General features: G+C 35.1%; 5 protein-coding genes across 6 annotated transcripts in view; 3 read left to right on the forward strand and 2 right to left on the reverse strand.

Annotated features, from left to right (window-relative positions):
* LOC131644541 (uncharacterized) overlaps positions 1–2,141 on the forward strand; it is a 2,627-nt gene extending 486 nt beyond the window's left edge. The window contains exons 2-5 of the mRNA XM_058915069.1: positions 122–200; positions 305–392; positions 512–626; positions 1,833–2,141. Coding sequence (XP_058771052.1) covers positions 122–200; positions 305–392; positions 512–602 — 258 coding nt within the window. The 3' untranslated portion in view covers positions 603–626; positions 1,833–2,141. The remainder of the gene's footprint in view (positions 1–121; positions 201–304; positions 393–511; positions 627–1,832) is intronic.
* On the reverse strand, positions 1,998–4,327 carry LOC131644540 (uncharacterized). Its single transcript, XM_058915068.1, has 4 exons — positions 4,159–4,327; positions 3,869–4,044; positions 2,498–2,696; positions 1,998–2,413 (listed from the first exon to the last, which is right to left on the reverse strand). Exons 1-4 carry the CDS (start codon positions 4,217–4,219, stop codon positions 2,202–2,204), a joined length of 648 nt encoding a protein of 215 aa, XP_058771051.1. The 5' UTR covers positions 4,220–4,327; the 3' UTR covers positions 1,998–2,201.
* Positions 4,328–29,766: 25,439 nt separating this feature from the next.
* Positions 29,767–30,426, reverse strand: LOC131658408 (pathogenesis-related protein PRB1-3-like). Its single transcript, XM_058927705.1, has one exon. It carries the CDS (start codon positions 30,424–30,426, stop codon positions 29,767–29,769), a length of 660 nt encoding a protein of 219 aa, XP_058783688.1.
* A 7,107-nt stretch (positions 30,427–37,533) lies between these two features.
* On the forward strand, positions 37,534–40,017 carry LOC131619753 (uncharacterized). Its single transcript, XM_058890821.1, has 2 exons — positions 37,534–38,441; positions 38,553–40,017. The coding sequence occupies exons 1-2, from the start codon at positions 37,534–37,536 to the stop codon at positions 40,015–40,017; spliced, it is 2,373 nt and encodes a 790-aa protein (XP_058746804.1).
* A 16,633-nt stretch (positions 40,018–56,650) lies between these two features.
* On the forward strand, positions 56,651–60,399 carry LOC131644542 (pentatricopeptide repeat-containing protein At2g37310). Of its 2 annotated transcripts, none has more exons than XM_058915071.1 (2): positions 56,651–58,922; positions 60,007–60,399. In XM_058915071.1, the coding sequence occupies exon 1, from the start codon at positions 56,702–56,704 to the stop codon at positions 58,712–58,714; it is 2,013 nt and encodes a 670-aa protein (XP_058771054.1). In that variant the 5' UTR covers positions 56,651–56,701; the 3' UTR covers positions 58,715–58,922; positions 60,007–60,399. The 2 variants fall into 2 exon arrangements, with proteins under 2 accessions (XP_058771054.1, XP_058771053.1); XM_058915070.1 differs by lacking the exon at positions 60,007–60,399 and adding an exon at positions 59,307–59,988.
* Positions 60,400–60,948: the final 549 nt, after the last annotated feature.

A 60,948-nucleotide genomic window follows, 5' to 3' on the forward strand; every position in this document is an offset into this window, starting at 1 on the left:
AAATTTTCAAATTATTATTGATGTCCACGTATTTTCAGTGTCTGTGCTTCATATTTAATATATTAAGTTTTGCTTCTTTAAATTGACATATGAACATTTTATAATGTGAATTGAATTTCAGCTCTACAATAGTTTAATAGGACCGGATGGATGGTGTATTCATTATGAAAAGAGTACTCGAAAATGTTCCATTTACTCTGGTATGTATGTGACCACACCATTTCTCTCAGTTTTGAATTTTATAATATCCTTGTGGGAATGTTAGCTTTACAGTTTAATTTGTTCTTTTTGCGTTCTTGTTCAGATCGTCCATATTTCTGTCGTGCGGAGCCTGAGGTGTTTAAATCCTTATTTGGAGTAAAAGAGAAGAATTTCAACAAAGAGGCTTGCAGGTTCACATTTCTCAATTTATGATGTTTTCCAATCATTTTTTTGAGAAATTTTATTCATCTGAAAGAGATTACTCAAAATCCGTCTTTCTTATCCAAACCTGTTTTTTTTATCCTTGTAGTTCCTGCAGAGACTCAATTAAGGCCGTTTATGGTTCCAATTCAAAGGAGCTTGTTAGTTTTGACAAATCAATCAAGAGTTATTCTAGTTAGAGTTTGGATTCTCAATTGCTCAAGGTCATTTTTCGTGTCTTTACCTTTGTTAATCATGCATGTTGTTGGTTAGAGTTTTCTTGTTTATTAGCTGTTAAAGTATATGAGTTCTAGAGCCGACTATTAGGGACTACTGTACCCTGAATAAACCATTTGATGATGAAAATGACTTCCTACAATAGAAGCCATTCCTTGAAACTCTTTCAGATACCAATATCTTGATGGAATGTGGCTACAAGAACTTCCATTCTAGAATTGTATATCACGGTTTTTCCTTTTAGCTATCGCGATTGTGGTGTGGTGTGGCGTGCCTGGCTTTTTTCTTCTCTATCACAATACAAAATTTTGATCACTTGGAAATATAAGCTTAGATGAAAAATTGTTCATAAAATATAAATGTGACTTGATTTGAATGGGCTAGTTTCATTATTCTACTGTACATAGAATAAGTTCTGTCCTTTGTTTGATAGATCATGAATGATATATGTTTCTTTTTCATGAAAACCACTCTCTCATCAAAAAGTTTGGGTGAAAATACAAATAAGTCATGAAGGCATTGATAACTACTATCCTGTAACTTCCTCATTCTTTCATCAAATAGTTAACATAGTAGATTCAGAGTACATAAATGATTATGATTCAAAATCTCATTACAATATAGCAAGATATCTATTAGTTCGGTTTTAACTCATGCTGCAATAGTAAATATAATGTAAAAAGTAACATGCAAGCTTATGTTTTATCAATTGTTTCTTCTCAAACCCTTTGGTTTTATGTTTGTGTAATGCTAAACATTTTAACAGAGTTTTGCACTAATCCGTGATCCACATGACACAATCTGCTGTATGAAATACATTTCTCTATTTTTTTTTGTTGAATCAAACCCCAAATGCATAGCATTCCAAAGTAACTTCAAAAAATTGGAAATGAAGAAGATTAAACATAACCAAATTCACCCAAATAGAAACTGTGATGTAGAGGGAAAACTAACATAGTAACATCAATAGAAATGACCCAAAATTCACCCAAATCAACATTCAGTGTGTCTCGGGTTCAGCCAGTTTCCTCTCTAAAGAAATATCATTGCACAGTGCCTTTTATGTTCGTTGAAGCTTTTTCTCTCCGCTTTCAAAGACAATTAGGGACAAGTGACAAAGATTATTAAGCTTATGTCTCATGCATTCTAATGAAATATTCATGTTAATATCTCTTATATTATTATGATTGCAGAAGTACTGCTGCCTTCTTTTGAGTAGCAACATGGACCAGAGCACGAGTAGCAGGAAAACATGAACTCAAACTGGGTGATTATAGTGTGCTCAATGGAAAACATGAACTCAAACTAGGTGACTATAGTGTGCTCAAAGGAAAACATGAACTCAAACTAACTCATAATGCCAATAAACTTGATGTCATATTCTATTGTTTCTATTAGATTGTTGAGCAGACTACCACATCGGAGCCCTATTTTGTATATACAAATTTATGAATCGGGATAGTTACATGTCAAACCAGAAAAATAATTTTTGATCTTTTCTTATAAGCAAAACATTACAGTTAACCCTATTCTGTACAAAAGGTATATATTGTTTACTATCATTATATCAACGAACTATCAAGACCTAGATCATCCTCAATGCCATCTCCATTTTCAAGTAATTTCAGAAACCGAGCCTGGTTTTCTTCCTTTCTTTTCTTCCGACAGAACTTGTATAAACCCATCACTCCAAGAATCAGTAAGATTGAGGCCAGAGCACCAAGAAAAACCAGAATTGCTATATGCTTTCCGCGCATACCAGAAGAGTTAGAAACTGCAGAGCACGATTACAATTTGTTTTGTTAACTAATTCAATGGCATCAACAACTAGCTAGTATGATGGTGGATAGATACTCACCACGAACAAGAGATAAACAATCCGGGCACAAAAAAGTCGCATTGAACTGCTTTTCTTTGAACCTGACATATTCACCATGGGGTGCAATAAATTCAGAAGGACAAAATTCCCATTCATCATAAACATCACCAGAAGTAATGCTGTCTTCCTCATAGAGTCCACACCACTTGCATTTTATACTCGAAAAGTTACTTAGAACCTGGAAACACATCAAAATATTAGTAGTTGCTTCAAATACTATCACATACATTATGCAACCCAAACATGAAGATTGAATGACAGGTTCCTAAGCAAATTACTCAAATGGCTGCTTATAGCAGTATACATATCACTTTCACTTATTATGCGAATGATACACTTACACCTTGTTTGGATATAAATTTTATTAAGAGCTTATTATACAAGTGCTTAGGTATAAGTTATTTCTCTAACAAATTTACAATATATAAAGTGCTTAGGTATAAGTTATTTCTCTAACAAATTTACAATATATAAAGTGCTAAGGTATAAGTGGTTTTCATAACCTAAGAATTCTTTTTTTTTAAAAAACAATTTCAGTAAATTTTATAAATTGTTTTTGTAAGCTCTTACAGCAGTTTGGATTATCTGAATAAGTCAATCCAAAGAGGTTTGAGTATGTGAAACCAAATTTTCACCAACATATCATATTTAAATTGTCATACGAGCTTATAAACTATAAGTTAAAAATGTGTTTTACCAAACATAGTTTAAGATTATGTTTGACATAACATATTTTTGAGCATATAATTTATAAGCTCATTTGACAATAGACCTGTTTGATAACAGTTTTTTCATTACGAACTTATAGTTTATTTTTCATACATTATTTCAAATAGCGTTTTAACTTATACATTGTAGCTTATCATGTTTTTTCTTCCACTTTTACTCTAATTATTTTAACTAAAACACACTTTTATCCTTTATAATTATAAGTATTTTACATATACTTGTACAGTTTAGTAGTATTAATTAAGAAGTGTTCTTTTAAGAGACTTTATATTTATCACTTAATTGAATCACTAATTTTATTAAACAATTTAATTACTTTATCAACCATACATTATAAACTATTAATTATAAATTATAAACAATTATTCATAAGACATCAGTCATAAAATATAAATTATCAATTAAGTTATCTATAGACCGCTATTATTACCAAACCCTAAAACATGCGTATTACTTGATTGATTAACCTGCAATAAACTAGCTTGCAAAGAACATAAAAATCAACTTCATTTTAATTTAGCGGGAGTATTTTCCCTGAGTTTCTAAAACTTTGGGTTCTTGTTGTGCATCATTGATATTTTGACCATTCATGAAAACGAAAAAGTAAAAGAAGAACCTAACCTGCCAAGATTGTTGACCATTGAAAGCATAAACGAAATGAGGTCTCTTAACATCTTCAAACACCTTCTTGTTCTCCCCTTTACAAAGAAAATAAACGGTTGAAGTCGTTTTCAGCCACTCGCGGTTATCGAAGATCTCGATTGAACTCAGTGACACAACCGCACATAACATCAACCCTATACAACGCAAATACAATCAACATTCACATAGCTGAAACTTTTTCTGTTGCGCAATCGAACAAAAAAGAAAAGAGAATAAGTTAGTTATTAGTTAGTTAGTTAGTTAGTTACCTGGAAAGTAGGCGAAGAATACGAAAAGTGCGAAGGAAATTCTGGAATTGAACAACGACATGGTGAAATGGAAATTGAAAATGATGAAAAGGGGAGAAGATGATGAATTCTGTTATTTGGTTTGGGGAAGAGTGAAGGAGAAGTCTAGTCTACGCGACGTGGGCATTACGCACCTGCTTACTAATTTATTTTGGCGCCAACTAATTCCATTCACATCAACTATAATCACGACTCGGTCAATTTTTATCATTTGTTTTTATTATTATTGTGGTCCATTTTCTGGTCAACTTTTATAAACTTGTTTATGCTTTCTTTTTTGACAACAATAATGTCACTACCATATAGTAGTAATTAATACAATAATTCTATTTTGACACTTATGTAAGACTATACTGTTAACACATTTTCTTTTATTTTTTTATTGACTTTTTCATATCTTTTTCTATCTCTCTGATTAAAGAAGTATAAAAACTTATTAGTCCAATTGATATTTTTGTTAATATATGTCATGATATCAAAAAGTAATCTTACATTTTAAAATAAAGTTGGTTAATTAAGTGTAAAATATTCGTTAATACATGCTACGTTTAGGAATCGGAAATGAGAAGGGTGATGGTGGAGATCATAGTCTCTGATCCTATTTATTCTTCCACTGCTTCTGTTTTTGCCAAATCAGGTGGTCTTGACGGTGTTTCTACAGAAGTTGGCTTGTTTTTTGACCGTGGAACTGTGATTCTCTTTGAAGAGGAAATAATATGCGACAAGTATGGCGCTTGCGTCATTCTTTTTTATGAATGTGCATTCTCCAGCATGGGTCTTTGTCTTCTTTTCACTCTTTCTATGATAGCGGTTCTGAAACATCTAGTCATGGCTCCTTCGCAACTTCATGTTTGGCATATATGAGATTATACTAGTACTGGTGTGAGCATATGAATGAAAAACCTTGTGTGTTTCTCTTCCTTCACCTCTTCAAATGTCTTCGTGATTCGACATCCTAGACAACGGATATGAGATTACTTTGTCTCAAGCCAATTATTCATGGTTTTGAACCTCTTACGGAGCTCTCGCCCTTTGATGATAAGTTCTTTCTCGTGACCCTGTCAGCCCTAAAGCTCGTGTTACAATTTGTGATATTGGTCATGGAGTAGAAGGCAAATGTGTCGGCTTGTTTTCTAACTATTGGACTGAGGACTATTTTCTGTTGGGAAATAATTTTTTTATATATAGTGAGAAGGACCTCTATTAAAAGGCTCACTATCAAAAAGGCCAGTTAGGAATAATGTCGATGTAGAGAACTTGTTGACTTCATCAAATTCTCTCAGTCGTATTGCTCACAATTTGTTGGTGGGATGAAGGACCTCTTCATTTGGATGAGAACTACACTTACTTAGCTAGACTTTTTTGTCCCTTTTTGGAAGAAGAATCAAGTAAACTAGCTAGGTATACCCGGCGCGCTTCGACTGCTATGGCCCTTCGTGTTTCCGATCACTACAAGGCTTTTTGGTCCGACTACATCGCATTGAGAAGCAACGAATGGAAGACTGCATCCGCGACCTGAAGCTTCAGCATGATAAGTACCTGCATGAGGCAAAGGAAGTTTCTACCTCTCTTTTCGGAATGAAGAATATTTTGCTTCCCTTGAAGCTCTCCGGTTCTCTTTCTTACTAGGTGGCTCAGTTGGTGAGGATCGTGGCAATGAAAGACCATGATATGTCTGTTGTTAGAAGTAGTGTGGGGTCTTCTCAAGAGGAATTAGAGCTTTTGCAATCTCAAATTGCTTTCTTGACCTAGCAACCGCATGACTATACGAGTTCCACTCTTGAGGCAGTTTCGCAGTCGTTTGAAAATGTTAGGGGTTAAGTAGAGTATTTTCATCATCCTTTAATACTTTCTAGAGAGCAAAGATCAAACTGTCGTGGGTAGGAAGATCATTTCTCTGTGGAATTAGATCTTCGGAACCATTATATATATATGTGTACACACACACGCGCGCACACACACACACACACACACACACACACACACATATATATAGGGCATGTCATATGAGAATGACATATTTATATGAGAATGTGAGAATGAATCTGAGCCATTGAATTTTAAAATAAATGGTGGAGATTATAGGTGAATTTTTTTTCTCTCTCCTACATTTTGAAATAAATGATGTAGGAGAGAGAAAAAAAAGATTCACCTATAATCTCCACCATTTATTTAAAAATTCAATGGTTCAGATTCATTCTCACATTCTCATATAAATATGTCATTCTCATATGATATGCCCTATATATATATATATATATATATATATATATATATATATATATATATATATATATATATATATATATATATATATATATATATATATATATATATATACATACTTGTGGCACTTATTTGATAGTACATTATCATGTAAAAGTATACATAAATTATTTCCTTATCGGAAGAATTCCGAAATAATTTTTTTCAAGTTTAAGGTGTTTTTGTGTGATCCTGAGTACATAGCTTTGAATTTTTGTGACTTTACAAAGTCTTTCCCGGATATTTTATTGGGTGTTACTTTGACAATGAAGGACGAAATAAGAGTTTATTATTTTTGTTACCTGTTTTGAGGCATTTGGCATGATCATGAGTGCATAGCTTCAGATCTTTATGATCTTACGAGGTCTTCCCTTGAAGTTTATTGGAGGTCACTGGGGCCATTTCCAGTCTGGGGTTGGTTCCCTTTCGCCCTACCAGATAAAATCTAGGTCAGAGGTAGATGTAACACCCGGTATTTAATTAATTATTTAATTAAATATTTTCAAATTATTTCGAATTTAATTGTTGAATTTGTGAAGTGTTGAGAATTGTTGACATGGGCTGTTATGATTAATTAGTCGGTTAAATAATTGATTAAGTTGTGGAAATAGTAATGAAGAAATACTAGATTTATTATATGGACTTAATTAAGTGATGGTGGTAGTAAAAAGTGGGGTGTGAATGTTAGGCCCAATAGGTTTAATGAAATTAGGTTAAGATAAGAATTAGGTTAATTAGAAGGGAAAAATTCTTGGGGAATTGGTCATGGGAAGTTGCAGAGAAGAGAGAAAATAGGAGAGAAACTCACTAAATCTAAAATTCTTGGGGAATTGGTCATGGGAAGTTGCAACAATCTCACTAAATTGAAGATCCCCGATTCGTTAACCGTTGGATCGTGCCCAAATTGTAAGGGTAGGTTCATAATACCTATATCTAACTTTTGACCGTTGGGATCTTCAAAATAAGGTCTGAGTTGTGAGATATCATTATTGCACTGTAGCTGCATATTTGGGAAAAATTTTCAGCTTTTGATTCTGATTAAAAGAGGCAAGGGTTGGAAGCTAAGTCTAGAAGGATTCGATCGGTAGAATTATAGAGCAATCTCCAATCCAAGGTAAGGGTGGGGTTCTTGCTCTATAAACGGGGATATGATGGACCGTATGTGGGGTTGGGTTATAATTTTATCGCTGTGTTTGGTATTATTTGGTGTTTGTTGTTTTGTGATTTTCTGGAAAATTATATATGCATTGTTATTGTGTGTGGAATATTGATTAGTGGTGTTGGTTTGTGATTTGGTGGATATATTTATTAAATGTGTTGGCTGATAATCGGGTGAATGAATCTGTCTTGGGAAAGCTGTGATTGTTTAATTGAATAGAAGTTATAATCGATGATGTTTTGAGATTGGAAAATAATAAGTGTTGTTAGTGATGTTGTGATAATAATTTTCTGAGATTGAAAACTGATACCGTAATTGAAAATTGACTCTGAGGAGAAGAAGGAAAATTGCTTAGGGACGAGTGTCCCTACTGTTTCTATACACTATTGTTTACTTAATTACTTAGTAATAGGTACTGAGCCTTATAATTAACATTAATAAGTATCTGTTAGATTAATTTAAGAGCTTAAGATCAATTAAGTGAATCAGTAGAAATATCAAATGATAATTGGTAACAGTAGCACATAATTCTGGTGATATTTAATAAAGCAATTTGATAACAGCAAGTTAGTATTTAGCAGAATAATTTTTTGAAGCAGCAGAGTAATAAATTAGCGACATATCAGTTACAGAAAATAAATAACTAATTAGTGAATAGAGAATAAATAAATGGTAGACTGAGACTAACTTAATCGAGTAAAATAAATTAGGCGTGCCCGAAAATGATTCGGTATCCGTATTTTTGGTGATGTTTTAGCAATGTTGTGATGCAATGAACATTATGAATTTTGTGATTTACCGTTGTATTATTCGTGACGATTTGTGATGATTGTTGATTATATTTATTGACTTGTTGTGTATGCATTGTTGTTGACGTGCTGTTGTGATGTGGTGATATTAAGTTGTAGGCCAATGGCCAGTAACGGTGTGATGCTATGATTTTGTGATTACTGTGAAATACAGGAAATAAAGTGACGTTGAGTTACCTCTGATTATTGGTAACATTTGTGATATAGGTGTAAGCCTCATGACGATGTTGTTGTGATTTGTTTTGTGATGATGCATTCATTGGGTCTCATGATTGCATTTTTGTGATGGCCTGGATTGGCAAACAGTGACGAAGGCTTATGCCTGTTTTGATGCCTCTATTTATTGGCAATTGGCGATGGGGGCTGAAGCCTTGAGTACTACATGTATGTGCATTTGTTAGAGTCACATTTCATTTGTGTGATTATGAGTTTATGTGTTGTGATGTGTGAACTTATGTGAATTGTTGTGAAATCTGAATATGAATTTATGTGAGATATGGTGACGTGTGTTGTTTTGATTTATATAGTGAAGTAAACTAGACGGTAATGAAAGTGATGATTATTATGACTTGAACCGTATATATACTGTTTATCATCACCCTATTTATATTGTTTGATATCCCACCCCTTTAATTGTTTCGCCATTACCTTTATACTGATAACATGCAGGTGATAGCTTGGATGAAGATTTAGACGTTGTGAGTCGATTCGGTGGTTGCTCTGATACGTAGCACTCGGGGGGGGGGGGATAAACGCGTGTTTTAATTATATGTTGCTTGCCAAATTTTTAATGATGTCTTATTGTGGAATTGTAGCTTAAAGCTATATTGCGAAGATGTTGTGATTAAATTGAAAAATTGTGAAGTTTTGTGAATTCCGCTGCGAAATAAAATAATTATTTAATAAAGTGATTTCGAGGATTAAATTAAAAGTTATAATTGTTCGTTTTAATTATATGTGCTATGTATCTGTGAGGAAGGCATGAACCTCGAAAATGATTTGAATGACGAAATGTGACATCTCAATTGTTAATAAAGTTTTCTCTGATTTTTCGTTATAATTATCGAATAGTTTATCGGGTAGAATCGAGGTATTACAGTAGACACATGGCCCACCCACGATGACATCCGAAGTGGCTAACTTCCATACGGGGATAAGTCGTTATTGCCTGTGGATGATTGATTGCATTGTCGGACGTACAAAGCCTCTATGACAACACCCTTGACTTTATGTGGGGAATCAATTGCTTTATATAAACATACAAAGCGTCTTCGACAACACCCTTAACTTTATAATGGGAATTGATGGCTTTAGACTAATGTATAAATCGTCTCCGACAACACCCCTGAATTTTTATGGGGAATTGATTGTGTTAGTAGGATGTACAAAGTGTCTTCGACAACACCCCTAGCTTTATGTGTGTTGGGCATCGATATCTTTGGTCGTATCCAGATTTCCTGTTGCTATGCATAGTCATGATATATGCATACAAATGGTAAATCATTTAAGCATAATATTCGGTGTGGTTGAATAATAGGAAATATAACTAGGGGAGGTGGCCGCGACTTATTTATTCGCTTATTATGGCCTTTTCAGCCACTTTTTGGATGACAAATTCCTTTTCCTGTTAAGTTTTCTGGTGAGGGAAGCGATGTTAATGTCCATATATGCTCATTCTCCTTGATATTTTTGAAGGGCTTGGTATATTATTTTCTCCCCTTTAAATCAGCACTAATTGTGCCTGGTTCTCCCTGCAGATTGTGATACTTCATCTTGAGATGCATCGGCGAGGCGATAACATCCAATATGGCTGCAAAGGGTCGTCCCAAAATGTAGTTGTAAACACTCATGCAACAAATAACAATAAATTGGCTATTTACATTCAAATGTCTCTACCATCAACCACGAAAAGTAGCAAATCTATGTACCCCCACAGACGAGTAGTGGTCCCATTAAAAGCTTGGAGGTCCGAGCCTTCTTATGGTAGAATACTACTTCGGTCAAGTCCCATTTTTCAAATAGCTCCGAGTATATGATACCGCAGGAACTACGCCGTTGATAGGGATCTGGGGCAAGTCAAACTGTCTAATCGTAGCTATGATTATGAGGGGAAAGATTTTGTTGGGGATGCCCCTAACATTTTCTGAGTCCCAAAATCCCATTATAGCGAGGTCAAGGACTTTTGTCGAGGTATTCCCTTTTCTGCGGTATTCAATCATCATTGGTACAATCTTCCTCTTTGTAGTTCCCTTGGATGAGAGGTCTACCTGAGGTGATCCTCTTATAATGGCAATAATGTAGGGGCACTTGACTTTGCTGACCTCTTTCTCCCCGATTGTGGTGTTCTTTAAGGGGGATTTACCCCTAGGAGACTTTTCCTATCTCGCTTGCTTCCCTTTACATACTTACCTAAACAACCTCTTTTAATCAGCTCTTCGATGACATCCTTCAGCTAGATGCAGTTGTCAATGTTGTGTCCATGGATCTTATGGAACTAACATTATTTTGACCAGTCCATCTAAGATATCTCATTGACAAGATAAAGGGGTTCAGATTCATGCCTTTCAAAACTCTATGTTTACACATTGTTGATAGATTCTCAGATCAAGAGCTTAGAAATTCCTTCTTGAACTAGTTTGGTCCATAGCTTCGACTGACGAAAGGTTCCATGGCTGAGACAAAGGTTTTGCAATTGTAAAACATATCACAATAGGTCTCAAAGACTTACTTTAATGCAAAATTTCCATCATCTGACGTGATCTTGGCAAGACTTGGGCCTTCGACTCTCCTTTCTAGATAAGGTGAATTATTAGCTTTGAAGGAAGGTTCAAAGGTGGCATTAAGCCACAACTGCAGAAGCCAAATGAGGCAAAAAACTAGGAGACTTTTCTCAGGATCTTCCCGTGGCTTGAGGTCACAGGAGGAAATCCCCAAGGAATTATACAGACTGCACATAATTAATTCACTCAGACAAAAATTTCTTCTCTCATGGATCTGAGTAGCCAAATGGACAAACTTCTTAGCTACTTAAAGGGAACTCGAGCAAAAAAATAAAGTGAGATAGCTAATAGGTAAGAAATGATATATCTTCATGGGTGCCTACATGGTCAGTCGAAGCATGATGGTCTTTGATGAAAGTACTATAACTAGGGTGAGACAAGGTGAAGATAGGTTTGGTTTTAGTTATTAGAGTGGGTTTGAAATTTTTTCCAGTCGGTCGAAGACCCACAACTGCTGCTATGTCAAATATCGTGGGGGTAATCATTCCACATGATAGTTGAAACGTGTTGGTCGAAGATTCCCATAAGCAAATAGCAGTGACCAACATGTGACATTTATATTTAGGAGAAACCTTAGAGAGTTGTATCATATCAAAGATACCAAGTCTTTCCATATTTTTTCCTTATTATGTTAAAACATATCCAACCAAGTGACGTAAGAGTTGTTGGTCGAAGAAGATGAACAAAACACGCGGTTTATCATGAAGCTCTGGTCAAAAGGTTCATTTTTAAACACTGGAGGTTTTCCCAATGAGAAACTAGGGAAAAAGCTCTCAAAATTTGGTGGTTTCTTAGTGGATATGGGTAAAGGCCCCATGAAAGTGTGAATAGTACCAGCAAGGGAGCAAGGGATCAATACCTGAAAACCAGATAGAAGTATTTTCATATCGCATTGGAGGCTCATGCACGTAATTAAGACCATCTCTGAGGATGGGACTGTTGAGTTCAGCAACAGGTGGAATGTATGGTTGTCATTTTGTCATGGAACCGGAAGCCATTGTTGTTTCTTGAGAAACTTTTGAGCAAAAAAGCTTGTTGAAAGAATGAAAGTTGTAGAATTTTTTTCTAGAGCTCTAAAAAAGAAGATATCGAAAAGAGCGAGAAATAAATAAGGGGCGTATATATAGCCACAAAGAGGAAAAAATTTCCAGTCACCTTCTAAAATAATTTGGATAAGTGGCATCTTAGAATCGACAGATGGCATTTAAGTTTTTTTTGGAGAAATTAAAGTTAAATGAGGTCTTTTAATTTGATTTAAAATTAGTGGCCCGTGAATGTCCTAGGAAATCAGAATAATGATGAAAATCTGCACGCACGTCTTTGACGTAACAGTTTTGTGAAAAGTGGTCATGATGACCATGTCATGTACATGCTATTATGAATAATGTCTAGCAGTTACTAAAAACGCCACCTTTTTCCATTTCAAACATATGATTGAAAGTTACATATTTAGGGAGGAATTTTTTTGCCTGAAAATTCTAGCTAAAGGATTCACCATAGATTGGTAATAACCACGTTTGAAAAATGACTAAGTATGAAGAGACCCAATCTTCGACACACTATTCACGTCAACCAAGAAGATTCGACTAACATGCTAGATTTTGTTTGGAAGAGTATGATGAACAAATCCACAAGATTAGGACCACTCTCTCTTAAAAACATGTCCAGCATTTTGAAAAGGGTTACTTAAATCAAACCTTCTACAACGGGTCAAGTTCAACATGTTCACCAGATGTTTAAGACCTAGCGCATTTTAGTCTAAGAGTCAGTTAAGCCAAGGATGTCTCGACAATACTATAAAAGCTAATGAGAAACTCTCTACACGGGCAGTTATGAGGTTCAAAAGCAATTATCAAACACGGCGAATGGTTTGCAGCAGTTTTAAACAATGAAGACGCGCGAAAGAAAACTGGAAGTCTGAAACACATGTAAGGGGATATGTGCTGACTTCTCTGGAAATATCTGTTGTTGACAATTATCATTGTAGTAGTATATAAAGCAGGCTCGTGCATGAAATCGAGGTTGCAAAATTTATCAAGTATTCTCTATAGAACTAAAGTATCCAAGTCACCAAGAGAAACAATTTGTGAGAAAATGAATGAGTCTGTATCTGTTCTTTAAATTCTCTTTTAAGTCATTTTAATCCAAAACATTTACTTTAATGTCATTCATTTCGTTTATTGTCTGTTTTATTCTTATAAAGCTTATTTCAAATAAAGTTCACATTTAGCTTATCGATATTCAAACGTATAAGTTTAAATCACAAACGCTTTTTATTGTAATTTTCTGTCCAAATTATCCTTGAGATTTTTCGACTTAATCTCTTAAGTGAACTAAACTCGTGATTGTTTATGAAATTCTGGTTACAGCATACTCAGATGTCATATAAGGATGTCGTGACATATGATCTGACATTATAAAAACAGACAAGGTAGGAATACAACTAACAGTACATAAAGACAAAAAACACAACGAATTGTTTACCCAGTTCGGTTCAACCAACCTACTTTGCAGGCTACCAAGCCAGGGATAAATCCATTATGATAGTATCAATTCAAAGCTAAACTCCCCCGTTTACAACTTCTCACTTAATCACTACCCAAATTAGATTTCTATCTAAGACTCACCTAGATATGAGGCCCCCTTAATCCCTTCAACCACAACCAGTGATAACAAACAGACGACAATAAGAACAGAGTGAAGTCACACTTCAAACACACCTTGATCTTGCTTACCAGCTTCGATCAAGAGATACATCTCTCAAACTCTTGCCTAAAGGATTCGAGTGAGAACAATACTTCTCTTACCTACAAGTTTTGAGAAGAACATGGCAGCCATCCCACAACTCGGGTGATCTGCCTTAACAAACCCTAATGTTTACATCTTTTCAATACTCGGCTTGCTTGGTAAAACTAGGTTACAAAGTTTCCTATTTATAACCTATTCCCAACTGGACTTGGGCTTACAATCACAGCTATATTTGCTGTTACAAATCAGCAGAAAAACTTATGCTAAAAGAAAGGTCTTTAATCATAAGTTTCCTAAATTATCTCCATAATTAGAAACAAATTATTCTTCAATAATCTGACTTGATTCTTTTGACCTTTAAATCTGCGCCACATAGGATTGCATAATATTCCATTAGAATATTCTACATCTGTTTGATTACATCTAGAATCTTCATCCTTTTAGCTTAGCAGGCGCGATGTCACAGTGTATGTCTTAACATTCCATAGAACATCTTGCTGCTGTACCTGTTTTGTTCATATTTATATTTGCAAGTTCTATAGATCCTATTATATATTGTTGCTACTATGTTTTAGCCAAACATAAATGCCAATCACATAAATCAAAGCATTAACAGTTCACTAAAAGTACAAATAAGTAATTACATAGAGAGTTATTTTTTCTGAAGTCCGTTTATTTTGGTTGAGATTGTTTTTTGTCCCCACACATCAAATTGTTAGAACAAGATTTGTTCTGATCAATATTCTTAGTTTTGATGATAACAATGTATATGAATTTTGTATGAGATAATGTGGTACTCTAATACTATGCAATTTCCATTTCAGGAATTATATAAAGAGTATGCACAAAATCAGCGCAAGAAGCACTGACTCAGAAGGTTCAGCATGCAACATCAGAACATGGTCTGGCAAGGCATTAGAAGATGGTCAAACAGAATCAGAACATGGGTCTATAGAAGCATCAGAAGAACTTGAGATCAGAAGCATAAGCACTGAAGTTCTCATGGTATCACGCTCAGAAGCACTTCAAGGTCAGAAGACAAGAAGATGCTCTGTACAAAGCTGTTTGACTCTGATGATATTCAAATGTTTTTCACACAAACATCAGATCAGAAGCAAGTACTAGCTGGCAGGCTACGCTGACTGACAAAAGGAACGTTGAAATCTATGAAAGGCAATGTCAGTAGACACAGCGAAAGCAAGGCTCGAGGTAGTTGACAAAAGAGTGAAACATTAAATGCAATGCTATACGGATTACGCAAAGCATTAAATGCTCCCAACGGTCATCTTCTCAAACGCCTATAAATATGAAGTTCTGATGAGAAGCAAAGTTACGAATTCTGAATACAAGACTCTTATGCAAAAACGCTGAAACGTTGTTCAATTCAAAAAGCTCTCAAACTTCATCATCAACCTCACTACATTGTGCAAATTGTTTTTATCTTACTAGTTTTAAAGCTACACTTATTCAAACCCCCCCTTTCTAAGTGTTTTTCTATCCTTCAATTGGCATCAGAGCGCCGGTTCTAAGGTGCAAGCACTTAACCGTGTTTAGAAAAGATTCAGGAAGAGAAAAACACTAAGTCAAGATGGTTGAGACTCCACCACCTACATCTACATCTACATCTGGCTCAGCTGAGCAATACAATGGAAATGGTAACAATGGTTATACTAGACCACCAGTATTTGATGGTGAAAACTTTGAATACTGGAAAGATAAACTTGAAAGTTACTTCCTTGGTCTAGATGGTGACTTATGGGATCTTCTGATGGATGGTTACAAACATCCAGTGAACGCTACTGGCGTAAGGCTTACAAGACAAGAAATGAATGATGATCAAAAGAAGCTTTTCAAAAATCATCATAAATGTAGGACTGTTTTGCTGAATGCTATCTCTCATGCTGAGTATGAGAAGATATCTAACAGGGAAACTGCCTATGATATATATGAGTCATTGAAAATGACCCATGAAGGAAATGCTCAAGTCAAGGAGACCAAAGCTCTTGCTCTAATCCAGAAATATGAAGCCTTCAAGATGGAGGACGATGAAAATATTGAGAAGATGTTTTTAAGATTTCAAACGCTAACTGCTGGATTAAGAGTTCTGGACAAAGGCTACACCAAAGATGATCATGTAAAGAAGATCATCAGAAGCTTGCCCAGAAGATGGGGTCCAATGGTGACTGCATTCAAGATTGCAAAGAATCTGAATGAGGTTTCTTTGGAAGAGATAATCAGTGCCTTGAGAAGCCATGAGATAGAGCTGGATGCAAATGAGCCTCAGAAGAAAGGTAAGTCTATTGCATTAAAATCTAATTATAAAAAATGCACTAACGCTTTTCAGGCTGAAGAAGTAGATTCTGAAGAATCAGAATCAGAAGAAGAAGATGAACTGTCCATGATCTCCAGAAGGGTAAACCATCTCTGGAAGAGCAAGCAAAGGAAGTTCAAGAGCTTCAGAAGTTTAAAGAAGCCTGAAAGAGGAGAATCTTCTGGAGGCAGAAGATCTGACAAGAAGAAGGTCATCTACTATGAGTGCAATGAGCCTGGACACTTCAAGAATGGATGTCCAATGTCATACCCCAAATTTGTCCTACCCTTTATTTTCATCTGGCTTATACTTCCCATTTCACATGCATACCTCCATTAGGGCATTTGCACGGCTTGGCATTCATTCATTAAATAAAACATCTAAAAGTGTGGGATTAAGGGTCATGAAGCAAGCTGGAGTTTCATATGTGTCTTGGCAAAAGAGTACTTATTTCCTCAAAAAGTGTTTGACATTTAATCAAGATTGTGGTATGTACAGTTCTTCTGAAAGGCATTTGATCAGATGACTTATTGCTTGGCCTAAGGAATAATAAAGGAAAAATAAAGGAATAATTGGCCATTTGAACTTGAAAAAAAAGGAGAGGATATGTTCAAAAGTATCCAAAGTTATAAGATCATGGAGTCAACATTTACATACAAGATTCAAAATCTATTATGAGCTTCAGGCAAGCATCATTCATTCAAATTCCATACAAAGATCAAACATTTTGAAGAAAGAAATCAAGAAGCTTTTGGATGCACCATTTCATTGTTTGCTCCATAAATCAATACAAATTCCAATACAATACAATCCACATAAATTAAGAAGCACTACATGAAGGAAAATACAAAAAGAGACATGTTGCAAGGCCTATAAATCCCATGGTCATCACTGTCAGTCAATACGCTCAACCGTCATCATGAGCCTTGCCCTAAGCTTGCTATTCCAGTCATGCCATAATCTGGTTCGGTTCGAAAGGCTACTGTGTCGGCCTTGCGTCAATCCTCATAACCTGCATACAAAAAGCCAAAACTGAATTAATCTACTAAACCAAAATCAGCCATCTACTAATCAGACCCGAGCATCGAACTTCAATTCATCGAACACCGTTTTTCAGCCCAAACCAATTTCATGTCAAACCTGCACTAGAGAAAAATTCCCTGCATCATAAAAGAACAACCCTGCCACATTCAGTCATCTAAAATCTCCAACTCTCTTCTAAACTACCAATATGTCCATTTACCAAACTAACTGATTTTCTAAGCTTAGTCACATGTTCACATTAACTCCTACTAACAAGTTTCCTGACAGCATTTCGTTAACTCATAACTAAACCCACAATTAAACCAAAAAAAACAGAGTTATAACTAACAGCCATACAAACGAAACCTGCATAGTTCAAAAACCAGTCAAAACCAAATAACTTTACATTCACTGCAGCTAACAATTCAAAACAGAACCCCACACTTCAAATTCTTCAATAACCTGCATACATCAGCCAAGAGAAGTTCTATTCAGATTCAAACCAAGGAAAAACAAATAACTGTAACAGAATCAAGTAACTAACTAGCTAACAGATTTGTAACTAACAAAACAGAATTAAAACTAACTCCTAACTGATTCAATCCTCACCCTTCAATCGTGTAACAAACTCCCTCTAATCCAATGGCTCAGCTCCCTCCACCTCTAACTATATAAGTCAATCTCCCTCCACAATTCAAAAGGACACGCTCATTCACCACCATCTTCTGATCCTTTCACCACTCTCTCCATTCTCCACCTTCAATCATTCATCTTCACCACCATGTTCAGTCTCCACCTTCTTCAACCTTCACTCTGAACCATTCATTCACACACGCCATTTTTTCATTCATCACCTTCACACTCATCTTCAATCTCACTCCACCTTCTCCACTCTCAGAACTCTCTCTCTCCCTCAATCCTCACCACTATACGCTCGGAACAAGAGACTCCATTGAAGCCTCTCATTGAGCTTCAATGGAGTAGAGCTTAGCCTCCTTCAATCTTGCAACCTTCCTCGGTTCAATCCTCATCCTCACTTTCTCTCAACACAACAACAACAGAGCGATACGAAGCAAGACTCAGGAAACAGAAGAAGAAGACGAAGAAGAAGAGAATCGAGGGGAATGAACAATGAATGGATTCGAAGCCATTACCTGATTGGAGTTGCTTCTGGTACTTTCTTTTCCCTTTGAGCACCGCCAAGAATCTCCGACACCGGTAAGCTTCCTTCACCTTCGTGTTTGCGCATTGTTATCTCCTTGATTCTCTCTCTCTTCTCTCCTTTCTTAAGGGCATTGTTATCTCCGCTCCATTGCATCCTAGGCTGTCCCCTTATGCAAGAGCGCGAGCGTTAACTCCGCCCAACTAAAAAACACAAAAACAAACAAAACTATGGAGCCGAACTACGGCGCTCTGATTCTTGAAAAGGATACGTAGGCATCAAGTCGCGGGGCTTGAACAAGCACATTTGTAAATAACCTTTCTTTTCCCCGTATTTCTTTTGCATGCATTCGCATTTAGACATAGACATAGATATACACCCTTTAGATAGAAACAAACATAGGTGGATACCATCGAGTACGATGGGCGTGAGGGGTGCTAATACCTTCCCCTTGCGTAACTGACTCCCGTACCTTGATTCTCTGGTCGCAAGACCCTGTTCCTTCCTTTGTTAGGTTTTCTGATATTCCTTTCCCTTATGGGATAAATATATTGGTGGCGACTCTGTTCATTTTTCGCGAGCGTGCGACATCCAAAACTTCAGAAGGAGAATCCCAAGAAGAAGTTTCATAAGAAGAAAGGTCTTATGGCAAAATGGGATGATTCTGAATCAGAATCAGAATCAGACTCTAAAGGAGAGCAAGCAAACCTTGCACTGATGGCCACAGTGGATGATGGATCAGAATCTACATCAGAATCAGATTCTGAAGAGGTATTTTCTGAACTGTCTGGAGAAGAGTTAGTTTCCAATTTAACTGAACTTCTGGAACTCAAGGCTCATCTTAGTATCAAATACAAAAGGCTGAAAAAGCAATTTGAATTTGAAACTAAGAAGTTGGAAGTGGAAAATTCTGAACTGAAGGAAAAAGTTTTAAAATTATCCAAAGATAGTGGATCTCCTTCTGAATCAGAAAAATCCATTCCTAGTCTCAATCATATTCTGAAAGAATATGACTCGAGCTTCAGAAAGTTCCTATCTAGAAGTATTGGTAGAAGTCATATTGCTTCTATGATATATGGTGTTTCTGGAAACAAAAGGTTTGGTTTTGGCTATGAGGGTGATACCTCACATAAATTTGAACCTATTAATGATTTGAAAATCACATACAAGACATTGTATGATCAGTTCAAATATGGCCACTCACATGATATTAGGCTCACCTCACATGCACAGAGCTTTAACACTACACATACCAAGAAGCATGTGACACAACCTAAACGATATCATGCTGCCAAACCTAAAGAATATCATGCTGTTCCTCCTGTTACTTATAATGCAAAACCCAAGTTCAATCAGAACTTGAGGAAAACTAACAAGAAAGGACCCAAGAAATTGTGGGTACCTAAGGAGAAGATAATTTCTGTTGCAGATATCCTTAGCAGCAAAGAAGACAAAGCACAAAATGTCATGGTACCTGGACTCTGGGTGCTCGTAACATATGACGGGAAGAAGGTCTATGTTCCAAGACCTGGTGCTTAAATCTGGTGGTGAAGTCAAGTTTGGAGGAGATCAGAAGGGCAAGATTATTGGCTCTGGAACCATAAGTATTGGTAAATCTCCTTCCATAACTAATGTACTTCTTGTAGAAGGATTAACGCATAACTTATTGTCCATAAGTCAATTAAGTGACAATGGTTATGACATAATCTTCAATCAAAAGTCTTGCAAGGCTGTAAGTCAGAAGGATGGCTCAATCCTATTTACATGCAAGAGAAAGAACAACATTTATAAGATTGATCTTTCAGATCTTGAGAAGCAGAAGGTGACTTGCCTTATGTCTGTTTCTGAAGAGCAATGAGTCTGGCACAGAAGATTAGGACATGCTAGTTTGAGAAAGATTTCTCAGATTAACAAACTAAATCTGGTTAGAGGACTCCCAAATCTGAAATTCAAATCAGATGCTCTTTGTAAAGCATGTCAGAAGGGCAAGTTCTCCAGACCTGCATTCAAATCTAAAAATGTTGTCTCTTCCTCAAGGCCGTTAGAACTTCTGCACATTGATCTGTTTGGACCAGTCAAAACAGCATCTGTCAGAGGGAAGAAATATGGATTAGTCATCGTAGATGATTATAGCCGCTGGACATGGGTAAAGTTCTTAAAACACAAGGATGAGTCTCATTCAGTGTTCTTTGAATTCTGCACTCAGATTCAATCTGAGAAGGAGTGCAAAATCATAAAGGTCAGAAGTGATCATGGTGGTGAATTTGAGAACAGATTCTTTGAGGAGTTCTTCAAAGAAAATGGTATTGCCCATGATTTCTCTTGCCCTAGAACTCCACAGAAAAATGGAGTTGTAGAGCGAAAGAATAGGACTCTACAAGAAATGGCCAGAACCATGATCAACGAAACCAATATGGCTAAGCACTTCTGGGCAGAAGCAATAAACACTGCATGCTATATTCAGAATAGAATCTCTATAAGACCTATTCTAAATAAGACTCCTTATGAATTGTGGAAGAACAGAAAGCCCAACATTTCATATTTTCATCCTTTTGGATGTGTTTGTTTCATTCTGAATACTAAAGATCGTCTTGGTAAGTTTGATTCTAAGACACCAAAATGTTTCCTTCTTGGATATTCTGAACGCTCTAAAGGCTACAGAGTATACAATACTGAAACATTGGTTGTAGAAGAATCAATCAATATCAGATTTGATGATAAGCTTGGTCTTGAAAAGCCAAAGCAGTTTGAGAATTTTGCAGATATAGATATTGATATATTAGAAGCTATAGAACCAAGAAGCAAAGTTTCAGAAGCTGAAAATCTCAGAAGCAAAGAATCAGAAGATCAAGTTGCTGCATCTTTAGAGAATCTCAGTATTTCTGAAGAGCCAACAGTCAGAAGATCTTCTACACTCACCTCAGCTCACTCAGAAGATGTGATCCTTGGGAAGAAAGACTATCCTATCAGAACAAGAGCTTTCCTTAAGAACAATGCAGAATGTCAATTAGGTCTTGTCTCTTTGATCGAGCCAACTTCTCTTGGTCAAGCTCTAGAAGATCCAGACTGGATAATTGCCATGCAAGAAGAACTTAATCAGTTTACAAGGAATGATTTATGGGATCTTGTTCCTAGACCAAAAGGATTCAACATCATTGGTAGAAAGTGGGTTTTCAGAAACAAGCTCAGTGAGAAGGGAGAAGTGATAAGATACAAAGCCAGACTGGTGGCTCAGGGATATAGTCAGCAAGAAGGGATTGACTATACAGAAACCTTTGCACCAGTGGCCAGGTTAGAATCTATTCGCTTATTAATTTCCTTTGCCACTCAGCATAACATCACTCTGTATCAGATGGATGTTAAGAGTGCCTTTTTAAATGGTTATATAGATAAGGAAGTCTATGTTCACCAACCTCCTGGTTTTGAAGACTCTAAGTCTCCAGAACATGTTTTCAAACTTAAGAAATCATTGTATGGATTGAAGCAAGCTCCTAGAGCTTGGTATGAAAGATTAAGTTCTTTCCTTCTAGACAATGGTTTCACTAGAGGACAAGTGGATACGACTCTCTTCTGTAAAACATCTAAGAAGGACATCTTAATTTTTCAAATTTATGTTGATGATATTATTTTTGGAACATCTAATGCTTCACTTGGAAAGGAGTTTGCTAAGTCTATGCAGGCTGAATTTGAAATGAGTATGATGGGTGAACTCAAGTACTTTCTTGGGATTCAAATCAATCAAACTTCTGATGGAACTTATGTTCATCAAACGAAATATGTGAAGGAACTTCTGAAGAAGTTTAATCTTTCTGAAAGCAAAGAAGCCAAAACTCCTATGCATCCAACGTGTGTTCTAGGTAAGGATGAGGTAAGTAAGAAGGTAGATCAGAAGTTGTACAGAGGTATGATTGGATCTCTTTTATATCTTACTGCTTCTAGACCTGATATTCTATTCAGTGTTTGTCTGTGTGCTAGATTCCAATCAGATCCTAGAGAATCTCACTTAACTGCTATTAAGAGAATTCTGAGGTATCTGAAAGGTACTACTAATGTTGGTTTAGTCTACAGAAGATCTAAAGAATACAACTTAGTAGAATTTTGTGATGGTGATTACACTGGAGATAGAGTTAAAAGGAAAAGTACTACTGGAAGCTGTCAGTTTCTGGGAAGTAACCTGATCTCCTGGTACAACAAGAAGCAAGCTACCATTACCCTCTCAACAACAGAAGCAGAATATGTTGCTGCTGCTGGTTGTAGCACACAAATGCTCTGGATGAAGAGTCAACTAGACGATTATCAAATATATGAGAGTAACATAACTATCTTCTGTGATAATACTTCTGCCATATGTTTATCTAAGAATCCTATCTTACATTCCAAAGCTAAACATATTGAGATTAAACATCATTTCATTAGGGACTATGTTCAGAAGGGTGTTCTCTCTTTAAACTTTGTGGATACAGACCATCAATGGGCTGATATCTTTACAAAACCCCTTGCTGAAGATAGGTTTAATTTCATTCTGAAAAATATCAGTATGGATTTATGCCCAGAATGAGAAGATGAGAAGATCTTATGTATGGGTACATTCTGAAATGTGTTAGGATTATGTGTTTATAAGAAGTTCTGATAATGATCAATTAGAAGTTCTGATTCTGTTATTACTAATGTTTCACTATCTAAGTTGATTCAGAAGCTCTTTCAAAGCAAAACAGTTGTCACTAGTCTTTCCAGAAAACGAACACGTGTTTACTATTTCTGGACAAGCATGCGTGCAGTTGAGGAGACGCCTCCCTAGGTAACTGTGTAAATCATTTCACTTTGTCACTTTATCTCTCCTAACGTCATTTCTCATTAAATGCATATTGATGTCATGTTTTTTTAATCATTTCATTAAACAATACTGCATTTATTATTTTCTTTTATTCATCTTTTAAATACTCGCTTCATCTTCATTTCATCTTTTTCGCTCCCTCTCTACTCATTTGTCTCTCTCTTTGCATTCATCGCACGAACCCTAGCCTTATTCTGAAACCAAACATTTCACCATGAATCCTTCCTCAAGCTTTGTAAGCCAAACATAAGTATCATCTACTCAACTGGTTATGAGCAAGCGTGATTTTGCTCCGTTGAAAACCTGCTCCATTCCTACCGAAGAGTTGGAAGTTCTCTGTGAGTCTGCTGTGGATTTTGAAAATCTGAAAGCAAATGGTTTTCATCCTGATGCAAGAATCTTGGAACAAGGCTGGATAAGTTATCTTGGTAGATTGGTTAGACCAATTTATCCAACTCTTGTGAAAGACTTCTGGGCTCATGCAACCGTGACTTCAACTGCTATCATCTCCTTCGTGCTAGGGCATGAAGTTATGATAACTGAGAAACTGATCAGGAAACTGTACAACCTGAATGATGAAGAAGGATGCACTGGTCCTCTTCCTGGTAGAGTTAACTGGCTACAGGTTGAAAAACAAATCTCGCTTGTTACTGGTATTGAATCACATAAAACCGGTACATTGAGGGCGTTTTATCAAGTGTGGGCTGAAATTATTCTATGTTCTCTCCATCACAGAAAGCAATCGTTCTCCTCCTCTTACATCAGTCCTGATCACAAATACACTCTCTTCTGCATTGGAAGAAGAATTGAACTCAACATCTCCAATATTCTCTTTCAGAATCTGAAGTTGGCTATTGAAGAGTCAAGGGATGAAGAACGTGAGAAGTATCCTCATCTTCAAAGAAATACTATTCCTTTCGCCAGAATGATCTCAGATATTCTGATAGAAAGTAATTTGATGGACTCCCTAAGGACTATTGGAACGCCTAGGTTATTTGGAATTATTCAAGGACCTGTCTTCAATGGTATTAATCTGTTAAGGATACAACTTATCAGAGATGTAACTTCTGCTCCTTTAAGCTTCCCAGATATTATGTCTAGAAGAACTCCTGTGGAAGGCTTTGCTACATTGTTCCAAGCAGAACTTCACAAGGCTGTTAAGCGTTACTTGGAAGCTTCTGTTAGAACTCAATCTTCTGTTGATCCTGCGTGGATTCGTGGAAGAGTGCTTCCTTCTCAAGCTGATCTTCAGAAGAAGGCTCAGAGGAAGCAAGAAGCTAGATTGAAGAGAAAGACTGCAGAAGAAGCTGCTAGAGAAGCTAAAAGGCAGAAGGTCACTTATGACCCTCTTAAAGTAGATTCTTTTGAAGCTATAAGAACGGGTAACTTCTCCAGGCAAGTAAATAAACCTCCTTCTTCTGAACCTCAATCTTCTACCCAACCTCCTCCCTCTGAACCTCAAAACACCTTTACCATACCAAATCCTCCTCCATCATCTCTTTCTACACCTGTTTTAAACCCCACTCCACTAAATATCTGTCCTCCCACACCTTCTGATATCCCATCATCATCATCAATCCTCCCCACTGATATACCATCCTCATCAACCATCTCCCCAGATATTCCATCTTCTTCAACCATAGCACCTCCACCTTCTATATCCCATCTCCTTCCTACCAGAAAATCCAACCCATACTGCCTTCTCTACCCTGACTACAAATTTACCTTCAACCCTCTTGAACCTGAACCTCATATCTACCTGGAGTTATTCAGAAATGAAGTTATCAGTAGGCTGGATCTCTTGAAGGATGCCTTCTTCAATGATCTTGATGATGTTTCTACTATAAACCTCTAGAGAAGCTTTCGCCAGGATTTTCAAGTTGGAGCTATGGCTGTTCAGAAGAGACTAGTGGCTGCTGCTCCTGGTTATAATGGTTATCTTCTTGAGGTTGATAATGGTGTCTATTATCATCCCATCAGAAACAGGAGAGTTCTTGAGGAGAAGATGTTTGTTGATGAGCTTGTAGAAGCAAGAATTGCTGCGGCAATGGAAGCTAATCCGTGCAGAGATATTGTGGTATGGAGACCTAAGTATCCAGTTCTGACTGGAGACTTCAAATCTTTGTTTGACTTTTTGAGGGAAAATCCTTCTGAGAAAGACCCTATTGGTCATTCCAGAAGTTGTTGACCCACCAGAAGTTGAAGGTCCTTCTGCCCCTAGGAATCTTGCCGCCATTCTTCAGGCTCTTGAGAATGGAGATTCTGATCTACCTGCTGCAGAATATGAAGGAGATGCTTCTATGGAAGAAGCTGATGCTGAAGATCATCTTGCTGAGTCTGTTCCTGTTGAGGAAAATCAAGATGATGATCTGATTATGGAAGCTGCGGTTCAGAATGCTGTCCCTCTGGACAGAAGTTGTGAAGCTTCTTCTGGTGAACCCTCTCTTCTGGTGAAGACTCTAGAGGTTATTCAAAAGAACCAAGCTGAGTTATCTTCTCGCATGGACGCGCAAGATACTACAAATGCTGAGTTCCGCACTTTCATGGAGAGGCAGACTGAGAGCAATGCTGGGATTCATGACATGCTGGCCAAGATTATGTCTAAACTAGGGTCGTCTTAGTCCTTGTGTCTTAGTAGTTTCTCTTTGTTTTTGCATCTGCTTTCTATGCATCCTCCTTGCACTTCTGACAATTCTCTTTTGCTAATCAATGAAAATTATCTTTCCTTCTCTCATATTGTTTGTTTTTCATCTGAATCTTTTATGTTTTTTGATGTTATGACAAAAAGGGGGGAAAATGTGATAAATGATCTGATTTATATTATCAGTTGTTGGGAGAAAGTCTCCATATTTCTAACAAGAATTTGCAAGTTCTGTGTCTTTGAGTGTTTTGCAGGAAGTGAAGATCTTCTTAAAAGCTCAACATAAGAAGCAAAGACATGGGGAAAAGCAATTATGTATAGAATCAAGCTCATGGAAATTGAAGCAAGCTGAGTGCTGTAAAGCTTCAAGATCAGAAGCACGAAGGAAGAATGTTCTGATATTCTGATGATAAAATATGCTCTAACACATTCTTATTCCTTATATGTTCTGATGCATGTTTTTAGTTCTAAAATATGCTCTGAAACATTATTGCTTTTTGCTCTGATACATATTATATGTTCTGATACATATTTTATGTTCTGATTCATTCATGCTCTTACTATTGTCGTTTAGCTTGTTCTGTAACATTTCAGGATGTAGAGATGCTCTGATGATGCTCTGGTACATTCAACAATGTTATGATACAATCTAGCATGCAATGATTCAAGAAGAAATTCAAGATCTGAAGCTTTCCTATGGAAGTAAGAATCAGAAGCTGTGAATGTTCTGAAGATCTAAGCATATGTGATCGTCTCAACTGAAATGGAAAATACTCAGGGAAGTCCTTTATTTATAAATTTCTTCTAGTATTTATTTCAGGGGGAGATTATTTATCTCAGGGGGAGATTGTTAATATCAGGGGGAGACATATTCAACACACTATGTTTATATGCTTATGCTATAGCTGTGTAATTGTCTTTAGCCGTCTGATATTCTGATCGCAAATTCATATCATTTATATATGTTTTTGTCATCATCAAAAAGGGGGAGATTGTTAGAACAAGATTTGTTCTGATCAATATTCTTAGTTTTGATGATAACAATGTATATGAATTTTGTATGAGATAATGTGGTACTCTAATACTATGCAATTTCCATTTCAGGAATTATATAAAGAGTATGCACAAAATCAGCGCAAGAAGCACTGACTCAGAAGGTTCAGCATGCAACATCAGAACATGGTCTGGCAAGACATCAGAAGATGGTCAAGCAGAATCAGAACATGAGTCTATGGAAGCATCAGAAGAACTTGAGATCAGAAGCAGAAGCACTGAAGTTCTCATGGTATCACGCTCAAAAGCACTTCAAGGTCAGAAGACAAGAAGATGCTCTGCACCAAGCTGTTTGACTCTGATGATATTCAAACGTTGTTCACACAAACATCAGATCAGAAGCAAGTACTAGCTGGCAGGCTACGCTGACTGACAAAAGGAACGTTGAAACCTATGAAAGGCAATGTCAGTAGACACAGCGAAATCAAGGCTCGAGGTAGTTGACAAAAGAGTGAAACATTAAATGCAATGCTGTACGGATTACGCAAAGCATTAAATGCTCCCAACGGTCATCTTCTCAAACGCCTATAAATATGAAGTTCTGATGAGAAGCAAAGTAACGAATTCTGAATACAAGACTCTTATGCAAAAACGCTGAAACGCTGTTCAATTCAAAAAGCTCTCAAACTTCATCATCAACCTCACTACATTGCTGTTGTAATACTTTAGTGAGATTAAGCTTAAACTTAAGAGAAAATCACAGTTGTGATAATAGCTTTATAAGAAGCATTGTAACTCTTAAAAGAATTTGTTTACATTAAGTTGTAAGAACTAGAGTGATCAGGTTGTTGATCAGAATACTCTAGAAAGTCTTAGAGGGTATCTAAGCAGATTGTTCCTAGAGTGATCAGGTTGTGATCAGTATACTCTAGAAGACTTAGAAGTTGTCTAAGTGGAAAACCATTGTAATCTCGTGTGATTAGTGGATTAAATCCTCAGGTGAGGTAAATCACTCCAAGGGGGTGGACTGGAGTAGTTTAGTTAACAACGAACCAGGATAAAAATCATTGTGCAAATTGTTTTTATCTTACTAGTTTTAAAGCTACACTTATTCAAACCCCCCCTTTCTAAGTGTTTTTCTATCCTTCACAAATTCCTTAATATGATTGAACTCTAAATAATTCTTTTGTAGTTTTAAAAATTATTCTATCATATTTTCACAACATATAAGATTCTTTTTATTCTTTCTCGTAAAGTTATAGTTGCAAACCTAGCTTCTTAGGGATCACTTTCCATAAGCAAACGAAATTTAATTTCCAAGGTTCAAGACGCGTTAAGGGTTTAAGAATAAAACCATACATAAACAAAGCAAGTTAAGTCAACTTACTTGAAATTAATAGAAGAAGTGAAATTCACGGTGAAATAGACTATCTCGATCTCATCTTCACGTTGTCGCCATTGTCACACACAAGAGGTTATAGCAAGAAGTTTCTTTATACTGAATTTTTGTTGCCCTCTTATTTTTGCTTCCTCATCATCGTCGCCTTCTTCATCACTGTTTCGTAGTTGCCACCAACAATAGTATTGTCATCTTCACCACCGACAATAATGTCACATACGTTGAACTTAAGACTCTAGTATCAATTTTACCGAGACCTCACAATGAGCGTCAATTGTACTTACAAAAGTACAATAGAATGGATCGCGCTGACGATGTACCTGGTGAAATCCTTTTGTTTGCTAATATATGAATATCTTGAAAATATTGAATGACCCTCCTCTCAACCTTAGGGGTTGGGATATTTGTAGCCCCGGTCCATGAGCCAAATTATGAGTGAAGAACCAACTCAATCTCAACAACCTGACTATGGCATGTGAGTTGGAAGACTCGTTATTTCCCAAAAATATGAAGATTGATTTTTTCCTTAGAAAAGTGGTAAATATCAACTCTTTTAAGGATAATTGCCCTCATGTGTATTAGTGCAGTTGTCATTTTAATAATATGGTTTTTGGTTAGACAACTCATGCCTTTGGCAAAGTGGATCGGATCAGACGACCCATGACATGCCATATGATGTTCTTCTAATTTGTCCTAGAGTATTTTTTAGACACTTTTGGAGTGAATGAGTTATGAGTTATACTCTTTCAAGTCACAATTAGAATTATCTCCGTCCAATAGTTTTATTTTTTTCGTCTATTATTTTATTAGATGTATAATGTGCAATTTTATTTGTATTTTTTATTAATAAAATGATATTCTAATTTATTTAAGTCATTTTATTATTTAAATCTTTATATATCATTTCAATTTCTCTTCATAATGGTGGCTATTCAAACTGTTTTTATTAGTAAATAGTTATGAATATATACCTGTTTGAAATGAATACATATAAAACTTTCATAAAGTTAAAAGAAAAATTTAAATTATTATTTTTATATATATTTGCATTGAACTTTTAGGTCCCAACAATTGAGGACATATTTACCCCCAAGAAACGTGAATTGAAAACAAACGAGAAGCATTAAAAATGGGAGATGTTATCTATTCCTTATGAATGTTTGAACTAATTAACTTGTATATTGTATCTCAAAAACACCAAACCAATTATACAAATTATGTACAATTTGCCAGGGCAACTAGAGTACAACCAAATTAACAAGATTACAAAAAACAACACATAAAAAGAAGCATATACATAATATACGCAATGTAATTTATTATAATTTACATTAAGAACACAAACAACATGAGTCACAAATAATAATAATTAGATTCTCCTTAATCTCTCAAACAAACTAAGACAACAATTCATGTCTCATTTTGATATTAGGGGCATGATTTGATTAAGTAGTATGAACGAGAGGATTCTCGTTTACAAAATTACCCGGCGGATCATACTCACACGCGATAAGCATCCCAGTGCCAACGTTCTTGCAATGCTGCAATGCACATCCAACATGCGAAGAATCTCTCCAAACAATCTGCGTAAAATGTTCGCAAAGCTTCGGTGGCGGCGCGCACTTCAACGTATTGAAATCGAACGAATCTTTCTCCTTGTACCAGTAATAAACCGCATCAGAAGGTGTCCAGTGCAGTTTCTTCCCCCAGAACATATTCTCCCCGTAATTCGCAGTAGAATGAACCAGTTTACAATCATCATACCTTTCCATGAGATACTTCCTCGCGAAGCTCGCGAGGTTTTCGCTCCATGCTAAAGGTGGGAGCTTGTACTCCTTTCTCACCCAGTTGTGCGCGTGCATGAACTCCTTGGCTAATTCGGTTTGGTTGTATAGATACATTGTGCGGTTTGCACGAACGAATCCGAAGAATTTGGCTGCATTGCGACGGCGGCGACCACGGCCTTTTTTAGATGGCGTGGAAGGCTGTTGTGTGGATGGAGTAGCGGGTGTTGTTGTTGGTGTTTCGTGGGCGGAGACGGTGGAGATGACGGAGGAGGAGGAGAAGAAGAAGAGGAGAACGATGAAGAAAAGGAATGTACGCATGGTGGAAAATTGGGGACTCGTGTTGTGCGAGAGCCCCGGATAGAAATTAAGTGGGAGAAATTGTGGGTTTTATATTTGTTAGAGTTTATTACCTTTCAAAAGAGAAAAATGTAACGATTGTTTTGTTGAGTTAGGATTTTTACTGTCTTAGATTTCATTTTGCTATTTTTAAATTCATGGATGGAAATTTGAATACCAGCTAAATGGGTATTCTAGAAAGGAAAATATAGCGTGGTTTTTGGATGTCCGCATGACAGTGGTCTATCTATAGTCAAAATATGTTGTTGATTTTCTGTTTTTTTAGTTTGTAACATATGAAATGAAATGGTTGGACGATTGACTAATTGATCATTCTTGATTGATTATTGGATTAAATACTTAAGAGAAACATATGTAATTAATAGTAATTTAGTTTTAATAATAATAATATAATGGATTAGTTGTTCCTCTAATATAATATTAGGAGGTTGTGTATAAATCAATCTTTTAAAAATTAGGATTAAAATTAGGAAGTTATATATATATATACTACCTTCAACAACGCCAAACCCAACTCGCTTCAATGGCACATTTGAAGACAAACTCAACCAAATGTATTTCATTTTTCTTTTGTAAAATCTCGAGCTGGACATTCATGTGGATGTCTTAGTAGAATAGTTTCGTACCAATGCAAGAAGAGGCCAAATAAAGGAAGGTTGTTTTGGAGATGTCCCTTTTGAAAGAGTGGTGAGACGAGTGACTTGTTCATTTGGGACGAAGACATTCAAGAAAAAACTGGGAATGAAGATGAGAGTAGTTTGAACTCAAACTTGGAAGCTATGAGATATTTGAAACAGTTGCATGAGGATAAAAAAAGAAGAACAATAATCTAAAGACCAAACTGAAAGCAGAAGAATTTCTAGAAAATTGAAAATGTTTTGTTTTTTAGTTTCCTTAATGTTTAATGTGTATTTTGTTGGAAATTTTGCATTATAACATGGGCAATTTGGCCATGTCTAAAATTTTGGCATAATAACATTGTTTATAAAATACTTTGCATTGCCTTAGTTTGACTTAACTTAGAACCTTTCATGACACTTAAATCAGTTTACATATAATTAAAACACAGATGTTTTCAAGGTACTGTTGGCTGAGATTTTGGCCAAGACCAAAATACAGCCAAGAAATGATAGGAATTGAAGAAGGTTCCTTAATTAGGTCGAACCACACCTGGTCGACCGGGAGACAAAAGGGCCAAAAACAGTTTGTTAAGCCCAAAAGCGCCAAGGGCCCAAGAAGAAAGCATAGGCCCACAAATTCATGCTAATCAGTTATATCACGCAAAGTGGGAAGTTTTAGAGGGAAATATCATATGAATGAAGAACGTGAGGCCTTATGAAGGGAAGTTATAAGAAGCGAATATGGAGTCCTAAGTGGATCAGGAAACCTCCACAAAGTAGTTAATTTTATGCACTATAAATAAAGAACTTTGTACTTAGTGTAGGGGGTTCACAATTGGACAAACGCCTACATGCTAAATACTCAAAGTACCCAAGTGACGAGCGAATGAGTCAAGCAAGGGCTAAGTATGTTTGAACCACTTTACTTTTCTTGTAAATTTCAATATCATGTCTTTTACATTAAACCTTGCTATTTTCCTTACATGTTTTTTGCTTAAACATTAACATTGATTCTAAATTCAAATTCTATGGAGGTTCGACGCTGTGTCGAACACCTTGTTTTGTAAAGAAAACACTTAAAAACCTCACAAAGAATCTTTGAAAATACAAGTGTTATTCTGAGATTCACTGGTCGACCTCGCAAGTAACCTTTAAAAAGAGGCCAGCGAAGTTTACCAATTTCCTAGGTAACAAGTACACAAAATAGTACATCAATTTGATATTATGATGCTACATAATAGAGTACATAATTTGCATCATCTTTGCATCATGTGCTTCATAGTAGGTTGTCTTTGCTGCAACCATCAAGAGTTCTCTAAATAATGTACCCCTCCAAACTTCTTTTTTAAAGTTAGCATGTAAATGCCTTAAACAAAATTTGTGCTCATATGCAGGATATTCCTCCTCAAAAACTTGCACAAGTCCCTACATAAAATGTGACCAACTTTTCAGTAAATAAATTTGACATAAAATACAAGAATAACCATAGATAAATATGCATACCTTATGTTGATCAGAAATAAAGCACCACCTACTTTCACCAATGTCTTCAAGTAATATCTTAATGAATCAACTCCAAGAGTCCTTGGTTTTAGTTTCTACAACCCCAAAAGCAATAAGAAAATACTGATCATTGGCTTCCCTCCCAAAAACAATCAACATAATTCCACCATATTTGTTCTTTAAGTGATAACCATCTAATCCTACGAATGGTCTACAAGCATGTGTTAATGCCTTATTTGTCCCATCAAAACACATGTAACAATTTCAAATCATGGTTGGAACCCAGGTCCTGGTCTGCTTAAGTTTAATTTGAATGTGTTGCCTTGAGAAGCCCTCCTTAATTCAACATTACATGACCATATCAAACTATTTTGCTTGCATCCCCTTCAACAACTTGTCTAGCTGTCTTCCTAGCTTTGAAATCCCTGCAACTAGTGATCTCAATAGCAAACCTCAACCTTACATTCGCTACAACTTCATTTAACTTCATTGTAGTATTATTCTTTAACTTGTCTACTATCATCCTATTAACCCAACAATCTTGGCATTCTTATTGAAGAACTATCTTCCACACTTGTGTTTATAAAATAAAATTTTGATCTTAAATGTTGTAGTTCTTAAGACTGTACTGCAAAGTACTGTGAGTCACATTTTTTTTTGTTCTTAGAAATAACCCTATACCTATTATCGTCATTTTTGGCCAATCTTACCTCCCTACCATTCAAAAAATTGTGTTCTAGTGGAACCTTTTTAAATTTCTTCAAAGAGGAAAATTCCATTCCAACCTTGAATGTGAAATCTTTTGTAAGTGTTTCCTCTTCATTGAACCTAATGAACACAAACTTGTCATCACAACTATCTTCATCTGCCCCACTATCAAGCTCATTTTTCATGTAATCTTCTTTAATGACATGTTCCATATCCATCTCTTATATGGTAAACCTATGGTTGGTTGGGTGACTTGTATCAGCACTATCAATATTCTCCCTTCTAGACTCACCTTCATCCCCTCTAAGTTAAACCCTTCATCAAGGTTTTCGTCTAAATCATGCATTCTCTCTTCTTCAGTGTCTTCAAAGTGTATGCCATTCATAGAGTATTCACTTGATTTATTGTCCTCACCAATTTGTTCCTCACCACTTTCACGCCCCTTTTGTTTCTCTCTATACCTCTCCATATAAGTCAACTCCCCTTTAGATGGTTTGGGCTCTGTATAAATATCAACTTCACAGTTGTTGTTCTCAGCAAACCAAGCTAACAATGATGCATACTCATCATTTCTAAATGGTTTCAAATCTTTTTCCAAACAACCCTCTTCATGTTTCTAACATATTTTGACTTCATAAAGATTAAATTCATACTACTTCCCCTTAATTAGATCACGAGCTTCAAAGAATGACCAAAAATCATGGTCTTATCCACTGAATGCATAAAAATTTCCGCCTTCATACCTTAACTTTGGGTCTTTTACAAAATAACTCTTTGTGTAAAACACAACCCTAAATAACCTCATCCTATACATTAGCGATATGACAAAGGGTAAATTTGGAATTACAACTAAGAAATGGACCACACAATACAAAACCCTAGAAATTTACAGTTAACATGACAATTTTTCAGGTGGACCACACATAATGCAAAACACTATAACTATGTCAGACAAAAATAGAAGAAACTTAAACAAAAGGTACCATAAACAAATCGAAAAACACTGAAAACGTGCAAAATTTACTAACCTGTCTTAATGTTGGGATCACAGTTTTCAAACAAGGAAATATTTGTAAGAGATACTTTCGCACACCAAAATCAATGACTTCAATAGAGCTTCAAGACGCCTCAAATGGAGCGCAATTGATAAAAGATGATCCTTATCAAACATGCATTATAGACATACGAGGGTTTTCAGAAAATGTGAAGTTAAAGACTTTTGGATTTTGAAAGTGAATTTTGTAGGTATAAGCCACATTGGATAAAAGCCGCAGTAAAAATATAATTTTTTGATCAGATTAATATAAAAAACAATTAATAACTTATCCATGTAGATTGCCACATCAAACTTCGTTATTCTCACTTGTTGTCAAGGACCAATTGTACTGATGGAAAGTTTTTGAGGAACGATTGTTTGAAGAAATTTTTTTAAGGGACTAAAAATAAAATATGATATATTTATGAGGACAAAAAATATATTTAACTTTAAAAATTATATCTAACTATTTCTAATATTATATTTTACTATTTCTCTTCTATTTTTCTTTCACCTTTTTTTTCTTTCTCGTTTCTCACTTTTTCCTCAAAGACTTTTCAATGAAAATAGATAAGAATTTTGTACATTTTACTTGCTAAAATATTAAAAGTATTCAATTTAGTCTATATACACACTTAATAACAATAATTTGTATAAAAGCTTAAATATAAGAGAAGATAAAAATAATAATATAGTTGATATTTGTTAATGTAATTTAGTCAATGGTTGTCTAGTACTATAGTTATAAAACAATTATAATTTATTTTTTATTTTTGTTAAAATTATATATATATATATATATATATATATATATATATATATATATATATATATATATATAGGGCATATCATATGAGAATGACATATTTATATGAGAATATGAGAATGAATCCGAACCACTGGATTTTAAAATAAATGGTGGAGATTATGAGTGAATCTTTTTTTTCTCTCTCCTACTTCATTTATTTCAAGATACAGGAGAGAGAAAAAAAAGATTCACTCATAATCTCCTCCATTTATTTTAAAATCCAATGGTTCAGATTCATTCTCACATTCTCATATGATACGCCCTATATATATATATATATATATATATATATATATATATATATATATATATATATATATATATATATATATATATTGCAACTCAGTTTATAATAATACCTATTAACCGTACTCTGAAGACTACCGCCCCTATACCCCCTGATACATACCTCCAGCGAAAAGTTGAGTTTAAGATACGTTTGAAGTTTCCATATTAAATTATTGTGTTCTTATTTTATTCCTCTTTATCTTTATATGAATCATACTAAACAATCTCTAGCTTGGCAATATCAAACTCCTATGAAGAATTCCTGCATGACAATCACATCTTGACAACTGTGGAGGTATACCTTTTGATTAACACAAAGAAACGTGTAACAAGTTCAATCAATTCTTGAACTTGTTACTGATGACTGGCTTAGTCAACACATTTATTGTATTATCTGAAGAATACTGTTCCAGTAATATTTGTCTAGATGCAAATAATTTTCTAATCTTGTGATACCTTATATTAATATGCTTAGTCCCAACATCATACACCTGATTGTTTGGAAAATAAATGGTAGTCTAACTATCACAATACAATCAAACTCCACCTTGCTCAACACCCAATTTTTCTCACCAATCCTTTTAGTCATAAGACTTTTTTTGGAAGCTTCACATGTCGCCATGTATTATGATTCATGTTATCGACATAGCTACTATGAATTAACCCAATGATCTCCAACAAATTGTCCATCCTACTAAAGGAAAAAACATACCCTATTGTAGACCTTCCATCATCCATATAAATAGTGTAGTTTGGGTCAGTATATCATACATTTGAAGGATCACATGTTCATTTTAAAACATGATACTTGATCCGTTGTACCCTTTAAGTACCTGGAAATTAACTCGACTACTTCCTATTTACACTTACTCATTTTGGACATAAAATTACAAACTTGACTTACAACTTGTATCAAATCTTGTCTAGTGCAGACCATATCATACATGAAACAACCAACAACACTGGCGTAAGGAACATTTGACATATACTCAGCTTCTGCATCTGTCTTTGAACATTGATCCAATAACAACTAAAATGATTCGCCAATTGAGTACTCATAGGCTTTGAATTACTCATGTCAAACTTGAATAATACATTTTCAACATAGCTTTTCTAAGAGACATAATTTTCAAGCATTCTTATCTTCAGGGGCGGTTCTATAGCCCGGCGAGCCCGGGCACGCGCCCGGGCTCAACCCCTATTTTCTTTGTATTTTTCCTAATTTAATAACCAATTTTTAAATGGAACCAAGGGCAAAATTAGTAAAAATAAGGGTGTAAAAATTAAAACATATGAATACCCAATGGGCCAAACAGATCCAACCCAATCAATTATTTATGACTTAGAATAAAAATTAAAAAAAAAAACTATTCCGTACAGTCTGCTCCTCTCTTTATGTGACTATTCATATTTCTTTCTCCCCCTCTACTGTCACTTCACCGTTTCAACTTTCAATTCAAACAGCAAGTAGGAGCACGTTGGTTTGCAGCAACTAGCAGGAACAAGAACAAGTAATGTCTTTCTATTATTTTTTTCTTATTATAATAATTCTATTATTATATTATATATATTATATAGGTTATTCATACTTTATTAAATTTTTGTTCTTTAGATAGTTAGACTTACACGCAGTAGATTGTTCCAATTGGCAATTGCAATATAGGTTCTTTAGATAGTTACGCACAGGAGATTGTGCAATTGCAATATAGGTTCTTTAGATAGTTACACCGTACCGCAAATTATAATTGCAATTGCAGTATAGGATGTTCTTTAGATGTATTGCAAATGAATTATAAGTTTAAATTTTTATTATTTTTAAATTGTTTGTTCATTGAACTCATAAGACAATTTTAAATTATTATTAACTTATTATATATTTTTTATATCATAGTAAAATAGTTTAATTCTTTTTTAGAATCTAATACTTATATTTTAATTCTTTCAAAGGTTTTGGTTAATTTAATAGGTCATTCATAATAGTAAAATTCTCTTGTAATTTTTTTGTAAAGATCTATTTATTTTATTTAATTAGTCAGTCTTGTCTATTTGTGTGTTACAAATTATTTATCTAAAAATTCTTTTCACTGAATCATTAAATTTCAGAGATGAGGAGGTTTTTGGTTCCTAGAACAAGTATTGAGAAAGTGAATGTTAAGCAATCGGAAGCCGAAGTAGAAGAAACACCCCCTAATGTGGCCAACGAGTTTAATCCAAATGAGATTGTGCGTGATCCAGGATGTAGGAAACAAATTCACGAGTATGCTCCTGATATTCAAGACCAAGTGAGGAGGGCATATATATTGAAGGGTCCAACGCAACCAGATTTAGCAAGATTTCCTCGTACTCAATTTGGGAAGTCTTCAAGAGCATTTTGTAAAGCTTGGTATAAGAGTTATACATGGATTGAATACAGTGAGTCAAAGGATGCAACTTATTGTTTCTATTGCTTTCTCTTTAAGCCTCCCGGGAGGGCCGAACACTTTGGTTATGAAGTCTTCAACAAAGACGGATTTAAAGATTGGAAGCATGCATCTAAAGCCTTTAAAGATCATATTGGTAGTCATGATAGTAAGCACATCTCATGTATGAAGCACTATGATGATTATAATAATCAAAGACAAAGTGTGACAAGTATCTTTGCTAGAGCAACTAGGGAATCAGAAGAATTGTATAAGATTCGTTTGACTTGTTCTTTAGATTGTACTAGATATCTCATAGCACAAGGCATTGCTTTCCGTGGCCATGATGAAAGCTCTACTTCTCTAAACAAGGGAAATTTTAGAGAGATGGTGGATTGGGTAAAATCTAATGATGAAAAAGTAAGAGATGCTTTTGATCGTGGTCCAAAAAATTGCACAATGACTTCCGGTGACATTCAAAAGGAGCTTGCAATGTGTTGTGCACATGAAGTCACCAAGGTGATTATGGAAGAGCTTGGTGATAGACAATTCTCTGTGCTTATTGATGAGTCACGTGATATATCTGTCAAAGAACAAATGGCGGTGATGTTGAGGTTAGTACAATGAGCTTGTTATTGAAACTATTACAATTATTAACTTAAACTTTTTATTTCATTCAAATATAACATAGATGAATACATTTGAATTTTTATTTATCTTTCTAGGTTCTTGAACGACAAAGGGAAAGTTGTGGAACGATTTATTGCTCTACATCATGTCAAATATACTACATCTGAGGCACTAAAGGATGCTCTTTATGGTATTCTCGATCGCCACACGTTATCTATTTCAAGGATACGAGGGCAAGGATATGATGGGGCTTCAAATATGAGAGGTGAGTTTAATGGTTTACAAAGAAAGATTCTAGATGAAAACCCTTATGCTTTCTATGCCCATTGTTATGCTCACCGTTTGCAATTGGTGGTTGTGTCCGTTGCTAGTAGTTGCTCATCTATTCATGATTTCTTTGAGTACATCTCCTTGATTGTAACCACAACAAGTGCATCTTGCAAGAGAAATGATGCTTTGAAGGAGGCACAACACCGAGAAATTTTGAATAGACTTGAGAGTGGTGAGATATCTCAAGGAAAGGGCTTGCACCAATCATCTAGTCTTGCTAGACCCGGAGATACTAGATGGGGTTCACGTTATACTACCTTGATTCGTTTGGATCAGATGTGGTCCTCCGTGTTAGAGGTGCTTAGTATTGTTGATGAAGATGGACGTGGACCATCCCAAGCGGCGGTTTTGATAGAAAAAATGGAGAGCTTTAAATTTGCTTTCATTTTGAAGTTTATGTTAAAGTTGTTTGGTATCACAAATGAACTTTCAAAAATCTTGCAAACAAAAGATCTTAATATTGTGCTCGCTATGGAATTAGTTGATGATGTTAAAGCTCGGTTGGCTACATTGAGAGAGAGTGGTTGGGATGATTTATTTATTGATGTCCAAGAATTTTGTTTTGCTCAAAGTATTCCGGTGCCAAATATGGATGAAGAAATACCAGTTCGGGGACGTTCAAGAAGAGAAGGGAGGACTGTCACTAATCTTCACCATTACCGTGCAGAGATTTTTTATGTTGCTATTGACAAAATATGTGTGGAGATGGATCACCGGTTTTGTGAAGGAAGTAACGTTGTGCTGGATTGCTTCTCATGTCTTGACCCCAAGAACTCTTTTTCCAAGTTTGATGTTGATAAGCTTGCTCATCTTGCTAATATTTATCATGTAGACTTTTCTGATGATGACCGTGGAACAATAAGGGAGCAACTTGAGACTTATGTACATCAAATGAAAAGGCATGCTTCCTTTACTTCTTGTGAAGATGTTCAAAGTTTGGCTATGAAGATGGTTCGAACTGAGAAACATTTGGTATTTCCATTGGTCTACAAGCTCATTGAGTTGGCTTTGATATTGCCGGTGTCAACAGCATCCGTTGAAAGAGCTTTTTCAGCAATGAATATTATCAAGTCTAATTTGCGCAACAAGATCAACGATGTGTGGTTCAATGACTTGATGATATGTTACACCGAGCGGGAGATATTCAAGACACTTAAAGATGTTGATATTATTCGAACATTCACCGCAAAGAAGTCTCGGAGAGGGCATTTACCTCTTAATTTTATTTAGCACACTATTCGCATGTTAAGTTTCATCTCTTTTATGTAGCACAATTTATGACTATTTATATAAAGTTCAGTTAATTTTTTTGCCCAGGCTACATAATATTTCTGGCTCCGCCACTGCTTATCTTTGTGAATTTTCATACCAAGAATCTTCTTAGCAGCACCTAAGTATTTCATGCAAACTCTTTTTTCAACATCATTTTAGGTTCATTTAAATGATTAGCAACAATCAACATATTGTAACACCCTAATTTCTTTGGAGTTTATTAATATAAAATCAAAGTAGTTTGTTCAAATAATAAACATGCAATTAGGATGTCACACTTCTCAAAACATGTTAAATTTGCTTGATCATTTAAATAGATACATAACACGTTATGCAGATGAACCAAAAACAAAACTTCATAATTCTCAACTTCTCATTTTATTACGCAGCGGAAAAGATTCACATAATGTTATCAAAATAATCTACTTCCAGTATAAACAACATTTATTCAAATAATCCAGAGTTCATAAGACTCCAAACAATCATCAAAGACAATAAGAGTTAACTAAGCGTTCATCCCCCCGGTGTTACGTATCAGAGCACGACCCGACTCGACATAAGCAACAGGAAGATCAACATCTTCCAAGCTACTCCAAGTTACCACTAAGAGGGTATAACTGCCATCCACAATCCTTGCCTTCCAGAGGAATCCCTCTCCAAGTCTATGGTAACTGTACACCAGGGTAGTCGCTCCCCAGTTGTACTAATGGACACATGCGGTATCCGATAAATATGTCAGGTAAACAACATCTGTGTATATCGAGCTCGTGTCCATAAAAAGCCGAGTGCCTATCAAATAAATGAAGTAACATTTTAGCACCCGCTCTCTGTGTATATCCACCTCTGCCTCGTCACCAGCAGTCTCATGTGCCGCAAAAATCTCGGCATCATATCACTGCTGCAAGAAGTGAAACCTCACGTGCTCCCCACGGGTCCTCTCCACCTCCTCAAGCGCGTCATCAGGATCAGCCCCCAGCTCCTCAATCAGGATCTCAATCGCTTCCTCCTTCGTCAGTCTAGCATGACCAAGGAGGGTACCCCTGATAGGTCGATGTAGGAGGCATGCCTCGTCATCAAGAGTGATGGTAATCTCACTATGAGGAAGATGAAATGACGAAGTATTTGGATGCCACCTCTCTGCAAATGCCATAAGTATCCCATTATGAATCGTCTGGAAGCCGACATGACAGAGGTTCCTCAGCCAAGAAGCTGCGAGTACATCTTAGAACCACGACTCGTCAGGATGCTCGAGTGCGGCAATCTTCTGGTCATGGTTGTAGAACATCCAGGGATCCTTATCTTGAAATTTTCCAAATATGCCTGGCTGAATGATCTGCATACCTTGTCAACAGGGATGCACTTATAGGACCCCCCGGGTACCAGACAGGCTCCGACACCGGATCATCCTCGTGCAGCTCGGGAGGTGGCACCGAAGATCCTGCATCGGTCGTCATTGGCACATGCATAGAAGTAGAAGAACTTCCCCGTCAACGTCTGTGGGCAGAGGGCATCTGTGAGGAACCCTTAACATTATCCCAAGGCCTCCGTGATGAAGTAGTAGATGGAGAAGGCTCCTCAACTAGAACGGATGGAGAAGGCCCCTCAACTGGAACAGATGGAGAAAGCCCGGCTGGAACGGGTGTAGCAGGTACATCTTTTGGAATGGCAGCTCCATCAGTCACTTGTGATACTACATGCATCCGTTTACGCTGCACGGATGCATGCTGTGTAGTCCTCCAATGTATAATTCGGTCTGGATTGTCAGCTATAATGTCTGCATTGTGATACAAATAAAATCGAGTTATATACTATGTAGTTATAATAAGAAAAGAAAGAAAAAATATTTGCTCTTCCGTTGATGCATCTACATAAGTACCTTACGTTTCAAAAGCTGGGTTTCTTCCGTAGGTGCATCTACGAAATGATCCAACGTTCTATTCTTCCGTAGATGAATCTACGGAAAGTTCTGAAACCTAAAAAACGCAACAATGATGTCTGGTCACTACTGCAGAGGGTTAAAAACCCCATTTTGGTGGATTGATCATCCATTTTACACATCAAACAGTGTCTACATTGTCTCTAAACTATATTTCTAAAACTATCCAATCATTTCTACACCTAAAAATAAAATTCTGACTCTATTACAAATACTCTAAAATAACTCGAAACATCGAAATCTTACCGATTAAATTGAGTTTGGAAGTTGTTGGACTGTGTGTAGCAACCTGCCCTAAAAGTTAAAGGTTTAGAGTCGCCACCTATTCTACTAGGGCGAATAGGAAACCCTATGCAGTTAAGAGATCGGGGTAAGATTATTATATTCAGGTCGAGGGAAGGTGTTAGGCACCCTCAACCCTTTCCTAAGGTTTGATCTAAGATGAAGGTTTATGGCAAAATTATAGAAGTTAATAGCTAAGGAAATGAGAAGGGTGAACGACAAGATTTGAACCTGATTAGAATTTTGAGGAAGGGGACTCGCCTTGGTTATCCAAGTGCCTACGTATCTCCTTAGGGAGAATCAGAGTCAACGTAGTTCGGGCACATGGTTGTACGCCTTTGAATTAGTATGAGGTTGTTTGAAGGCTTTTTGAATGGCCTTATCGTAGTTTTTGAAATGCGAAGTTCGAAGGTATTTTGAATTACCTTATTGTAGATTTGAAAATCGTAGTGTTGAAGAGATGAAAATTCCGTAGTGTCGTGGTTTAGTGTGTTTTGAATGTTTGGGCGTACAACCCTTATTTAATATGTCACCGTTAGTTGCGAGTTTGATCATTATAGTTAACGGATTAAATAATGTATTGCTGGTTGCTCTGATCGATAGATTCGATCGTCACAGGCAGCAAATGAGGTGTGTTTTAATTTTGTATTAAATTATGCGTTTTATGTTTTATTATTTTATCTCTCGTCATTGCGACTAATAGATTTAGTCGGGTCGAGGACAGAATTAAACCATAATTAATTAAATTAATATTAATAGATAAATTAATTAGATTTAATTTATTTCTCGCCAATGCGACCAATAGATATAGTCGGATCGAGGAGAAAATTGATTGATGATCAATGTATTGCCAAAAGAAAATAAGGAAAATATATATGAAAAAATCCAAGACTTCCATTCAAACCAAAGGTGCTGCGTCAATTTGCTCTTAGAACAATAATTCCATTCCATTATATATGAAAAAATCATGAATTTAAATAATAAAAAAAAAACCAGACGCGCGTGATATCTTCTTCTTCGCTGCGACGGTCTGCGAACAACACCATGGCCATTCCTGCACATTTGAGCCCAAGCAAGCACAACACATAAATTAATTACAAGGACATAGACCGACTTAAAATCGCCTTCCGAATCCACTGGTATCATCGATTTCGTCCAATTTCATCTGCAACTCTAGATCCTAAAACACAGCTCTGAAAACCTAACAATGGTGGATTCTTATATATGCAACCAAACTTCAATTAAATTGCCCAAAAAGCTTGTAAACATCATAATGAATACAAATATATAATCCAAATCGATTTATAACGCCTGTATAACGAGAATCGAATCACAATTTTTTTTGCTAAAACTATGACCCTGTCGTCGCAATTCTGGGAGGTCTCAATGGTTTGTGATGATCCAAAATCGTTCATAAAAGGCCAGAGAATACGTTTTGATCAATATAAGCTCTTGGAGAAGCCTTAGATTTGGAACTCGAATTGACCATTCCTTGAAATTTTTTACGATTCTTGGAGGCAGCGTCCCCTCTGTTTTTCACGATTTCCTTGAACTTTCTCTCAAGTTTTTTTTTTCGTTCTGCCACCCCCTTCTAACCGGTTTCTTTCTCCATATCTATAGTGAGGAAGTAGGTTAGCTACTAAGAATTAGAAATTAAGTTGATTACTGTCAATTAAGAAAGTTTTGAAATCAATTTATCATGATTTGATTTTGTACAACTTTTATAATTGATTGGAATATTTTTTTGGAAAGCTTTTTGCGTTTTTAGAAAGAATGAATTTGATTTGGTAATTATGTACAAACATATTTCATTCCTTTTTGTGACTTCTTAGGCTTTACTCAGTGAATTAAAAAACAGTAACAAGTGAATTTGATAAAGACACTAATGGCAATAACAAAATAAATATATTGATAATAATAATAATAATATAATGGTGCTAAGAATATCTACATAATAATATTAAATGGTAGAAATTATTAGTAATTGCAATAATAATGGTAAAATAATAAAATGATAATGTATAAAATATGGTGATAGTAGTAAACAAAAAAAATTGATTGTATGTTAAAAAATAAAATGTAAAAAGAAAATTGTAAGGGAAAATTAAGAGAGAAAAAAAATCACAAAGAAGTATATGTGCTAAAAAACAGTAGCATTTGAACCCGCGACACTATACACTCACAACACTTTACATATGATTTGTCAATTGTGCTACTCAATTCATTCAATTTAAAATGTCATTGCAACATATATAACGGGCGGGCAAATTTTAGGGTATGACACTGTGTCTATTGTTAATGTTGACGTTATTGGCCGAACTCGAGAGAAAGAAAACAAATTTTGTGGAAGTTTGATATTTGAGGTTTGGAGAATTTGAGTGTATGGAAATGAGAAAAGTGAAGAATGGGGGAGAGGAAGAGTCTGACGCGAATATAACATCAAATGTTTTCGTAGATGCAGTTACAAAAGCTTTCGTATGTACATCTACGAAACAAAACAACGTTAAACAAAAAAAAAAGATGCTTCCGGACAGGGGCGGAATTAGGTTGAGGCAGAGTGTGGCTATAGCCACACCAAATTTTTTTAATCTTTTTTATATTTATATATTATATAATATTTTTAAACTAAAAATAAAATAATAACTTAACTATTTTTTTTAAATTTTTCTTCTTTTATAATTTTATATTTTTTCAGCCTCTCAAACTTTACCATCAGTATTTTAAAAATTAAACCGGTCATTAAAACAACGAAAATACTGGATCATTGATTTATTAGTTGAACTATTTGATCACTGGTCGAACTGTATTATTAAATCTGACTAAATTAGATAATTCAGTCAAATAACACAATATCTATAACAAAATTATATAGTTAATAAACTCGTCAAATTAGATGACTTATCTCTAAAAAAATCACGAGAAAATTTAAAATATTAAAATTGTTATGAATAAATATTATTGTGGATGTCCATATATATTCTTATCTTTCATCTTCATATTCCCTATTAAGTGGTATAGTAAGGTTATGATTTTTCACCTTCCTAATATCCTATAAATAGAGACCACTTTGCAATGAAAAGCTAACTACTACAAAGATGATAATACAATATTACTTTTTATCTTCTTTTCTCTCATTCATCTCTCCTTCATTTATACTGTTTTGGTTAATTTCATAACACGTTATCAGCACGAAGCTCTACCAAACTTGAAAAAAATTGAAGCCCTAATTGTTAGAGGTAATATTAGTTTATTATTTTATTTTCTCATTATCCATGTTGAATTTTGATATTATATCTTATTAAACTATCAATAATCTCTAAAGGATTACACAAAAACAACGTGTTTGTTATATAGTTCCTGAAGAACTTAACAAATATCCATTAAAGATAGTATTAAGTTTGTTATATATAGTTCTTGAAGAACGTATCAAATATCCTAGAAAGATAATATTGAGTTTGATATATAATTCTTGAAGAATTATAAAAAAAATGATGATTATGATTGAGTTCCTGAAGAACTACACAAAAAAAAAAACTTTTTATCACTATGAAGATCATTTGTGATATATAATTCCCGAAGAGTTAAAGTTTTAAAATAAGGATTTCTCACATCTTAAAATATTGTATCTATAATATTAGAAGAATTTCATCATGATATTAATGAATCCCAGAAGGATTGCATCTATACTAATAACATATCCCTGAAGGATTGCACAAAGAATAATTTTTCTTGACCGTTGTTTATGGAAATAGTTAGTGATGTGATATTTGTAGAACTAAAGATTAATATTAAACTATCTCCAAATTATTGTTCAAAGATTGAGTTTAATCGATTATTGTGTTTATAATAATTGATGAATTCCAAAAGAATTCAACGTTCAATCACATTTAAAAGACCGCATCTATAATATTATTGAATTCTAGAAGGATTGTATCAATTATGTTAAAAATTAACAAAATGATTGCTTCAATAATATTATCGAATTCTAAAGTTATTGAATCAATAATATTGAAGTATCCCAGAAGGATGATTTTGAGGTATGATTTTGAGGATGATCTTCATGCATCCCAAAAATATTGCAAGAGTAATATTGAAATATCCCTGAAGGATTTCATAAATTTTTGTTGTTGTATTGATCTAAAAATTTATAATTTGTAATATGCTCATAAAAAGATTGTCATTCCAGAAGAATAACACAAATAATATTAACGCATCCCGGCAGGATGGTTATATGTTTTCGATCATTATTTATAACAAATTATTTATATAGTTACTGAAGATCTTATCAAACATCCCTGAAAGATAGTAAAACAACATAATTATATGATGATATAATTTTGATGATATGATTTTGTATAATTTTGATAATTATATGATAATATGTTCATATGCGTGTGTATGATTAAAATTATTAATCATGGGATACTATCATATTAGTTTGGAATATATTGCCAATCATTACACAAATTAGATTTAGTTCTTGATGCTCCAAAATTAGGATGATCGGTGTTTAATTTATGTACTCAATTGTAATACCTCATATCAAACAAAGTCTTGCTGATACAATTTCTTTATTCATATTATTTCTAAATATTGATATTTTAACAAGAGAATTAAGACATTGCAATCTATTAAAGAATATATCAATAGTCTAAAGTTGCTACATATTTTAAAGTTGTTATAATAGTGTTTAGATTTCTCATATAAATTTTAATTATACTATTCTTTTCTTTTTACAAGTATAGTGTATGGATGACATTTGTTAGTCCATCTTAAAGGCACACGAAAGTAATCTCATATTCTGATAGAGTCGAGATTCGAATGAACTTTAATCCTTTATATTTTCTTTTTGTGTGTTCTCTTTATGTCTTGTCAAATATTTTCGTCATAGATAATTCACATGAATTATATTGAAGGTATTGAATATCTTTGTATTACACAAATGAATTTGGACATAAATGTATAATAGAAAAGCTATCGGCTTTTCCCTCGGGCTTGCACTACACTTATATTAGTACAATTGAAGCACGTGTCATTGTAAACCAGTTGTTTACAAATTACACTTAAATGTGTCGTTGGTAAAACGGGTTGGGTCATCTCGGATATAATATGATGCGAATAATTTGTATTGAAGAACCAGAAGTTTCTTCAATCCGGTCAATTTTTGTGTGTTTCTAAAGGAAAATAAAAATTTGAGAAATTGCGTTTTTATGACATTAATTGTTGCATCGACTAAAATATCATGCATATGTCTCTACTCACAACCAGAAGTTTGTGAAATTATTTTCTCAACTAATTAGGCTAAGATCTTGTTTTCTGGATTTTTTTTATAGAAATTTATGTATAAGTATCACATATATTATTAAAATTGATATTGAATATCATGTAATATATGTTCATAAAAAGAAAATGGACCCGAAGATCCATTCTTTAGACGTCTAAAGTTAATTATATGGTTAATACTTATGAGATCATCACTTCTAAATTATATATTTGAAACACTCAAACTATGATATTAAGATATTTATTCGCATTAAGCCAACAAGATACTATATATTAGTCCTCCCTAATTTATTCTAGTATTTCTCATCTTAGTGAACATTTGGATGTGTTGTGTATATTCCAATTGCTCCAATATAATACATTAAGATGAGTCATGAAAGAATATTGGAAAAATATAATTAATATAACTCTCAATTTTGAGGATATAATTTGAGAAAATAGTCAAACACTTGATTGCAGCCCAGTAGGCTGATTATCACTTGATAAATTAATTTTCCTAATATTAGGGGGGAGGGAAATGAACAGCTGAAATCATGAACAAGAAGTTCAAATGAACAAGTTAAAATAAATTGTTGTCTTGATCCTCGTACAAATTAATATGAACCAAAAGTTCAAAATATTATTCATTTGCAAAGTTTATGAAATAAATTATCAGCTGGTAATACTCCACTCAAAGTGGATTCTCCTATTGGATAATATAATATTGCAAATGAGTTGTAGCTGCGTCTGAAGCGTGGTATGAAAGTCGGTTCCAATGTTAAAAGTCCTCTACTAAGAAAAGAAACTAAAGATGACCCAAGTGAGGATATGAAAATGCTAAGAGCACTTTGATCTAATTTAATTTTCAGTTCCAGAAGAACAAATCAAGTACTTGAAATATGAAATAAAGAGATCTCGATAAATTATGTCATGGATGAAATGGAATGGAACCAAAATTGAGATAACTAAATAAAGTCAATATTGACAATGTCTTTGTATACAATATAGCGCTAAAAGTGATCAATGATAACGAGGATCATGAGTCAAAGTCTATTAAAGATTAGAGACTAAGTGAGAATTGGCCAAAATAAATATATTCAATTGAGTAAGAATTAAACTCACTTTACAAGTGACTCACTTTTGGACCTGTAGTCCGAACACCTCATGGTGTGAAACTAATTGGATATAAATGAGTTTTTGTGAAAAAGAAAAATAAGAATGATATAAAGTTTGATTTATTGCTCAATGATTTTCACAAAGACCTAAGATTGAATTATATAAAACATATCCACCTATAGTGGATTCAATTAATTTTTGATAATTAATTAGCCTTGTAACACATGAAGGGCTTAATCTGAACATGATGGATGTAATGACATCTTATTTATATGGTTCACTTAATAGTGACATTTACATGAAACTCCCTGAAGGATTCAATATACCAGAGGCACGTAATTTTGAATCTCGAGAAAACTACTCCATCAAATTGAACAAGTTTCTCTATAGGTTGAAACAATCTGGATGCATGTGGTACAATTACCACAGTGAATATTTACTAAAGGATGAATATACAAATAACTCAGTTTGTCCTTGTACTTTCATAAAATGATATGGAAAAGTATTTGCAATAATAGTTGTCTATGTGGATGACATAAGTATTATTGGAACTCCTGAAGAGCTTCCAAAAGCTATAAATTGCTTAAATAAAGAGTTTGAGATGAAGGACTTAGAAAAGATAAAATATGTCTAGGTTTGCAAATTGAGCAGGTGGACAAAAGAATATTTGTACATCAAGAAGGCTCTATAGAAAAGTGTTGAAATGATTCTATATGGACAAAGATCTTTAGATGAAAATGTTAGATCATTAGATGTGGAGAAAGATCTTTTTAGGCCTCGAGAAAATGATGAAAATTGCTTGGTCCTGAAGTACCATATCTCAGTGCAATTGGAGTACTAATGCACCTTGATAATTATACACATCATGATATATCATTTGCCGTCAATCTATAAGTAAGATAGAATTATTCACCTACACGAAGAAATTGGAAAGCAGTCAAACATATACTTTGTTATCTTAAAGATGCTGGTTACTTGTCAGATTCTCACAATGGTAGATCAAAAAGAGGTTATTTGTTTACATGTGATGGTACAACCATTTCATGGAGATCTATGAAACAAATCATGGCAACAACTTCACAAAGTCTCGCATAACCATTAGCACTACATGAAGTCACTTCGAAGAAGACATTTTAAGTAACTACTACAAATAATATCGTCTCACATATAAATGTATATATGAGGGGGAGCAATAAATATTTTCTGCACTCTTTTTCCCTTCACCATGGTTTTGTCCCACTGGGTTTTTCTGGTAAGGTTTTTAACGAGGCAGTTCACAATCAAGGGATATTGTACTCTTTTTCCTTCACTAGATTTTTTCCCACTGGGTTTTCTCTAGTAAGGTTTTAACGAGGCATATCCTCAATGGACATCCAAGGGGGAGTGTTATGAATAAATATTATTGTGGATGTCCATATATATTCTTATCTTTCATCTTCATATTCCCTATTAAGTGGTATAGTAAGGTTATGATTTTTCACCTTCCTAATATCCTATAAATAGAGACCACTTTGCAATGTAAAGCTAACTACTACAAAGATGATAATACAATATTACTTTTTATCTTCTTTTCTCTCATTCATCTCTCCTTCATCTATATTGTTTTGGTTAATTTTATAACAAAAATTTATAAATTCATTATTTAAATTTAAATTTATAGCGTATTCCCAGGAATACCCTTCATTTTTTTATTTTTTTTTATCAATTTACCCTCCCCTCTTTTAACCCTTTTTGTTATTGCACTTTGTTAATTTAGGTTTAACAAAACAACAACACTCTCACTCTAAGTAGTAGCTGTATCAACATCTCTCTCCCTGTAAGTTTCTTTATTTTTAATTTTTCAAATTTTCAATTCAACTTAGTTGAATCCATTGAAACAGTGTGATAATGGTGATGTCATTTGCAATTTCAAATTCAACCCAATTGAAATCTTGTGCAATTTTGTGATTGATTTGTGAAGAAAATTATGTAAATAACAACTTCCATTCTTGATTCTTTTTATCTACACTGGAAATTCTTTATATTGAATCCAAAGTCCAAATCTTATTTTCTCTATGTTTGTTTCATGTTTTACTCTAAAATTTTTATATGTACAATGATGAAAATTTTATTATAATTTTAACTCGTAATTATAATTGTATGTTTGGAATATCATATTTTACCCAGCCGCCGCGCAAGCAAATTGTAACTTCTAATTATAATTGTGATTTGAAATTTTAAATTGTAAAATTAATTGGATTTTGATTTTGATCGTGATTGTGATTTGAAACGTTGAATTATAAAATTAATTGTATATTTTATTTTTATTATGGAAATCCCCTAGATTTTGATTCTCGCTCCGCCCCTGGAGATGATCCAAGTCCGTATGCATTTTTAAAGAAAAAAAAGTTCATTGTTAAAGAAAGGGAAGAAAACATTACATCGAAGAAAGGCTTAATTACTCTTTTAGTCCCGTAACTTAATTTATTGTTTCAGTTTAGTCCCACAAATTTAAAACGTTTCATTAGCCTCCTTCAAACAGTCTCCGTTAGTCAGTTAAATCCATTCTGTGAACAAACGTTAAAAAAAGATTATGTGGCATTTAGTAATATGATGTGTCAATTATGCATATACTGATGTGTCACAAATAGTAACCTCATTTCCTCAAGCTTTTCGTTTCAAGAACTTCATTTTCTCATTCTCCTCATTTCCATAGTTTGTCTCAAAAACCCTAGCAGATGCAAAGAAACCCTCAGGCTGAAGACGAAGATTGTTTCCAGTAACTCATTTGCAGGCTAAGGTACGTGGATATCCCTCTTCATTTTGTTTTCATCCTTGTCGTTATTAGCTTGTTGTCTTCTCCGTAGTCTCACATATTCCTTATTCGTTGTGATTAGGTCATGAGTGATCGGTTTGAGTGTGTCGTACATCATGGGGGTGTGTTTACTGAGTTCAATAGGTTAGGTTTTGATGGGTTAAAGGAGATTTGGGGGGTTGACCCGGATTATTGGAGTTATTTCGAGGTTATGGATAGTTTAAAAGAACTAGGGTACCCAAAAGTAGATAGTTTGTGGTATTACGATGCAATGGATGACAATGAGTTAGTGATGTTGAATGACGACACAGGAACAACTAGAATGAAAGTTATTGCATTGATTAATGGGAATGTGCATCTATATGTCATGCATCCAGTTAAAGCAGAAGCTGAAGTAATTAATGAGGATGTGGATGAATTGAATAATGCTGCTATAGTAGGAACTTTTGATGAGTTGGGGACCATTGAAGACTTGAATAACCTAGGTGACAATGTTGATGAAGGAGGGCCCACTGGTGTAGAAGAATCAGCCAACCAAGAAGATCCTTTTGGGGAATTTAATAAGGATGGGACCACTGGGAACTCAAATGAGAATGTTAACTTTGAGGGGGACATTGTGTCTGTTGATGTTATAGTGGATATCACTTTAGATGGGATCACTAAGGCTGTTGAATTTGACCAAATAGCTGAGGGACTAGTTGGTAACCACAATGATACAGAAGGACTAAATAGTAACAAGGAATCTGAGGAGAAGGGCAAAGGTGCCAAGAAACCCAAGGTTGGAAGACCAAGAAAACAAAAGGTGGTGGAAGAGGAAGTTGAAGGTAATGGTTTATTTGATGATGATTGTGAAGCTGAGGTTAATAAACAGAACTTTAGAGGTTTGAGTGATTCTGAGGAGTATGATACTGATGAGTTACCACTTGACTATGATAGTGAAGATGATGAGGTTATAAGAGATGATTTTCCAACTTTCAAACTTCCCAAAAAAATGGATGATTACAAATGGGAATTAGGGACTTATTTTGCTTCTAGTGAAGACTTTAAAGAAGAAATTAGAACTTATGCCATACACTCAGGTAGAAATATCCAATTTAAGAAAAATGATAGGAAGAGAATGAGAGTCATATGTAAACAAGGATGTCCATGGGAGTCATATTGTGCAAGATTAGCAGACAAAAAGACATGGCAGCTGAGAAAGATTGTTGACAATCACACATGTAGCAGAGACTATAAGGTTAGGTTTTTGAATTCCAAATGGTTGGGCAAAAAAATTACCATTACTATGAGAGAGAATCCTGACTTGAAGCTGAGGGATATCATGGAGAAAACAAAACAAAAGTGGAATGTAGGGATCAATAAGACACTTGCATACAGAGCTAAGTCAATTGCAGTTGACATTGTAGATGGTTCTTTTAGGGATCAATATACAAGAATCCATGATTATGGACATGAGCTTTTAAGGTCCAACCCTGGTTCAACTGTGGTTATTAGTAGTCAACCTTGCCAACCAAGTCAAGGTGGAGAGGACAACACTGAGAATATTGATAGGCCTTTGAATCCACACTTCCAAAGGATGTATATCTGCTTCAAAGCTTGCAAGGACAGTTTCTTCAAGTGTAGACCTATTATAGGTTTGGATGGATGTTTTTTGAAAGGCTACTATGGGGGACAAATCCTTGCAGAAATTGGGAGGGATCCTAATGATCAAATGCTGCCCATAGCATATGCTGTAGTTGAGGGAGAAACCAAAGAATCTTGGAGCTGGTTTTTGGAATTATTAACAACTGATTTGGGAGGTGTCAGAATATGCAAGACATACACATTTATAAGTGATCAACAGAAGGTTAGTACTAATACTTTTATTCTCTTATTTAGTTTGTTACATGCTCTAACCTATATGAGTTTGATACAGGGTTTGTTACCTGCACTTGAAGAGTTGCTACCAGGAGTTGATCAAAGGTTTTGTGTTAGGTAAACATATTCCTTGTTCTGTAAACACTAATTCCTTGTTCTGTAAACACTAATTCTGATTGTCATCATATTCAGGTAGTTAATAAACATATTCCTTGTTCTGTAAACACTAATTCTGGCTAGGTAGTTATTCTGATTGTGTTAGGTAAACATTTATTCTGATTGGTTGTTATTCTGATTATGTAGTTATTCTGATTGTGTAGTTATTTTGGCTAGGTAGTTATTCTGGCTAGGTAGTTATTCTGGCTAGGTAGTTGTTCTATAAACATATTTGTGTTAGGTAAACATTTATTCTGATTGGTTGTTATTCTGATTAGGTAGTTATTCTGATTGTGTAGTTATTCTGATTGTGTGAGTAGGCACCTATATATTCTGATTCTGTAGTTATTCTGTTTGTGTACAAATATATTTGGTTGAGTAGGCACTTATATAGCAATTTCAAGAAGAAGTTTCCTGGTGTCAAATTAAAGGAGTTGATGTGGAAGGCTGCTTATGCAAGTCATCCAAATGCTTGGGAGAAAATTATGAGACAGATTAAAGATGAGAATACAGATGCCTTTAATCACATTTGGAAGATCCCACCTAGGTTCTGGAGTAAATCAATGTTTAAAAGTGGTCCAAAATGTGACACTTTGGTGAATAATATGTCTGAAGCATTTAACTCTGTCTTTGTAACTGCAAGAGCCAAGCCCATTGTGACTATGCTTGAAGAGATTAGGGTGTATCTGATGATGAGATGGGAGTCTAACAGGAAAAGGATTGCAAAATATAATGATACTATTCTGCCCAATATCAGAAAGCAGTTGGCAAAACAATCTCAGCTGACTAACTATTGGATGGTTAGGTAATTTTCTTTCTTAACTCTGACCTGATACATGAAGTAGATTAATTGTGACCTGATGCATGAAGTAACTCTTATGTATTGTATTCCTTTATTTGTAACAGGCGTGCAGGTGAGGTAGAATATGAGGTTAGGCACATAACAATCATAGAAGAAAAGTATTCTGTGAATCTGTCAAAGCATGAATGTTCATGTAGAATATGGATGCTGACTGGGCTACCATGCTGTCATGCATATGCATGTTTGAAGGATCAACGATTAGAAGTATATGATATTGTTCCTGATTATTACAAAAAGGAGTGCTATGAAGCATGCTATACTCCTGTGATACATTCGGCTAATGGAGCTACTCTTTGGACCAAGACAGATGTTGTTGACCTACAACCACCTCCTATAAAAAGACAACCTGGTAGACCCAAAAAGAAAAGGAACAAAGAGGCTGGGGAACAAGTAAGAAGTGCAACACAGCTTAAAAGGGCAAAGTTTGGTATCAAGTGTAGTAGGTGCAATAAGGATGGCCACAACAAGGCCACTTGCAAGTTGCCACCAACTGTGACTACTACTACTGCTCCATCAAGCCAACAAAATGAGACCACTGCTCCATCAAGCCAACAACCAACAACAAACAAATGTTCCTTCTGCTGCACCAACAACAACTGTTTCTTCTGCTGCACCAACAACAACAACTGTTTCTTCTGCTACACCAACTGCAAGCTCATCTCAGCAACCACCCAAAAAGAAAAAGAGACTTCAAAAGGGTCCCAAAAGGCAAGTTGCAAGTCAGCCCTAAGTTTTAACTGCCACTTTTGTGCTGTGAATTAATGTCTCTTTTGTGTACTAGGTTTTAACTGTCTTTTTTTTTTTTGTGCTGTGTTGACATTGGCTTATAATGCCACCTTTTGTGTACAATGACTAAGGCTTTTAACTGCCACCTTTTGTGTACAATGACTAAGGCTTAAAAATGCCACCTTCAATGTAACTTTCTTTTGCAAAATTCTGTTGAAAATTGATACCAATTATGCAATTGACCTTGCTTCATACAGATTTATTAAAACTGCTCCTATCTTGCTAAAATTTTAGACATTCTTCACATATATATGGTATTTTAATTGCCACCTTATAGATGTCATAACACAATATTCTCTAAAACATAAAACTGATACAACTATAAACAATATTCTCTATTTATAGATGTCATAAAACAATTCATAACACATAAATTGGATACAATACATAACACTTAAACTGATAAAACAAAACATTACGCATAAAACTGAAACTGATACATTGTGTCTCTTGAAAACTGCTACATTGTGTCTGATGAAAACTGATACCAAACCAATTCATTACAATATTTCTCACAACACCAAAACATTACACATTAAGCTCATACAAGTTACAAACCTAAAACAAAACCTAACCCCAAAACAACAATACACATTAGGCTCGTACACTAACCAATCTAAAAGAAAATTGTTACAAAAATAACATTACACATTAAGCTCATTATTCAAAGAATTATAGCCACTTTCAACCATCCCCTAGTGTTGTTGATCTCTTTCTTAAATTTCTGAATTTTCTTCTTTTGCCTCTGGATCTTCAAATCCCTTTCATCAATAATGTCGTCCTCGAACCATTTGAAGAAATTACCGCCCTTATTCACATGGTTTCGGAAATTTCGGCACCCCCAAAACTTTTTCCCAAAATTCACACTGTTCATGTCGCCCACAGTACGCAGAACACATTCGTCTTGGCAAAAACATTCTTTCCTCTTGTTTCTGCGAATGACGGACGTTGTATTAGAATCACAACTTGACATTGACATTAGAAACAAGTATGAAACAAGAAGAAGTTGAAAGAAGAAGAAGTTGAAAGAAGAAGATGAATACAGAAAGGAGAAGAAGATGGAGCTCTAAGAAGAAATACATATATTTGATCAAAGAAAACCCTAGATATAATAAAGATATATCGTGTGCTGACTCATGGAAACAGGTGGCATGCCACTGTGGCAATAACAGACGGTGTAAACCTGGACTCACGGAATGAGATCTAATTTGTTAACGGGGCAAATACTAAGGGACTTTAATGTTACCTTTTTTAATTGTGGGACTGTTTTGTAACTCAAAATTATCTTATGGGACTGAGGGACTAATTATGCCTCGAAGAAATGTTATTGATGCAATGTAAAATGAGTTTTCATCATTGGGTGAACTAGTATGAAAATGAGTTGATTACTGAATTTTTCACGTAAGCATTACACTTAATAAAGCAAGATAACAGAATGAAGTCAAAATAAAAAAAATTTAAATTTTTTTAGGCGCGGATTATTATTATTTTTTTATAACAAATGTACAGAAGTTATTAAATAATTTATTTAAAAAACGCATTTGAATCTTTAGTTATTCAAAATTCAACCAAAAACACACACAATGATGAAATGAAGATCCGTAATGCGTTGCCGTTTAACGTTCAATTTCAAACACAATCCATCCCTTACAGAAACCTCTTCAAAACCCTCGGCGGTGGACTCGACGTCGCCGCCTATGGCTCCACCATTCAACACTGCTCCAACCACCGCCTCGTTCGTCAAGGCAAACAGCTCCATGCGCGCCTCTTCCCATTCTCCATCACACCCGACAATTTCCTCGCCTCAAAGCTCATCATCTTCTACGCCAAATGTAACCTCACACCACAAGCCCGCAACGTGTTCGACAAAATTCCCAGTAAAAACACATTCTCCTGGAACGCCATGCTCATCGCTTACTCCTCTAACTCCCTCTTCAATGACGCGGTTAACCTCTTTGCATCCTTTGTTTCCTCCACGGTAACCTCAACAGGCGTATCTCCCGATAACTTCACCGTAACCTGCATCTTGAAGGCGCTGCCCTCATCTTCTTCTTCGTCGCATAAATCAGTAGAAGCGATTCACGGTTTCGTTCTTTGTCGCGGATTTGACTCTGATGTTTTCGTTCTCAACGCATTGATCACGTGTTATTGCAGGTTTGGTAGGACTGAAATGGCAAGGAAGGTGTTTGATGAAATGACGGATAGAGATATCGTGACATGGAACTCCATGATTGGTGGTTATTCTCAGAGTGGATTGTACCAAGAATGCAAGAGATTATACTTGGAGATGTTAGGTTTGGAAGGCAGAGGAATTCTACCAAACGCAGTTACTATTGGTAGTGTGATGCAGGCGTGTGGACAATCGAAGGATCTTTCATTTGGAATGGAAGTTCATCGATTTATGAAGGATAATATAATTGAGACGGATGTGTTGCTTCATAATGCTGTAGTTGCTATGTATGCGAAGTGTGGAAGTTTGGATTATGCCCGTGAGTTGTTTGATGAAATGAGTGAAAAGGATGAGGTTAGTTATGGGTCGATTATTTCTGGGTATATGATTAATGGATTTGTAGATAAGGCTTTGGATGTTTTAAAGGGAATGGAAAACCCTGGATTGAATACTTGGAATGCTGTGATTTCGGGTATGGTTCAGAATAACCAGTTTGAAGGGACATTGGATTTGGTTAGAGAAATGCAGGGACTTGGTTTGAAATTGAAGCCAAATGCTGTTACACTAGCCAGCATTCTTCCTTTGTTTACGTATTTCTCAAACCTTCGAGGGGTGAAAGAGGTACATGGTTATGCAGTCAGAAGAAGTTATGACCAAAGTATATATGTGGCAACTTCCATGGTTGATACTTATGCGAAATTGGGGTTTATTCACGTTGCAAGGCGGGCTTTTGATCAATCACGGAGTAGGAGCTTGATAATTTGGACTGCAATTATATCTGCTTATGCTACTCATGGAGATGCTAGTTTGGCACTTGGTCTGTTTGATCAGATGCTAGATAGAGGAATTCAGCCGGACCCGGTGACATTAACTTCTGTGTTGACAGCTTGCGTTCATTCCGGGTTGGTGCATGAAGCTTGGAATGTCTTCAATGACATGCCTTCTAGATGTGGGATTCAACCTGTGGTGGAGCACTATGCCTGCATGGTTGGTGTTCTTAGTCGAGCTGGAAAGCTTTTGGAAGCGGCAAAGTTCATTTCTGAGATGCCAATGGAGCCAACTGCTAAAGTTTGGGGTGCTCTGCTGCACGGAGCTTCTATCTATGGCGATGTGGAAATGGGGAAGTTTGTTTGTGATCATTTGTTTGAAATCGAGCCTGAAAATACAGGGAATTACATAATTATGGCAAATTTGTATTCACGTGCTGGGAGATGGGGAGAAGCTGGTAAGATTAGGGAAATGATTGATGAAATTGGATTGCAGAAAATCAGGGGAAGTAGCTGGATTGAAACAAGTGGAAGGTTAGTAGAGTTTATTGCCAAAGATATGTCAAATGAAATGTCTGATGAGATTTATGCATTGCTGGAAGGATTGCTTGGTTTGATGAGGGAAGAAGGATATATCTTACAGACAGAATTGGATAATGAGATGTGATGAGATTTGATCCTAATGTTCATTGAAACTAAGTAGCACTCAACTTGTCCCTTGTATGAGGCCAGAACAAAAAAAAGGACATTCAACCTCTGAGGTGCTGTGTTTGAAAAACACCTAAATTATGGTGGTCGCAAACTTTTGTTAAACTCCTATATGTATCTCTATGCTCTGCAAAAATGTCAAGCTGAACTAGGTGCTTTTGGCTAAGGTATGAGCCCTCTCCTCTGTTGAGTGTCATTATAAAATTTATGTCTGATGATAACTGATTTTTCACTTTAGATAATCAGGGCTAGAAATGTTTAGCTTCAATTCAAGCCTCAATCAATGTATATGATCAATTTTATTTTAGGTGAAAAAGGATAGAAATTTTATCTATGTTTTCATCAGTTCAGTCAATATTGCATTATCGACAAATCAGCTGTTATTTCCGTGATGTGGTATTGATCATCTGAGTGTTGGTTATGACTCAACTCTACACTTTAGTAGCAAAATCTTTCTCATGGGCTAGCACCAAATACTATTGATAAACACTTGCCTGATAGATAATTTTACCAAATTCATAAATGAGTTTAACCGGTTCCCCACATTTCAGGTTGATTTTTTTTTATACTTCAACTTTATGGAATTGAGATTGATACGGCATGGAACGATGAGATGGTGACTAATATTTTGTGAAAAATTGGAACCAAAAAGATAGTAATTTATGTTGACAATGGCTCCACGTATATGATTTCTTTTAGAAATCACCAAATTGGTGAGATGGGGGCATTGGAAGGAACGCATTATCATTGATTTTGGTACAGCCAGCCAGCTGTAGTAATTGAATAATCATAAGGAAACATATTTGTTTGATATTTTTAGTATTTTATTGGGGGATCCTGTTGTGTTTACCTTTTTCTTTTGAGAGCATCTATGCATATGATATTTTCATATTAATTTTACAAGTTTCCTTTTTACCATCTTTAATTCATTCCTGTCTTTTCTTTCTAGTTAAGCATCCAATATCTGTGAAGTCTATTTTCCTTTAATCATAACTTGGTGGCCACCAAATGTCGTTCTTCTTCACAGCAGGAACCACTACTTGATCTTATATTTTAATGTTTTGGTGTAGAATAGCATCATCATAAAAGTAAATTATCCTTTCCACACTGGCACCAAGGAAGTCATTTGCAATAATAGTTAAAAAAATATAAGCATGTGGACATGTAAATCTATGATGAGTAGAAGGTATAAAGATGTCTTATTCTTTACGCTGGAATTGAATTATTGTTTTGATTGGTTTAAATTACAAGGGACAAGAGCAACAAACCACAGCATGGGCCATACGGTTGGAAATGAATTTTTCTCTTCTGCTTGTTTTTGTTGACATTAACCAAATCAGTCTAGAGACACGGTTGAGAAGATAACGAAAAGATTAAGAGGGAGAAACGTGCTTGAACTGGACATTAACAAGAAGACAATTAAGTTCACTGTTGATTGTATCATCTCCATAACTATCACACTATCAATTTGTTTGTTTATGACAAAACTTGTATTAAATATTAATGAAAGTAGAAGGGTATAACAACCCTTACAAATAAAATCTAATGTGATCTGCAAACATATGAAATTAAGAATTACCCCACCAATCGGAAAATACAAAACTGTCACACAATTGTTAGTTCTAGTGCTCTACCATATTTTCTACTGCCCTCAAAGCAATGAGGCCTGTTATCGGATGTATGAAACATATTGTATATCAAACATCGTACAAAATATATTTTAAAGTTTTTATTTTAATTTATGGGGAGAAACTAATAATTAAACAATCAAAACTGTATTTATATACGGTGTTAAGTGTATAAATATCATTTATGCAAAGTAATTGATGTCTTTGTTTCAAAACTATAAGTTTTTTTTAACATATCACACAGATTAAAAATGTAGGTGATATGATAGGTGTTCTTGATGATGATAAATTTTATAAGAATTATGGAATGACAGTCTAGTTTTGTTTGATGGTAAGGGTATATTTGACGATCAAGTGAATGACGGTTGTTGGTGCGAAATTTAGAGTTTTTCTCTATAGACCTCCCAACCTTCTAGTCCACCTCTGGTGAAAAATCCAAACTACCCCTGACTTCGGAAGTTCATTTCCGAAATGCAAGAAAAAGGCGTTTTCGGAGATGCATCTCCGAAAGCGCCTTTTTTTTTTGAAAAAATTGTCTTATTTCGGAAGTTCATTTCCGAAAACA

The sequence above is a fragment of the Vicia villosa genome, linkage group LG1, assembly GCF_029867415.1.
Source record: "Vicia villosa cultivar HV-30 ecotype Madison, WI linkage group LG1, Vvil1.0, whole genome shotgun sequence".
In the NCBI taxonomy this organism is placed as follows: domain Eukaryota; kingdom Viridiplantae; phylum Streptophyta; class Magnoliopsida; order Fabales; family Fabaceae; genus Vicia; species Vicia villosa.

Excerpts from the sequence above, each read along its gene's own strand:
- LOC131644540 (XM_058915068.1), bottom strand. The coding sequence starts at position 4,219 with ATGTCGTTGTTCAATTCCAGAATTTCCTTCGCACTTTTCGTATTCTTC. Across the intron at positions 4,045-4,158 it reads ATTCTTCGCCTACTTTCCAG|GGTTGATGTTATGTGCGGTT; the intron begins GTAACTAACTAA and ends TGCGTTGTATAG. Across the intron at positions 2,414-2,497 it reads TTGTTTATCTCTTGTTCGTG|TTTCTAACTCTTCTGGTATG; the intron begins GTGAGTATCTAT and ends CGTGCTCTGCAG.
- LOC131658408 (XM_058927705.1), bottom strand. The coding sequence starts at position 30,426 with ATGCGTACATTCCTTTTCTTCATCGTTCTCCTCTTCTTCTTCTCCTCC.
- LOC131619753 (XM_058890821.1), top strand. The coding sequence starts at position 37,534 with ATGAGGAGGTTTTTGGTTCCTAGAACAAGTATTGAGAAAGTGAATGTT. Across the intron at positions 38,442-38,552 it reads CAAATGGCGGTGATGTTGAG|GTTCTTGAACGACAAAGGGA; the intron begins GTTAGTACAATG and ends TTATCTTTCTAG.
- LOC131644542 (XM_058915071.1), top strand. The coding sequence starts at position 56,702 with ATGAAGATCCGTAATGCGTTGCCGTTTAACGTTCAATTTCAAACACAA.